The sequence below is a fragment of the Symphodus melops genome (genome assembly GCF_947650265.1).
Source record: "Symphodus melops genome assembly, chromosome: 17".
Classification (NCBI taxonomy): Eukaryota; Metazoa; Chordata; class Actinopteri; order Labriformes; family Labridae; genus Symphodus; species Symphodus melops.
In genome coordinates this window covers 9,915,537-9,987,625 of record NC_136707.1, presented here as the reverse complement: position 1 = coordinate 9,987,625, position 72,089 = coordinate 9,915,537, and the positions used below count along the sequence as shown (strand labels likewise).

At 40.1% G+C, this 72,089-nt stretch overlaps 2 protein-coding genes and 1 long non-coding RNA gene across 3 annotated transcripts; 2 read left to right on the top strand and 1 right to left on the bottom strand.

The window, feature by feature from the left end:
* The first annotated feature begins 944 nt into the window (after window positions 1-944).
* On the top strand, window positions 945-11,197 carry usp31 (ubiquitin specific peptidase 31). The gene is made up of 16 exons (XM_079366714.1): window positions 945-2,215; window positions 2,331-2,465; window positions 2,822-2,916; window positions 3,028-3,120; window positions 3,541-3,676; window positions 3,913-4,060; window positions 4,163-4,343; window positions 4,483-4,594; window positions 4,783-4,877; window positions 6,154-6,231; window positions 6,789-6,918; window positions 7,406-7,525; window positions 7,741-7,966; window positions 8,076-8,234; window positions 8,436-8,588; window positions 9,250-11,197. The coding sequence occupies exons 1-16, from the start codon at window positions 1,691-1,693 to the stop codon at window positions 10,722-10,724; spliced, it is 3,861 nt and encodes a 1,286-aa protein (XP_079222840.1). The 5' UTR covers window positions 945-1,690; the 3' UTR covers window positions 10,725-11,197.
* Window positions 11,198-18,099: 6,902 nt separating this feature from the next.
* Window positions 18,100-32,674, top strand: LOC306838357. Its single transcript, XR_013781076.1, has 3 exons — window positions 18,100-19,332; window positions 20,278-20,342; window positions 32,512-32,674. It is a non-coding gene; the product is annotated as an uncharacterized lncRNA (long non-coding RNA).
* A 19,073-nt stretch (window positions 32,675-51,747) lies between these two features.
* On the bottom strand, window positions 51,748-68,941 carry hs3st2 (heparan sulfate (glucosamine) 3-O-sulfotransferase 2). Its single transcript, XM_079366607.1, has 2 exons — window positions 68,005-68,941; window positions 51,748-52,740 (listed from the first exon to the last, which is right to left on the bottom strand). The coding sequence occupies exons 1-2, from the start codon at window positions 68,496-68,498 to the stop codon at window positions 52,122-52,124; spliced, it is 1,113 nt and encodes a 370-aa protein (XP_079222733.1). The 5' UTR covers window positions 68,499-68,941; the 3' UTR covers window positions 51,748-52,121.
* Between the last annotated feature and the right edge of the window lie 3,148 nt (window positions 68,942-72,089).

Genomic DNA, 72,089 nt, shown 5'->3' with positions numbered 1-72,089 from the left:
CATTCTCTCCACACAATGAAGCTATCAGTGTTGCTTGCAGTTTGTGGAGCCCATCATTAACGAGCACAAGCAACAAATCAGCGCTCAACGACAACAACACAAAACCACTGTCACTCAAAAACCAAAACCCATCATTTCCCAAAAAAACTTGCATTGTAATTAATGACAGCACTTTAGTTTCTCTTGACACACTTACACTCTTTTTTTAGATTGAGTTGGATGAATTGAAAAATGATATAACAGCAGTAGCAGTAATTTAGAAAGATTATATCAGAAGGCCTGACATCAATCTGTTTGATTTTGAAATTATAAATATATAAATTATATTGAAATTTATACTGGTTATTGTCTCTGTAATAGTATGTGAATATAAGTAATACTCCTCAAAGTTCTTAATATTCGAACAGAGCAGTATCAAAATTACCATTCAACAAGGTTAAAAAAAGGTGAATGGCCTTGTGTAGTGATTTTTTAGTCTTTAGAACTAATCAAAGTGCTTTAAGAGGACACTCAGTCACTTAGTTTGTCACACGCTGCTACTTAAAGTGACCGACGGCCCAGCAGTATTATTTCATATTTCACACACACACACACACACATACATCCTGATGTATAGCAGCAGGAGAAGATACCTCTAAGCCACAGAATCTCTGGAGTTGAGTTTGAATATATATATATATATATATATATATATATATATATAGTAAACTGTATCTACTTACTACAACTCTAGATCTATCTAACCAGATTACAATGCCCTGCTTGAGAGCATGTCGTTTCAGAAACCACATGAAATATACATATAAAATAATATGAATATACACTGTTAAAACAAAACAAAAATAATTGGAGTAAAGGTAGCTCGTGACTAGTCTTATTTATTTTAAAGTTAAAAAAGGTTGAAGACTTTTTAGTTTAGATCATTTTTGTGCCGGTTGCTGTTTTAACTCCAGTCCACTAGGTGGCGATGATGTCGATGTAAACTCGCTTACTACCACACTACTTGCCAACACAAACATGAAGAAAAAAAAGAAGAAGTGAAACGGTCCTGCTTTTTGGTAGCTTAGCTCCACTGAGGCTTCAGATATTTGACAACTGCGGTTAACCCAATTTGGGACACACTGTTTATCCTACTTAACCTGCTATTCCCCGCGGACTATGAGTTTCTGCTGCACGCGGACAGCTCGAGCGTGACGGACTGTTGTAGTGACTGTCGCTCGTGTTGTTATTGTAGCTTGGCGCGAGCGTTAGCTGAATTAGCTGATCCTGCTGTCTTCGCTCTCTTGATTCATTGCAGCGGGGCTGTAAAACCGCATAAACAAGGTAACTCTGGAGCAAGTTGGAGACTGGAACAACCAAACCCAGCTATGTCTTCGGTCCAGCTATGTATTCCTCTCGTAACTGACCACGCTCAGTATTTAAGGCGATATTGGAATGTTCGACATGTTTACATTAATTGACACTTAGATTTAAACGATGCTTACCTCTGAGAAAGACTTTTAGTAAAATGCTACTGTTAGCTAAGGTAAGCTAATAAACCCAATGCTGTCAGCGTTAGCTTTTAACTTTAACCAGATGGCGTCAAAGCTGTCTACATGTTTAAAATGCAGCAGCTAGTAGCAGCCAGTGATCTGGCTCTGCCCCTTCGCGACACATCTGTGTGAGAAGTTCGCCTCTGAAAGCGAAAATCATGTCGTGCAAAGCCGCAACCAAGGACAAGAAGTCGAGCTTCAGCAAGAAGCTGTTCAGACGAGGCTCTGTCCGCTCCGTGGGCAGCTTCATGAGCAGAGTCCTGAGGACGCTCACAGCCTTATCCCACTTTGTATCTGAGGTGCAAACCGACGACGACAAAGACGATGGGGGCTTCTCCACTTTTAAATCTGGAGGCAAAGACGTGCCCATGGATGATGGGGACCTGGGGGGTTTCCTGTCGCGAGAGAAAATCCCCGGGGTGTCAGGTCTGAAAAACCACGGGAACACCTGCTTCATGAACGCGATCTTGCAGTGCCTCAGCAACACGGAGCTGTTCGCCGAGTACCTCGTACTGGAGCACTACAAAGACGAGGAGCTGGAGGAGGAGAAGCCGAAGACAAACGGCTTGCTTCTGCAGAAGAAGGGTCCTCTGAGCAAAGGAGAGGTGACAGAGCAACTGTCAGGACTTGTGCGGGCATTGTGGACCTTTGAGTACACTCCCCAGCATAGCAGAGATTTCAAGGTAAATTGATGGATTGTATGGATGTTGATGATGTGCTGTTAATGATACATGATTGAAGGCCACGCAAGTTTTCTTTCCTTGCATGCATTTGCAATCTTTGTGCAATCTGTTCCAGAACGCCGTGTCGAAAAACGCCACCCAGTTTAAAGGGCACGCTCAGCACGATGCTCAAGAGTTTCTACTGTGGCTGCTGGACCGAGTGCACGAAGACCTCAACACGGTCAACCCAAGTAGCAGGCCTGCAATCAAGGTGAATGCTCCCGATGTGGCAGAAGTGACGTTTCGACGATTTGTCTGTGCAGCCCTTTAGAAGCTGACAACAGTTTCCCCACTCTTTTATCGTTTGGCTGTTTTGCAATGCGTTGTAACTCTCATGTGTCCCGACTTCTCTCTCTCTCACACAATTCGGTCTATATACCTGAGAAGCTGCTTTGACAGCCAGGCGAAACTCAGCGTGCCTGATCTTGTTTCCTTGTGTCAGTCAATAACAACAGAGTATGACAGCTTTTTCTTTTCTTTTTTTTAATGTATAAAAAGGTTATAATCCCTGATAAACTCATTCATCATGTATTCACCCGACTGATGACACCTGTTGTGTTTATTCAGCCACCTATTGAAGAGGATGACCAGAGCTTAGAGGGCCCTTCCCCTCCCCTCTCCGCTGGCTCGTTTGTCCAGGAACTGTTCCAGGCGCAGTACAGGTACGCCTCACGTCCACTAAAAGAGCTCTGCGTCCTGGTTAAATGAACTCTGCGTTAACAAGAGGACACGTCTTCTCTCTCTCTCTCTCTCTCTCCCCGCCCGCGTGACAGGTCCTCCCTCACGTGTCCACACTGCCAAAAGCAGAGCAACACCTTCGATCCCTTCCTCTGCATCTCCTTACCCATCCCACTGCCACACACACGGTGAGTGGAGTGCTCTGCTCTCGGCGCTTACTGCCTCACAATGTGTGTCGTGGGTGACTGCTTCGGTTCACCACAGTTAGCGTTTATGGGCGACTAACTAGTTTGGGGTTTTGGTTTGGGGCATTTTTTTCAAGGTGTGGCTCCTCTCGTCAAAGGCTCACTGTTTTTTTTGTTTTTTTTACGAGTTTATGAGAAGCTGAAGCAAAAAGAATGAGAAGAAAGAATGTAGCCTGGTGTGTTAGGAGTGAGTGGGGGGGTGTTGAGGGGAGTTAAACAGGTTTCAGAAGTCACTTCACTTTGGCTTTTTTTTTTTTAAACCAAACCAAACTGCCTCTAATGAAGGGAAGAAGAAGCTTTACATTTTCACACAAACCCAGCTCTCGCACTCATCGTAGCATGTGTTCTTCTTATATCTGCCAGGCCCCTGTACGTGACTATGGTGTACCAGGGGAAGTACTCTCACTGCATGAGGATCGGGGTCGCCGTCCCCCTCAACAGCACCGTCTATCGCCTCCGAGACGCCGTGTCACGCGAGACGAAGATCCCGATGGACCAGGTGCTATTCTTGTCTCGCTGTGGAGCCCGGGGGCTGTGACACAGTGAGGCTGCGTTCACAGTCGCACAGTTGTTATCTCTCCCCGCTCCTGAAGCCCTCCTGTACCAGTCGGTGCTCGTTTGTCATGAACTTTAAGAAAAAAAAACAACCCAAATACAGTTTTTGAGAAGAGAAACATTTATATGGACACAAATTAATGACGCAAATCTTTTCCCTTCCTTTCTCATCTCTTTCAGTTTGTCCTGACGGAAATGTACTATGATGGTTTTCATCGGTCATTTTGCGACGACGACGACGATCTCGACATCATTCAAGAGAGCGATTCCATATTCGCCTTTGAGACACCGGAGACCTTCAAACTGGAAAACATACGCACAAAGAGAGGTAGCGTTTTCTGTCAACACTCGCCCCCTTTTCATTCACATGAAATGAAATCTACAGAGACTTGTTTTTTTAATTTTTAATTTTTTCATCTGTCTTTGACAGGAAGTCTCCTGGCAAACTTGAATCACAACAACTTGAAGTACGGGCCAGAAATCAGCAGGACTCCGTCTTTCATGCAGGGGGCCACCACTCCTTTAACCGCATCCCCAAATAAAAACCTGGGACCAGAGAAGATCATTCTCCTGGTGTGCAACAGAGCTTGTTCCGGCCACCAAGGCAAGAGGTACAGCCAATCAGATCGTTGGATTTCCTCGGCGCTAAATCTGCATTTCGGTTGCGCGCGTGTTCGCAGTATGTCCAGAGTAAAGAGGATGTTCCTGAAAGCCCCACCCACAGCAGCTTTATTGCACGTGTTGTTTCAGGTTTGGGCTGCCTTTTGTACTGTACATGGAGCGCACTGTGACCTGGGATGCTCTGCAGAAAGAGATCCTGGAGAAAATGCGTCATCTGCTCAGGCCTGGCGTCTACATTCAGGTAAGGAGAAAATCAAACACTTTTGAAACTTTTTTTTTTTTTTTTGTTTGCATGAGATTGATTGCAAATACGTGTCTTTTTCTACATTCAAAGAGTTCAATTCTTCACGGATGTTTCTGACTGTCCCTTCAGTGATTCAGATGTGCTCTAACAGAAGTGCTGACTGGTGTGTGTGTGTGTGTGTGTAGGTTGGACCTTTCAGTCTTCGAGTCGTAGGCGTTGTTGGTATCACCTACCTCCTTCCTCAAGACGAGCGCCCACTGTGTCATCCCACTGTTGATAGGTCAGTTTATTTTCAGTTCTCTGCATCCACCAGATTTTGAAGTCTTTTCATGCCTTGCAGATTTGCAAACGGTACGTGCAGTCCCGATGCCTCTCTGAGCTGTTCCATTCAAACACAATGTGTTCCATTTTAAAAAAAAAAAAAAAAAAAAAAAAATATTCCTTCATCACGTCGATGCTGCCTCTGTTGTTCACACGTCTCGTGTTCAGTGGACAAAGGCCTATCCGGTGTCACATTATTTCAGGCCTTCATCTGCTCACAGAGAGAAGTTGCAGGTCACATGACCGTAAACAAGCACCGGACCCCGCTGCCCTCAGCGATCCTGTCCGCTGAACGCAAGAGGCAGCCGCTCCAGTGTTTCCATCCAAAGCAGCAGCTCCAAACACTGCGGCCGCATGTGCAGACTGCTTTGCTGTCGTATCATTGAGATGATGACATCTCGCCCCACTCCACTTTCTACGATGTTTTCAGAGAGCTGAACCGAGCGTTGAAAACAAACTGCAGTCGCGTGTTTTGATTTCCAATATATATTTTTTTGACAACAACAAAGACATCCTGGTTTATTTTTCCCAAACATCATGCACACTTTCCAAAGGGAATCGAGCCTTTTTTAAATTTATTTGTCTATTTTTATTTTATTTTTTTGGCTCATCGTGGCTGAAACCAAAAGCAAAACTAAAGTGGAGACGAACGCACACAAAGCTAACGCTAAGGGAAGCGCGCCACGAATGGACTACGATCTGACTGTAAAACATCCTCTCTCCTTCTCATCACATGCTGCATCAGTTGTGTCGCTCTCACAGGCTTCTTTCTCACAAGCCCAAACATGATTCTTCCTGTTTGTTTAAAAAAAAAAAAAAAAGCCAGTTTAACACGTTTGACTCTTATCACCTACAAACTCTAAGTGTGCAGCACATCATCTGTTACTTCTGCTTTTGAAAAACAAAAAAAAATCAAAAGTGGTTATAATCTGATCTCGACACATCTGGAGCTCCAGTAAAAGCTTCGGCAGCAGAAAAGTTTCAGCCTTGACGTCGACAGTAACTGATAACTAACTAAATAGTTTGATCTTTAAAGGTTTTATTGCGCCAACCAATCCCTGAAAGAAGGAAGGCTTTTACCCCGACCTCATTTTGAAACCATTTTATCTGAAGTAGGAACTCAACTCAGAGAGGAAAGGCCGATTCACATCAACCTTCATATGACATCATGTAGAAGTCTCACCTGTCGGGGCGACGTCATTGGTTTTCTCACTGTCGTACCGTTTGCTTTTCAGAGCATACAAGTCCTGTGGACAGGGAGGACCCCCCCATGTGAAGATAGTGGTGGAGTGGGACAAAGAGACCAAGGACTAGTGAGTGAAAAAGACGACATTTGCTTACCTATCTATTTCTGCGTGTTTTCTTTTTTTTTTTCTTTTTTTTTTTTATGTGATCTGAAAAGCTTTAGAATCGAGAAGGCAGAATTTGTATTATTGTTGAATCTTTTCCCGGAAAGGGAGCGCAAAGGGGAGAGAGAGTGGAGATGTGGCGAGGACCTCTCTGCGCTCTGCCAACCGAGCTCAAGGGCCAAGTTGCGCTGGTGAAAAACTGTTACCGGCATTTTTTTATTATTTTTTTTCTCGTAATAAGACGACGCTTGACCAGAATTTTCCCGGACAAACTTTTCCTCTCTTAATCGGCAGAGCCTGATTGATCCCAGATTATCAGGGGGTGACGATGACACAAATATTCAGTTAGAGCGCTTTCATCAACAAGTGACACACACTCAAACATCGACTGTGATGTGTGGAAGTTTATCAGGCATCTTTACAAAAAAAAAATGTTCAGGACTTTATGATTCCTCTGACACGACTTTATGGTTTCGTGAATGGACATTTTTTGTTTTGTGGCCCCCCCCCCCCCCCCACAGTCTGTTCGGACACACGGAGGAGGAGTACATCCCTGACGCTGAGAGCGTGTATCTGCACAGGGAGCAGCATCATCAGCCGCAGGCCTGCACCCTCTCTCAGTGCTTCCACCTCTACACTAAAGAGGAGCAGGTAACACGCACGCAGAGTCGACTTGCTGCGCCGTCAGCAAGACGGACAGTTTGAAAATTAATCTCAGCTTCACCTCGGCACATGGCAGGGAGCGGTGTTTTTTTTAAAAAGTGGAACCTCAAATTGTTCTTCCCCCTCGCTGGTTTATTATTCCTCCGCCCAAGTTCAGAACGCCTCTCCCTCCCATGTGTTCAGCTCTGAGTTTCCCTCCAATTGCTATGTTTGGACTGAACTAGAACATTCTCAGTACAGACCTACACACCCACACACACACACACACACACACACACACACACACTCTGTGGTTTGACTTGCCTTACTCTTGAGTTGAATAAAGAGAAGGGCTCAGGGCCTCTTCCTGTGCGAGGCCTCTTTTTTTATAAGCAGTGTGGTTGGAGCTTGTCCTTGATGGCTGTTTCCCTGGCTCTGTGTGTGTGTGTGTGTGTGCGTGTGTGTGTGTGTGTGTGTGTGTGTGTGTGTGTTTTAGCTGGCCCCAGACGATGCCTGGCGCTGTCCCCACTGCAAGCAGCTGCAGCAAGGCCGCATCAAGCTCAGCCTGTGGACCCTTCCGGATGTGCTCATCCTGCATCTCAAGAGGTTCAGACAGGTACATGAGCTCCACCAAACAAGTCGCTGCTTAGACTCCATTTATCTACAAAGTTTGACCTAAAGTATCCTATTTTGAGATGCAGCAGTCTGGTCCAGTTACACTCTCACTCACGGTTGTAGCTAACGTGTACTTAAAAACCAGCAAAAACAAGTCAGTTAACTGAGACTCGTTTCTGTCACGTCCCCCGTGGCGTTCCTTTTTCATGTGTCAAGGAGGGAGACCGCAGGGTGAAGATGCAGAACATGGTGAGGTTCCCGCTGATGGGCATGGACATGGCGCCTCATGTGGTGAAGAGAAGCCAAAGCAGCTGGAGTTTACCTTCCCACTGGTCGCCATGGCGACGGCCATACGGCCTGGGAAGAAACCCAGATGACTACCTGTACGACCTGTACGCTGTGTGCAACCACCACGGGAGCATGCACGGAGGCCACTACACAGGTAAACGCTGTGAACGGTTAGTCGAGTTCAAAGACGGCGATCTTTGGGGGATAAAAAAAAAGTAATTTGTCCGTTTTGATCCCTTGTTCTCTTTGCTTCCTCCTCACAGCCTACTGTAAGAACTCCATTGATGGTCAGTGGTACTGCTTCGATGACAGTGAGGTTTCACCGGTTGCTGATGACGACGTGTGCCAGCAGACGGCCTACATACTGTTCTACCAGCGGAGGACCGCTATTCCCTCCTGGTCAGCCAACAGCTCTGTTGCTGGTCAGTATCTCCCAAAAACGCCGCCAAAAATTCATCTCTGAAAAAATAAAAATCATCATAGGAGGAGGAGTCTCCTGTGTCGATTCTTGGATATACCGCTCAGATCTTTTTGAAAGCACTTTTGCAGCTTTTGCATTCTCCTACCCTGACTCTACACTTTTAGAATAAACTGTGTTTACCCCCCCCCCCCCCCCCCTTTAGGTTCGACCAGTTCCTCCCTGTGTGACCACTGGATCAACAGGTTACCCGGCAGTAGGCCCGCCAGCTTGGCCTCCGGAGCCTCATCCAGACGCACCTCTCTGGCATCGTTGGCCGAGTCGGTCGAGTTTCCGGTAGAACGCAGCGAAGATGACGGTGAGACGCGCTTGACTTTACAGGCGCCGGAGAAGTCGTGTTTGTCCTGCTTCCGATTTTATTTTTTATTATTATTTTATTACAAACGCACGCCCTTTTGAACTCATCCCGCCCTCGGATACAGATGGTGACTTTATTACAAGCCGTCCGATTGCTGAGGGTGGATCCTTCTGAATTCGTTTTGAGATGATTTGCTTGAAAGTAACGAGCTGAAAGAAAAGCTTCACTTTTCATCGATAGGAACACCTCATCACGTTTCAAAAAGCCAATCATAGTCAAACAAGAGAGGTGTCATCGTTTGATGTGTCTCACTTTGAAAAGGAAGAGACAGCGCCCTCTGCTGGGAGAAACCACACATAACACATGGTGGCTGCTGCTTGTGCTCAGTATAAAACTAGAATCTGTGAAAGCATCGAAGGTGAGGACACTCCTCAAATGTGTCTCAAAGTCAATCTGGTATTCGATTACACTTCTCGTATTCTCAATCGAATATCGTAACCTTTTGATATTTTGGTGCTTGAACGTGTGATGTTATTATTGAAGAATCATAAAGTGAAATCTGTTTAGACATGAAAGTTTGTTAAAGGTATTAAACTCACATCTTTCACAAATGTCGCAATAAAAAAAAAAAAAGTAAAGTTTCATACTGCTCGTTTTTCAGGAGGATTTTCCGTCCGCCCCTTCGTGAGGAGCATTCAGCGTCAAAGCTCGTCCTCCAGGTCGTCCATCGCCAGTCCTTTAGCCCTCAGCGACGGCGGGATCAAACCTTCGTGGTCTCTCTCTGCGAAGCTCCAGATGAGATCCAACTCTCCCTCGCGTTTCTCCCTTGACTCCCGGTGTTCCCCTCCTCTGGAGAAGATCGGGGAAGCCTGCGATGACAAAGTTTCCACGTCCTGTTTCGGCAGCTACAGCAGACACGAACGCTACTTCGGCAGCAGGACTCCCACGTCCATGATGGAAAGCGAGCCGGAAAACAGCAAACGGTTCCTGGACATGATGTACTGCAGGGCTCCCACTCCAGTGGACAAGAGGAGCTCCAAAAATGAGCATACTGAAAACAACAACCAGATCACAGCTATAGACCAAAACATTCTACCAACCCAGGGCACGCCGTCCAAAGAGCAAAAACGCAAGAGCAGCATCGGAGGATTCGGCTCGAAGGCGGAAAGCTCCGCGAAGAGCTCCAGCAAAGATGAGCAAGAAAAATCCTCCAAGAAACGCATGTGCTCAACCCACAAGACGTCCAGTCTTGAGACGTCTTCCGGTACGCCCGTGAAAGGGAAAAAGATGAGCAATACTAAAGAAAAGAGTGTGAACGCCAAGAGAGGCCCATCGACGCCCAGTGGAACCCCCTCCAAAACGAAAGAGGCAGCTAAACCTCAGGAGCTAACGCCGCAGTACAAGCAATGGGTCCGCTCCACCCCTCAGTCCTCAGCGTCTCCCTCGCCCACCGCGAAGAAAGTCCCGAGCGTCGCCGAGAAAACCACCGCGAGCAGCCGGAAAAAGATGGTGGAGAGGAGTTACAGCAGAGATTCTATGCACACAAGCCCCCTGGTGGACAATCTCAGGAGCTCGGTCGGTCGCCCTTCGACGGCGAGGAGCGGAGAGAGCAACCGCTCCGAGAAGAGATTCGTGAGGAGCTCCAGCAGCAGCTCTTCCGTCACCAGCCTGCGCTCCCCCAGTGTCTCCACCAGGGACCTGCAGCGCAGCGGCAAAAGCGAGGAAAAGGGCTTGTCTTTCTTCAAGAGCGCCCTCCGACAAAGGGAAAGCCGCCGGTCGGCTGACCTGGGGAAAAGCTCGCTGCTCGCCAAGAAGACCTCCGAAAGGACAAGCAAGCAAAACGGGCAAGCCAAGGACGCGGGCGGCGACAGCGGAAAGGCGGGAGACGCCGCGTCGACAAAGACGCCCGCAGAGACTCAAGGAGGTGAGAGCAAATCAGCAAAGAAGGAGTCCTCCAAGACCCCCAGCTCTCTCAGCCGCACTCTGTTAAACGTCGGCAAATCCAAGTCTTCCATTTCCGAAGTAAGTCTCAAGTCTCCGGCGAACGGGAAGAAGCCTCCCGAAAGGATGGCGTCATTCCAGAAGCTGTCATCGAGCATGCAATCTCCTGCACGTACAACACAGAGGCCTCAATGATGATTCATGCAAGTAACAATAAGTACTGAACACAGTGCAGCTTTTTTCTTTGTGCCTATGTTTCAGTGAGCACCAGTGTGTTTGGAAAGAGATGTTTTTTTTTGTTTTTTTTGATGATACAGTTTTGTTCAATTCCTCGTATGCTTTTGAGCTTTTAATTGTTGGCAGCCAGCTTTGACTCATTTTTGTTTAACTGGAAAAAAAAAAAAAAAGCAAAAGAGAGAGGCCTGTACATCATCATTTTAAGGTGCCAAACACTTGCCTGGTATTCTGCCAAAACGCCTTTTAAAAGCCGTGCAGATTGTCTCCAATTCCACCTTTTGAGCATTAGGACTGACTTTGATAAGACGTGTTTGTTTTCTAGCATGGAGGATTAATGAGCCAAACAAAACCCAGCTGACAAATTATCTTTTTTTAAATTTTTTTATAAACATCTTTGCATCGCTGTAAACGGTGATTCCAGACCACTCAAAGACGCAAAGAGTGGAGGTACGCTGGCTGGCTGGAAAAGCATTTAAAGCTCAACGGCATCGAAAACAAAACTTTAGAATCAAAGTCGTTTCTCTGGACAAATACTGACACTGAGCTGACCTACTCACTCAAAACATACACACACGCACACACACACACACATACGCACACACCTAGAAGAGTTTCATTCCCAAATGATTGAGGCTAAGCGTTAGCTTTGGTTTCCATCGATTTACATACGATCCGTTAGTCTGTCCCGTTCTCTTCACTTCTCATGCGTCAGGTAAGGAGGTTTTATGTAAAGATATGGAACTGAGACTACGTGTAGAGATGAGTAAGTTCACCTGTTGTTTGTAGTTCTCATGTGAAACAAAACTACAGATATGACATCCGGGGAGTGATGCTGGACCAATACAGAGAACGGTTTAAGATGAGGAAGAATCGGTACACACAATGTTGTGAATCTTTCCAATATTTTACACTTCTATTTTTCTTTCATAGTCGTACGTTTTAGGATGGACACACATTGTGTCACCTGCTTCTTGGTTTGTTTGGGGGTTTTTTTCCCCCCCCTTTATCTTAAGGAGACGTGAGTTTTGGAATGAAACCCTTTCAAATCAAAGAATAGAAATACAAATATACGTGTCTGTACAGATGTTGACAAAGTATGTAGTATATTACTCGTCTTTTTCTTTCCATGAGCAAGAAGAAAATGATCTTAAGCGCCTTTCAATACTTCCAATACTGTACATGGAAACAAGTAATTGCCTTCTTGGGCAACATTGTAGTCTACTACTGTATGCATCACTGAGTAGGAATGTTGTATGGTTTGCACTTTGTATAGAGAAAGTAGTTTTTCCTTGACCCGGAACATTCATAGGTATAGATATATATATATAGATACACACACACACACACACTATCTTAACGATGTCATGATCTCATTGGAATCTGCTCATGATTTTTGACATGTTGTAAAGTGGTGTGAACAGGCCTTAGACTTGGAATGGTAAAAAGTTACATTCATCTCAATGTTTTTGGGGTCATATATATATATATATATATATATATATATATATATATATATATATATATATAATCCTTCAGTCCATGGTGCTGTAACAGACTGACGCTCCTCTGGCAACAACAAAACTGTGACCACACACGTCAGTGAAAGTCAGCAGCATTTCTCCAAACTTATGGTACCTCACAGGAGAAGAATAAGACTTCTCACGTTGTTTTTCTTCATCAGGCTGAAAGTGAAAAATCCATAATGAGGCATTTCACGAATCCTCAAACTACCTTGATACGAGGCCTCTTGAGTTTGTCCCGATCGGAACGTGCTGGCTGACTCTTCTGCATGGGCGTACTTAAGGCAGCTGTCACGACTCTCGCTGGTCATCTTTATTAACAAACTGCAATATTCATGACATTAGAAACCAGCAGAGTGTATGTTTTTATTGAGTGAATGTGTTGCGCTGATCTAATCCGAGCAGTAGTGCGATTTTACTTAACACATGAACGTTTTTCTATCTCAGCTGGGTTTTTTTTAAATTTTTATTTATTTTATTGTTTTTTTTCCTCCGTAGCATCTTCCAGGTTTACATCAGTCCTCAGATGGTATCTGAGGAAATCCCACCCTGAAGAGGGTTTATTGTTTGTTTTGTTAATGGCCTGACCAGGGTTTTGAGCAAATCAGGAGCCTTCCTTTCCAATCACAAGTTCAAACTAGTGAAATGCTTTAACAGAAGCCAGTTACAGCGTGGGGCTGGATAGCTTAATTTAAGAAGAGGCTTCATAATCTTAATTAAGTTCTATTGATTTTTATATATCAAAACTAAAGAAGAAGAAACAAAAGCAGAACACATTATGAGTATAGATTGTTTGCTGGTTTTTGTTTGTTTGTTTTTTTTCAGTCCAAAATCAAGTCGAGCAAACTTAAAAACTGAGATTTAGAGGAAATAAAATGAACATAAACATTTTCTCCGTTAGCCTCTAAAAGCGTTGATCTGACCAAAACATGCAAGTGTCTTTGTGTCCTTCAGACTACAAATCATCCGCTGTGAACTTTTCTGTCTGCACACTTCTCGTTTAGGAGCTCTGACTTCTGCAGCAGACAGAAACGAGCGGCTACATTGCTCAAGCCCTCATCGACCATTAAGATAACGCAATGATGTTTTCCAAGTGGTGTTTTTTTTTTTCTTTTTTCCTTTTTAGCTGCTCTTTTCTACTTTTCATTGTTATCTATCAGGAACCTATGCATGGCACTTTGGATCAAAGCAGGACCATTTAAAAAAAAAAAAAAAAAAAAAAAAAAAAAAAAGAGAAAATCTGGTCTGGCTTTCTGCATCTTTATTTAGTTGTTGCCTGTTTTAAGCTTGTAGGATGTTCGTAGCTTGTGTTACACGTTTATCTCACTTCAGAAGATGTTTCATGGACTTATCCATTCATGTAGCACAGAGCAGTAGTAGCCTTCACGCTTTACAGTTTGCAATGTGAGTCACAATATTTCTTTGTATAGGCTAACTTTATATAGGCAAACGACAGGATTCTGAACGTTCATGTGTTCCCAACAATTGTATCCATGGCTACCATCTTGCCTGCATATCTGTGTTGTATTTGTTCGTGATCCTAAGTCTACAGCACAGATGGTGTAAAAAGTTCAATGTATCATTTTGAATGTTTCACTTCGGTCCTGTTTTATGCGACAGGAAGCTCTGGGTGTTCCCACACAACACATCACATCACACTTGAAGACGTTTAGTTTTGGGCGACGTAGTAGTGATGGAGCTATAATCCTTTTATCAGTTAGACTTACAACAGGTTCAAAATCACAAACAAACCCATGGCTCACTCGTCGAAAATCAGACAAGTTCTGCTCTTTATCACCCGTGTGTCTGTTGAATCCGCTGACAATGAAGATTCACCGTCTTCCCAGAAAAGATTCAGCGCACTAGCTTTCTTCACTTGCAGTTAGTCTGTTTGTTTTTTGTTGTTGTTGTCATCAGAGAACAGATTTAAGAACGATTATGGAATGCAGTATTGCATGAAAACGCTAATGCATGTATTTCATTAACTATGCAAGCCTTTGCTGCCGTGAAGTTGTAGAAAAAAAAAGAAGAAGCTGAGTGTATTCCATTGCTTAATTTGCACACCATTCTTATATATATTTAGACCTTGTAGTACAGAGCACTTCATCTGTACAGTAAAAGCATTACACTTATAGGATCTCTTAAATACCACGACTGCATTGAGCATTCAACCATTTTTGATTTCCTGTTGTTTGATGATTGAATTCTGCTGAACTGTGCTCTCTGGGTGCTCCCACCAGAACCTGGTAGGTTACCAGTATTTTATTTTTTTTTTAGGACCAGATGTTTATTATTTTCAGGTGTACACCAGCAGAGTCAACACTAAAACTCTCATTGGTCTCTCTGTGGTTCCTGAATTTTCCTCACTTATGTGTGGAATTTATGTCGTGAAAAAAGCCTTCCATTGATTTCCTCTCGTGACACCCTGTTGAAATGTTCTCTGCTGCGTCAAAGATGTGGCCAGTTACTTATATAAAGGCAATGCAATTAATTCAAATATATATAGATATATTTAGAGAGATATATACAATACAGCTAAATGCAATAAAGAAAGTACATTTGTAGTTTTATATGACAGTAAGTGATGAAAAATGGCATTAAGATGTAAATGATCAGTTTTTAGTATTTATGTCACATTGTTCATTTGAACCTTGATGTGAATTTTATTCTTTTATATTCCCAACAGTCTCTTTATCAGCCAACGAAACGAAACTTCCCAACATGCTGTGAAGCTGCACCACTGTGCGTTTCTGATAACCGCATCAATCAGTGCACTCGTTAGAATGCGTACAGGTCTCCCTGCAGAAGTTAATTAAGATTAGAGAGTTCTCGTTCCTCCTCATGTTGTTGTGACGCAGCTGTTCTGTTTAGTCGCCAACAAAGTCAAAGAAAGATGCTCTCTATGAAGAGGAAACGTTTATGAAATGATCTGCAACTTTTCTGCTTGTGCATTTTTAGCACCGAATAGAGGTTTGTTTTTTTAACAACCCCAGACACAGAAACGACAACATCCTACTGGTTAACAACAACAGGACTCACAAAAAAAACGATATTCATTTGTCATTCTGTTTTGAACTCTGGCAACACTTTGAATTTTTTTTGTCACAATATTCACCATTATCTACAGTAGTTGCTTGTTAGCATGCTAACTAGTAGCATACTGATATCCCATTAGTCATTGTTATGCTCTGATTGGTACCTTATTCTATGTCACCATAGTCTATTAATCAATAGATCTTTATTTGTAATGTTAATTTATAACAAGTGTTATCTCAAGACACTTTACAAAACACTACACTTTACTATAGCAGTGCCTCTAAACTGGTGTTTCCTCAAGATCCACTCACTTGCGAAAATCGTGACAAATTTTTCATACTTCCCGACCAATCAGATTTAGTTCATGACAATGGAATTAGATTTATTTAAATAAAGGTACTAAGTGCACACTCTTAGTTAATGACCTAGTATAGCTATAGACTATGGTCATTTACTTTAAGAAAAAGTTTAGAATAAGCGCATATTGATGACTCATGCTACTAATTAGCATGCTAAAGAGCAGCTACTGCATGGTGACTTTATTTCGTGGTTAGATATAGGAGACTTAGTGGTATTTTCTTTGAACGCTACAAACATGATAAGACGTTTCTGAAGCCTTAAGCCAGGATAATTGTACTGAAAGTGTAGATATTTTTTAATGATACTGAGGAGCTATGTAATGACTCATTTTCAGCCCCTAAAGCAAACAAAGAACACTACAGTGCTAAATGATTAGCATTGCCTCCCATTTGAACTTTTTCTTCTTTGACTTATTTTTTTTACTATTATTTTATTTTTTACATGATTTGTAAAGTCTTTTGTAAAGTACTGTATGTTGCATTCATTAAGAGTTTCACTGTCTTCATGTTTGTGAGGTTCACGGGGTTGTTTTGTACTTCTGCAAAGTCTGGATGAGCCCTAATGTTTCTTTCTTATTTTTGACATGTAAGATTTTTTTTTTTTTCCCCAGTGCTCGCCTCTTTTGACTTTGAAAAGTCTAAGACTGTGTCAGAGTCTTGTATGTTAATTTATTTCTTTTTTTTTTTTTATCATTTATGCACTTTTTTTTTTTACTTTTCTTTGGATTTATCTAAAAGGACAAATGTGTACATACTTTGTTGTTTTACCATTGCAAGTACAATTCAAAAACATCTGATTAAAAAAAAAAAAAAAAAAAACGATTATGTTTTCTTTTTATTGAACCTTGTTTGATGGTTGCTGTGCTCCTACACTAGAGGGAGCTTTACTATAACAAATCCTTCCTTGGCTTGACTCCGCACCACATGAAGCTCCTTTATTTCAGTGGTTTATAGAGACTCACCAAGGCCTCTTTAAAAAAGGTTTAGTTTTTATCACCCCTAATTAAAAGGCATTTTATAAATATAAGTCATATGGTCAGATCTGCAGGGCCGGGCTATACTTTTGGTTTCTTCAAGCTATCACAAAATGCACAGAGGCAACTTCAAGAGTGTTTTTTTTCTTCTTCTGAATGTTCAAAGATTCACTTTTGATCCCCTTTAGATCCAGTGTGGGACAGGGAAGCAAGTGTGTGAGCGCACAAATCTCCTCATTGTCAGGCTGCTGCAGATGTAGTGTAATATCTGAAAGCTGAAGGCTGTGCAATACATAGGTGGCTCTAAATGTCTGGGTAGGATTATTGTTTCAAACTCTTCCTTGGTGCACGGATGTAGTGATGCAAGCATATCTGGGCTCAGTTTTTACTTAAAGAATGGCTCCCTCTTTTGATTTAGTCCTGACTGCAGTACATTTTTACAATGTCACTATTTTGGGCTATATAGCAATAAGAGTTTGGTATTATTTTTTAACAGCAATAAGAATTGCAAGTTGTTTTTGGCTGTATGAAGATTCTGTTTTGCCTCACATCCATATCCTTTTGTCAAGTTATTTGCAAAACTAAACTTTTAAGTTATCCATGGTCCATCGTCCCATCCAATGTTTATACCGTTTTTTCCGGTTTGAGGACGCAGGAGGGTTGGATCATATCTAAGCTGTCATCAGGTAAGAGGTGGGGACACTGTGTCATTCACAGGGCTGACATCTAGAGACAGACAACAAACCACTCGCCTGAGTACCTGGAAAGAACCCACACCCCACAAACTTCACACAGAGAGCTCTGTCTGAGGGATTTGAACCACGAACCTACTCATGATGAGGCAACCACAGTAACCAATGCACAACAATGCTTGTAAGGTTAGAGACATATTTAAGATTGCATCCGATTGGACAACACGCCAGGAGCATTTAAACATACATTACATTACTTTGTAAAGTTTACAACTGTTTATCCACTTTCTCTCTAAAATCAGCAAATGCATTTGTCAAGTTACTTTTAACCACTTGAAGGCTGTGATAAAGAAAATGATCTAATCTTAGAATGTATTATTTATGAGTCATTTTAGTAAAATTGTATTTGAAAGCTGTCCGGCTATCACAGGAGGATCTATTATAGGAGTTCTTTTTATAATCGATAATCAAAACATGGATTTAATAGTGAAAAGTAGAGGAGGCAGGGTCTCCCACAAACCAGCTGTTATCAAGACAAAAGGTCACCTTAAAGCAACGGTTGAACCACAAACTTTGTGCTATTTTTAGCCCCTCTCTGTCTGGGTCGATTTGATTGGCATCAGCGTGTTGGCCATCTCTTGGCTGAGCTCCACCTCTTGAATCATTTGAAATTTCCTCTTGGGCGTAAAATGCCACTCTCTCTCATTTTCCAGTGCTTTCAAATGAAGTCAAAGCAGCCTCCGACTCCTCTCTCATGATAATATCACCCCCCCCCCCCACACACACACACACACACACACACACCACCACCACCGCAGTACAGTGGAGTTACTTTGGCAATTCGCCTGTGGTTTTATCTCCTTTGTCCCCTCTTTTGACTCTTCCCCAGAGAGTGCAGCAAAATCAATACTCATTGATCTTAGAAGGCAGGACGAGGCAGTTGGAATTCAAGGGAAGAACAAGGCAAAGACAAAGATAGAGAGGTGCTAGCAGACCCTTAGCATAATATGCATGTGCTATAGCACGGCTAAAGGTCACCAACATCGACACGTCTATATAGCAGCAGATTATGAGATGTGCAGGCCTCAAATATAAGACAGGAACAAAGGTGAAGTGGAGATAATTTTTCATCCACAGAGCGGAGGGTTGGGTTGGACGTTCAACTGTAACATGGGATCATTTTCTTGAAGGAACTCTTCCTATAGCACAGCACTTAAATGCAGATTAAATGCATAAAAAATACAACACGGAAACAATTTACTGACACCAAATCTGACGTCAAACCTTCTGCCCTGCTATCAACATTAATTTGTCATGTTCTTTTTGTAGCAGCCAATTAGCTGCCTGATTCCCGCTACCTCTGAGCTTCATTTCACATTGACTTTCACTCTGCTCATTTGTTATCCCTTTTCTCTGCAAGACCACTCAATCAACCTTCACGAGATAAAGTTGAAAGCAGGACAAGACAGAAACAGACTAGAACTACAGGGAGGAAGGTGTGTTTGATTTGTATTTGCTGGATTTATTCCCCGGGGTTCCGGTGGGTCAGTGTGGCTGGCAGCAGGGAGACTGACAGTTGAGATCTTTCCCGGGTGGAGCTGCCGTCAGACAGAACAAGCAGTGATCCACAGCATCAGTAGAGCGAGTTGGAGGTGGAGAGGCTGCAGATGTGGTGTATCCATCAGTGAAGTGTGTGTGTGTGTGTAGTCTTTTGACCACAGGGCCGTGCCTCCCCTGTCATCAGGACTCCTCAGTACCTGCAGACTTAAATCTATAAGCACCTGGGGATCCGTCAATAGCTTGAGATAAGAGAAAATTCAAGGAAAATAGGACTCTGTTTCTTGTGGGCTTTATTACATTTTTATTATTTCCAACCATCATTTCCTCTCTCTCTTTATCTAGTGTTTCACACAAAGCAAATACACCAAGATTAGCCTCGGGAGAAATCGTCACTCTTTCCGATTTTGATCAAAGCCACCCAAACGGTGAGTTGATTTTAATATAGATGTGCACGCACTTGGACATCCAATCAAAATGTTGTCACGATGTTGCACAGATTTTTCTTCCTTTATGAAAATAGCACTCTTATAAACAAGAATGATTTGTTCAATATCACAATAGAGATTTTGAAAGTTGATCTTCAGGGTCACGCTGCACTTTTAGTGTGTGTGTGTGTGTGAGCTTCAACATGTTTTATGTATGGCGTCGTTTTTTTTTTTTTTTTTAAAAGAGGGTAGCTTGGATATGATTATTTACCAAAAAAGGTGAAAAAGGAAAGTGTGTTAAAGTCACATTTAGCAAGGTTGTAATGTGTTGAATAAATCCGACGACAGCTGCTGTCCTTGAGGAAATATCGTCCATCACTCTTGTGATTATATCTCCCATTATTAATTTTTTAGACAGAAAAAAAAAGAGCAGACATTTGAATATTTATGATTGTTCAGGTATGGGCTTCAAGGTGGTGCAGTGGTTAGCGAGGAGGTTCCTGGTTCCAATCCCCATCTGACAGGAATCTCTCTGTGTGGAGTGACTGATTCTGAATTGCCCGTAGGTGTGAAAGCGAGTGTGGCTGGTTGTCTGTTTCTATAAGTCAGACCTGTGATTGACTGTCCACCAATCCAGGGTGTTCACCGTCTCCCGCCCAATGACAGCTGGGAGCTGTTTGCGTATGTACATATGTGTTTTTTTGTGACCAGGTGACTTAAGTGACCCTTGAGCGACAGGGAAATCTTTCTGCTGTCTCTTCTTTCTGGGACATGAGGGAAAACAAGCAACTTAGGAAGAGTTTAGAGACAGGCTGTCTGAAATGTTTTAGATATTTTCAGGACTGCATGTTTGACAACAGCTATCGTGTTGTCATTGTGTGATTCACAGTGTTTTAAGCACGCAGGAAGTCTTAAATATCCAGTTTTCTTTCATTTTGGTTGCAGGATCAGAAGCAGACAGTTTGCGGTGACCCTTTGTTCAGCGCTGCTCAGCACATTTCAAATGGCAGGTAATTCCATGTTTTGCCACATTTTCTGTTAAGGGAGGATAAAACAGGCCTGAACCTCTGAGACAGCAGGTCAAAAACTGAGCGTTTCATTTACATTATTGTGCAATGCGCATCATTTTTGTTGTCTACCACATAACATGAGGATTATGTTTGTCAACCAGCTTTCTTTTTAAGCACGTTCGATTCATCTGTTGCTTTAGTCACATATCTGTTCATCATTAATAATCAGCGTTTGTTTTTTAAATTGCATTTTAACATGGTCATTAACTTGAAAAAAATGACATTCAAACCTTTCATTCTTGGTAAATGTCCTTACATGTTAAGATTGTTCCAGGAAAAACCTGGCCAAGAGCACACACCTCCTTTGCTTATTGACTAAGAGTCAAAATGCCTTTCTTGTGAAATGACTTACATGAAGGTACTTTTAGAGTTTCGTAAGAGCGAGTTTGACCTCATTATTCTTTGAATAAGTTTAGAACAACTTCTAAAAGGAGGGGGTTTATAAGGCCAAAGTGGGAGACTGCAATTGCAAACAGGTTCAGGGGCAATAAACAAAAACTTCAATAGATCAAAAGTTCCAAGGCTCAGTATCTGTAAGGGACTACTGTTGTCCAAACAGCTCAAACAAGCCTAGGGTGCACATACTGTATGTCTGTGTCCTCTTGTCATCCTAACTACTCTGTGTCTTGAGTGAGTTTGTTGAATGGTATGTTCTAAAATCGCTGCTGTTAATACTTTAAGTAATCCTGAACATTGAAGTTAATGTCTTAATTTGAGCAGCACACAGTATGATGTCATCAGAGAATGACTTCTCTCAAATCTCTCAACTAAAACTGACTTACAACGACGCTGCATTTACATTACAGGCGTTTAAGTCCTCTGGCCCTGAGGTAAGTTGGCGGTTGTCTCCTGTAATATTTGGTATTTCCTGTGTTGTATGTCTCTATATATTTTCTGGGGTAGGTATGCATTATTCTTTTCATGTAGAGCCATTTGATAAACTGCTGTTTCTTAAATGTACTTTACAAACACATTTAACTTAACTTGTGCATTAGAAACTAGTCAAACCTTTGCCAATGTGAGGATATCTACGGTAATTGCCGTTATAAACGCATACTCTTTTTTTCAAAGCGACCTACATTATTATGAGACCAACGGGCAACAGCACAAGAAAAACTCTGCAGGAACCTTTATATTAAGCGTTTGTGCAGGAACAAAGCCTTGAAGGATCCATATTTTAAAACCACAGCACTCATGAATCCTCTTTATCATGATACATGGTTTCATGAGCAAAGCAGCTAATTCGAATACAAAGCCATGCCCTCGTAAGCTGTTCCACCATTATTTATTTATGAATGAATATTCTCCAACTGCATTAAATACCCCTCGGCTTAAGGAAAGGGCCCAAGGTATTTGTAAGGCTTGGTCTTGGATTCGTTATTACCTGTCAAATCCCTAAAAGTAACACTTTATCATTTTGTTTTATTTCTACACTCACCATAACACAGAATGTGTTAAATGTGATCATCCAAATCTGACAGGGGATAAACGTTGAGCCTGTGGAGGCAGTGAGATTCACGTATATGTTTTTATTATGGGTACCTGCATTATAACGACGGGAATAGAGATTTGATGGTACGTGCCAAGCGAACACCTTTTTATTTATTGCACATGAAGACAATCGGGACATGCATAATTCAGAATAGATATCATCTGTATTTAAGGAATAAACAATCTATTTGTATTTGCAATTGCACACTCATTCATTTAAGACATTACAAGTCAGTGTAGATGCTCTTTAATAAATGACTTTAATGTTCATGACTTTTTAAATGTGTTATTACTTTAAACCTATAAATCTGACAGAGAGCTCTGCAAGAACAGAAGTAAAACATGGCTTAATTGATTATCAACCCTTCATCATAGGGTCTTTGTATGATGCAGTTTCCATATATGATGAGGTCCTCAAAGTAATGGTTTGAGTTGAAGAGCAGTAGGATTGTTGTGAGCTGAAAAACAGAGTGCCCTGCAGTGCCTTACAATCTAAGTTCAAATTCCAAAATAATCACATTAAGGTAGCTTCTTCTGAACTGGAAAAACACAGGCTAATTACAAGGCCAGCTTTTTGGACTCTCCCTTTCACACACCATTAAAGTTAGCTTGACTGTTAGCCTGGCATGAAGACGGCTAGCTCTGTTTTGAGAGTCACCATGGTTACTGAGCAAACAAAACATGTAAGACACATTGTTGAAACTGAACTCTGTCTCGAAAGAGCGAGTCTTATCAAAATAAGCCTGTTTTTCCTTTTATGCTTCTTGATGTGATACCCCTCTTGGTGAGCTGCTGCTTTTCAGTCAGCACTCTGACTCTCTAATTTCAGCAGTTGGAGTCAAGCTGGTCCAAGGCAGCAGGGTTCTGCTCTTGGCAAAATAACAAAAACTTTTAAGTTAGTAACATGACATAACAGAGAGAGAGAGAGAGAGAGAGAGAGAGATAGAGAGATAGAGAGAGAGAGAGAGAGATAGTTGGCCACATAGGTATAATTTAGGTAACTGCATTAACTATGATATTTTATGGATTGCTTCTTCATGCTAATCTTGAGGTAGCATATTTAAGGGGAATATATGATGCAGAATCATGTAAAATACAGCACTACGATCAAACAGGATAAGTACAGAGGAGCTTTCCAAGAAAGTAAGCAAATCATTTTGAAATCCCATCAGAGCAGATTCAGTGCTATGGTAGACTCCAAATCCAGACTGCAAACCTTAAAATAAATCAATGTGTAGTCACGTAAACGATACGTTCCCACCTTCTTAAAAGGCTTCTCAAGGCTTGGGAAGATGTTAAGATGAGCTTATGTTCAGCTGGTACGTCTAGCCTGGAGTTAAGGACAGATCATATTCAATAAACAAGTTCTAACTAAGGTTGAGACTTCTTTAAGCGGCCTATTGGCCTATTTGGTATATCAATCAATCAATCAATCAATCAATCTTTATTTGTATAGCGTCAATTCAAAACAGGTGTTATATCTAGACACTTTATTCTTCTATTAAGCCCAGCTTAATCCATTATAGCGTAGCAAGAAAAAACTTCCCTTTAACAGGCAGAAATCTTCAGCAGACCCGGGCTCATGATGTGTAAATGTTTAGAACAAAAAACACATTTCTATAATCATAATGTAGCACTGAACACACACAGCGTTTGTGTTTTTTTTAATGAGCTGTGAGTTCAGTTTTTCCCAGTCCAGGGACATACAAAGTACATTGGCACCTTGATAGAGTTTCCATACAGTTTGAAGGGGATGTATCGCCACTTTCCTGTCGCACTATGTTTGCATACTTGAAGAGGAAGGACGTGTTCAGAGCTTCTTTAATTTATATAAACGTCTCTGGTGAATTGTCCTTGTTGTTTTAATGTGGATGAATATAGGAACAAAGTGGCTCCCTTGAACATAGATGTACTTCTTTACACTATTATGAAGTCTCCATACGTCCTTGTAGTCCCTTAATTAAAAACACGAGCTGGAAAACACACTTGACCAAATGGTTGAAGCACTGCTGTATCTCACCTTTATGACACATCTCCCTGTTGAACGATTTTTCACCAGTGAGCTTTTAAAAATAAGAAGCGAATTATGTATTGTATTTTAACACTATGGTAATGACTCAAATTTCCCTGTGGCCGTCTGTCATGTTCATAACAAGCAAAAAAAAAAAAGTCCTTGCTCTTCGCTCTGCTAATTTACAGCAAAAAAAAAAAAAGAAAAGGCCCTTTCACATTCCCCAGACTCTTATTCTTACCGATGACAATAACAATGAAGCCAGAAGATTGAATTATAGATCATCCTACACTCTGAAGAGTAATATGTGCACTTTAGTACACTGCTCACTCTGGTGACACTTTTAAGCTGTTTTCAGAGCCCACAGAAACGGACTAATGAGAGTAGTCGCTGTGCTGTAATGAGTCAGCCAAGCGTTTGCTTTCACCAGAGCAACTTCCTGAACTAGAGCTGTGCTGCTGCTTTTGTGCGTTCCTGTGTGTGTGTGTGTGTGTGTGTGTGTGTGTGTGTGTGTGTGCATTTGTTGTCTATCAAACTCTCTCCTTCAATTCCCAGCAGTCTCTAACTGTCCTTCCAAACAGTCTTTCTTCAGCGATAAGCACTGCTATTGCTTGTTCATGTTTAGGATGCATGATTGAATGGTCCCTGCTTCCATTTAAAAACAAACATGAATGATATAAAACTCAATTTTCATAGTGGAGATTTTCTTTCTATTATTTTAAAAAAAAAAAGAAGAAAATTATGATGAGTAACGCATCACCTCTAATTCTCCAGATCTCTGACCTCAGTGTGACAGCTTTGATCTCCTACGCAGAGCTGCAGTGTCTTAAAGAGTTAAAATGAGATGAAGCCCAAAAGAGCATGGGAAACGTTCACTGCAGTTGGCTTCTTACAAAGTAAGAAATGTCAGTAGTGACTTTTTAGGCAAGCAGTGTAAGTCTACCTCTATAATTATGATGTAAGTAAACAAGTTAATGAAAAAAATATAAAACAGCTCGTATGTATACTCTAGAAACCTCATGGCAACTTATGAGGGCCTTAAAACTCTTATATTCATGCATTTTTAAACAGGGGTAAAATAAAGGCTAGAGGAAAGAGAACAGAGCCAAATGAACCCTTACAAAAAGTCTTTACATGTTATGCGGAGGCAATTTACAGCAATTTATAGTGGCTGGAATCCAGCAGCCTCCTCCGGCACCTCTTTTATTTTCATAGAGGAAACAGTGACAGTAATGAATCATAGTTAAGAGCATACTGCAGTGTAAGCTTGCAGTTTATCAAACAGTCAGCAGCTCATTGCTTTTGATCCTTGGCATTGTCATTGTAACAGATTGCGGTCCAGCGTGTTGATAGTTCTCCGACCAATCAGCCCATATTTTCCGACTTAAGATTTCGACACTGGGGGTGCTGCGAGGCTAAACAACAACAGCAACAAGCATAGACATCTGAGAAACCTCTATTCGGAATGTGAATGCAGTGACCTTGGCCAATGTTGTCCTTGTGAGTTTTGAGTTTCTATGGCTGAAGGCAGGAATTTAATCATCGCGTTCTTTTGTCGCTGGAACAGGTCCGCTCTGACATTCGGGTTGAAGGACGAGATATGTTTACAGAGAGTTATCAGCTCTAAGACAGGAACAGAACGCTTTCAGTTTCCCTCGACGGGATCGTTTGTCATCAGATGAGTTATACATATCTTGGGCTGACATGGGGTCACTCTTCTTAATTCTACTCACCATCTGCCATTAATATCGGAGCAGTGAGTCAGGACGGCGTTATGCTGTTGATCAGCCTGTGCATAGGTGCGATATGATGGTAAAGGTGTGACTGAATACGTTTAACGTCACATGGTGTGAATATTAATATGACACTGCATAAATTTGCCTCAGATTAAAAAATAAAAAGGAAGATAATTTAGGACCAAATAATAGTTTGTGAATGAAAAAAAGTCCATTTAAAAGTACCAAAGCCCCAATTCTGAGTCTTTGTTGTTTCAACTGCCAACCCCTTGTTGCCTGTGTCTTTAAAATCTAAGTGAGGCTGGTGAATACTTCTTGGTTGTTTGAACAATCCACACTCATGGCACTCAAAGCTGTGCTGATTGTTTTTTTGTTTGTCTCCTGTGGGCAATTGAACCCAAATTACAAGCTTGCTCTGAGATGTTTTTTTGGTTCAAACTTTGATAATGGTCTGCCTTTGCAAACGGAGCTGGGGTGCGCTTTAAGCTTTTCCCTCCAACTAGATGTGTCTGTGTTGTTTTTTTTTTTTAGTCCTATGTGCTATATACTTCACCAGCAAGGATCACACCACAGCAATATGCGTTTCAGATATTTAATGATAGATCAAAAGAATGCTGGAACAGATTAATGTATGTTTATGATTTACAAGGATATTGACAGTGAAGCTGGTCTGGAAGGATGGACTGAAGGCCGGGCAGAGGAAAACTCAGGATGGGGATTCCGTCTCAGATGTATTTTACCCAAACTGATCTGTCTATAATTAGACAAAACAAGATGAAGGGATGAGGAAGGATGCTGAATGGATGAGAGGAAGGGAAGGGAGGGTGAGTTGAAGCAATGAAACAATAAAATCCAGCAAACATTAATTCAGACAGCTTTGAGTTTGGACCCAAGTGCTTCAACTAACCTGAAACCAATTTCACCAAAGCCAATAAACAACCACTAAAGAAAATAAGCAATTATGAGAAAACGCCTTGTATCAAATTCTCTACCTTTGGCATTATCATGGAATGTTAGGTGTGAGTGCATTATGGGTAAACATTTCAATGTTGCTCTTGACTGTCTTTTTGGCATTTGGAATTCACTGTAAGTGTGCGTTCACACGTTTTTTTTTTTGACAGTACTGCTTCTGATATGAGTAGTTTGATATTCCATTTATTTTATGTATTCATTAAAAAAGGAACAGTGCACATTAATGAACATAAACATGTCAACATGCCAGATTATTGGCATATTCTAATTTCCATACGTAGTCCCATCAAGTAACTCATTTATATTCTTGTTTCTACATTTTAGATCATACTATGGAAAAAGAGCCCACGTGCACACTAAAGCACAAATCGACACGTTTTGCTCTAATGAATGGCTTTTGGATTCCTTTCTATCGAACATTGCACCGAAATGTTCTTTCCAAGGCTTTCTTTTCCTTCTAAATGGTCACACTGATAAGGACCATGAGAGCCATCGTTGAATGCATCAAAAAATTGTGTCACATTCTGTCACGTGTGAAACAGATTCGGAGCTCGTTGCAGCCGCAAGCTGTCCATCATTCATCCTTGGTGTGAGAATGGAACACAGCTGATAAAAAAAAAAAAAAAGCATCACAGGTTTGAAAACGCAGCACACAGGGCTGCATGTTGAACAATGAGATCCTTACATTACATAACATGCCAGGTGCAGCATGAACTTTCCTCTTCTGATGTTCACAGCTGGAGATGGTGTGGCCTGGTTCGTTTTTCAGATGGTGACTCTTCAGGGGATTTCTCAGATTCCCCCCCTCTGAATCCTTATAATTCTTCTTCTCTGTGTTCAATAGCGGAACTGCCACCCACTGTGTCGACTGTTATGTGAAGGCTTGTTGATAAGTAAGCAAACACGATTATTATCGGTTGATTTTATCGGTTAAATTTACTGATCAGAATAATACAAAATATTCCTTGTAAAAGCAGATAAAGGATGTGAACCGATATACATCTACATACATACTACCTCATGGTGAAATACTCACAAGTGCCCTTGTCTGTCGATTGTCTGTCGTTCGTTATTTGTTGTCCAAATGTCTTTAGTTGAGTTATCTGTTTTATAGTATTGTTTTTTTATTGCTAGTTTTTAGTGCTCTTCTTTTGCACTGCAGGTTTGCACTGGGGTTGGGGGGGATTGCAATTTCATCTGTGCTGTATGTTTAACATGGAGCATATTTGACAATAAACAACCTTGAATCCTTGAATCCTTGAATTGTGCATCCGTAGCCCTCATGGCACGCATGAGGGTAAATGAAAGTGAATTGGCCGATGAAGAAGTTGATAGTGGGATAGAAGAGGAAGACATTGTGGGTCAGCAGTGAAAAGATAAGAAGTATGAAAAGGAGTGAAACTGAAACCACTAACAGTTAATGGATACATGAATTTATTTTTTTAAAGGATATGTTTAAGTTTAACAGAAATTGGGAATCCAAATAATATTTACTTCCATATTGGAATGTAACAACTTTCCCATTATTGTTTTCGTCATCATATTGTATCCTATCGTGAGCGATCCTGCGATTCCCACTGCTTCTCCAAAATCTGAACACTACCTTTTTTATAATCCTGTACTCTAAGAATAACCAACTTTTAGGCTGGATATAAATACACCTGAGAAAAAGTATTGGCTGCAGCAACCATGGACCTCGAACCCATCTCGTTGACACACTTCTGTTTGCAAGATTGTACGAACAGGAAAGCGTCAATATGTAAATAGGATGCTCATTTAGGTCCACAAACAACAAGGCAGTAAGGCTAATGGCTCACAGTCAGTTCCTGGTCTTACAGTCAGTGTCATTAAATGCAGGAAAGCCCCTCTTGAGATCTGCAAAGGTTGGAAGAATGGTGCAGCTCGACGTTATAAATCTCTGTAAAGTTATCTCTTACCATGTAACTTTCAGTCCCTGAAGTCACTGACAGTTAAATGAAAAACCTCTAAACCTACAACACGGTTTCCAGCATCAACATGTTGGAGCTGAGTTCTATAACGTTCTTGGGTGTACTTTCCTTTGCTTAAGCTTGGCTATTTTAACAGCTGTGCTTTTGAACAGGGTTTCCTATGGGTCCTATACTGACAGGCAGCTGCCAAATGCACTCCAACTTTTTTCTCAGAAAGTATAGCGCTTACTTTTACACTTACCTTTGCTTACCAGCCAGCAGTAGGGTACAGGGAGTGAATATTGGTCTTACTTTTTCAAGGTTGCAAGGAATATGAGTCCCCAAAAAAAAATGTTACCCTGATGTGAAAATAACAAAAAAATATATTTGGAAAGCACACATTTCAGTGTTGTCTTTACAGCTGGTTTCCACTCAACCAAAGAGGGGATTACAGAATAAAAGGGATCCAAATACAGCTTCCACTGACAAAACAGCTAAATGATGCATCTCTCCTGCATGAGCTAGTACACCTTCTGTCAATACAGTGCTGTCAGTTTGCACATACTGTATGTGTGGGGCCTGTCAGACATCCAGATGTGCATCACACTGAAAACTGATGATTATTGTCTCTTTGTGCATAGTGACTGATTAGGAAGATAAGAGGCATACCAGCCTACCTGGCATGCAAAGTGGCTTTAATTAGTGTTATCATATCCTGAGACCCTTCTGCCAGGTATTATCAAGCCCCCAGAACACAGCCAGACAGTCAATCCCACCCATGCTGTGCTCAGCATAAGGATATGTGAGTGCAATCTAAAAGCTGCTCTGCTAACTGAGACAGAGCATCTATAGAGCCCCATTCCTGGGAGCATATAATTTCCTATTTCAGCATATTGGCCTGTTCTGTAATTAATCTTAATTTCAGGGCAGGAGGTGCCAGGGGAGGGTGTTATATGTGTGCTTCGGAGATTGGTGTGCTGTCAGCTCGGACCTGCTCTCCCGTCTTTTAATAAAGAAGGAAAGAGGGAATTGAACACAATTGGTTGTCATGGAGGAAAGGTGAAGAGGTTTGTAGGAATGATTTACGGCAACTTTTGGGATCTGGTTGCATTCAAAAGTGGAAATAAGTCAGCATAATATATTATGCTCGCTTCCTTGTTATTTGACTCCATAGGCAATAATTACAAAGTTGTATTTAGTCTTTTACAGTGTAGTTTATTGTGTCATAAATCAACACTGCTTGTATGAAACTGTTATTTGGAACAAAGGTGTACAATAATATTTTTTGTATTCTATTCACCACAACACATGCGCTATAGCACTATTATCATTAACATGTATGAAGTGACAGGAGCTTTAAATAGAAGTCTCTGTAATGTTTTTACCCTTACCTTTCGGCCATATGCATTACTACTCATCCATCAACACAATTTTACTTTCACTATGAGCTATATTCCTTTTCGTCATTTCATGTACAGTTACGTTTAATATCATATGCTATGTCACATAAACTATAACTGTTACCCCTAAGCCTTAGTGACAGTGTTATTCCATGAGGTTTCTCCTTTGCTTACTTTTTTTTTTTAAGATTTATTTTTGGGAATTTTTGCACCTTTATTATAGAGGAAGGACAGTGGATAAACATGGAAATCAGGGAGAGAGAGTGGCGATCGACATGCGGGAAAGCAGCCACTGGCCGGATGATAGCCTCGATACATGGGGACCACCAGTGCCCCCTCCTTAGCTTACTTTTGTTCCATAACTAATCCTTCTTACCCAGTTCTATTTTAGGCACTGTTTCTTTCTTTCTCAGAAAATATGGTTGACTTGACAGTTTCCAATCAAAAACATAGACTGCAAATATTAATGCGCAAAGCCTGAGTGATTTCACAGGGGGCTCCAGAGGCTCATCGGCAGCAGCCGCCATGCTGGAAATGCTGTTTCAACGTAACTTTCAGTGTGTGCTCATTCAGGATAAAAAGAGTACACAAGTTTCATTGAATTTTCTATAACAGTGAGTGTCTGTTTGAAATTGTCACAAGAAACATCTGCTCTACTTTGGACTCTTCTCGTTATCTTTAAGTTACATGTGTTTTGGTTAGCAAAAAGCAAAGGGGATGATTGCCACGGCTACAACCAATCAATCCTAACCGTGCAGACTTCAAAATGAAATCACAACCATATTATGCCAGGATCTTTAGATGGTATTTACCTCTAGGCACGTGAAATTCCTATGGGATTAATAAAGTGCTATTTTATCATGTGTATATTCTGTCATCAAAGAGCACGTTTGTGTCGTTGTTTTTCTATTCATCAGACTTTCCTTTTTTGCTATGGCATTTAACGCTTCAATTATTTATGTATGTTAGCCTTTATTTAACTGGGAAATATCACATCTGAAAGCAAGATACTTTTGAAATGAAAATGCCTGTTATGGAAAAGAGACAAAGCACACAGAGGTCAGAGTCTGCAGTTTAGAGCAGTATGGCCGCCCATGGTAATACAGTATCTATTTTCTGTTCACACACAGGGGCCCTAATAGATGAAATGTGGAATGAAATATGGCTGCGAGCTCGGGGACTGAAGTCGGTATTTATGTTTAATTGCGCAATTTATTTATTTAAATGTGTGAAAGAACACCGTGTGCTGTAGGATTTCCCGTCAGGTATTTTTAATGACCCACAGCTCAGAGGGTGCAAAGGAATGCTAATGAGGAGCTGGTGGTAAATACACTGAAATCCCTTTTCTGAACAGTTTTCGTACATAAGAAAGACTGCAGTTTTTTTCTCGTATGAAATGGGAAACAGTTGCTCGGAACTGAGTCTGTTTGAGGACGGCCCTTCTGCGCTGCAACACTCGGAATAATGAACGTGTTTTTAATATTACAAAGATAATTAGACTGAGCCTTGTACAAGACAGCAGCTGCTTATTCTCAGACTTCTTCCCCTGTCTCGGGTTCAAGCTGAAAATCCCTGCGACATGTTTAAAATATCAAGTAGAGACATGCTGTAACGGTGCATATTTGCATTGATGGACTCGCTGTTATTTCACTCGGGTGATATGCAAGATACATCACGTGGGATGTATTAACTTTTCACCTCGCCCTCTCTCTGCCTCTCTTCCATCTCTCTCTCCCTTCCTCACGTCTCTTATCGGGAGTTGCCGACTGATCTGCCACCATCTTTTAAGTCTCGGAGAATATTCTTCTCTCAGCATCTGCGATCGAACTGGTCCATCCATGTCAGATACCAACACTGTTATGCACTTACTCTCCTGACAGATTACGAAACTACAAGAGCAAATACCCCCCCAAAAAACAACCTTAACAAATACAAGAAAGCACTATTTCCCCTGTGGCATTTTAGACAAAGAAAAACTTTGTTTTCTGAAACTCTACAGGACTGAGACCCTCTTTTATTTCACTTACCACATACTGAGAGTCAACATGTCTGCTTTTATTTGTCCAAACATTGCTAACACACTAGCCTGAATACTCGCGAAGATCACATAAAAGGCAATCCAACCCTTTCACCAGTAACAGCTTTTATTGTAACTGATCTACACTCCTTTCTCCAAACAGCTTTTCAGGAGTACATTTATCATTTCACAGAGGAACAGCTTCCTTCCTATGAGTGATACACTTTTGGATTCTTTTCTGAATATGGCAATTTGTTCTCTGATTGGCTTCTTGGTTTATGTAGTCAATGTAAGGATGGATTCACTCCAAATCACTGTAAGTGCTCATCTTAATTAATGAGGAGAAAGGAAAGCGTGGATTTGGTTAAAACTAAAGAAGCTGTATTTCATCTTTCTATGTTCCACGAAGGAGGCAAATCACTGTTAAATACGACTTTAAAGCCTTTACTTTAGTTTAAAATGTGTCTGTATTTTTCTCCCGGCTGCAGCAATGACCTGGGTTAATCTTTTTCTTTTAATTGATTATTTTCTGGCCATTTCCATTTTTTTGACAGAACAGCAGAAGAAAGAGAGGAACTGTTGGGAGAGGAGAAAGTGGAGATGACACGCAGCAAATGGTCAAATGTCCGCGTCGACTCTCCACATGGGTCACATTCTTCTTACTGTTTATCTAAACCTGCTGCATGTGAGCTGTCTTTTTTAAAGATTTTCATTAACAGAGCCTGTTTTTTATCGGAGTATATATATATTTTTTTTTTATCTCAACAGCTGGCTGATGTGTTGTGCAAACCTTGCTTTGAAGCTTTGTGAAAAATCACAATCACTAAAGGAAATGATCATGGTTCTATCAGTTCTGAATAGATTATGAAACAGACAGCTCTCCAGTTTAGTCCAACAATTAGTCCCATGTACGACGCTTTTGCAAACTGTGAGGAACATCAAACAAGCAAGTCTTTTAAGGACATGATCCTGGATTGTTGCACATTTCCATAAACTCTCTCTTACCTTAATCGGTTAAATAAATACATTTTTAATTTTAAAATGAATGGTAAAGCACCCTACAGTAAGTCTACCTTAAACACTTCTTTCTTTTTTTTATCTGTTTGTTTTGAGTTGCAAGTCTGACAGGGCTGAGGTGAAGTTCCATTTGATTGTTTCTGAGGGCACTGGCCCCATCCGCCTTCGCTCCACGCCCCGCCAACAAACAACGTGTCACTCGGACATGTTATTTCTCAGGCTGCTGCCGTTCTGTACCGCCACACTGGAGTGCATTGGACCCTAGCTTTTATAACTAAACGATAGCACAAAATAAATGTCTCCTGCCACTTATTTTACTGCCAAATAAAATGAAAACGAGACGTCTTAGGGCAGCCGTGCAGGTTAAGTTGTAAAAACTACAGTCAGTGGATAGCACCAGAACATCACCTTCACAAACAGAATTGCAATAATGATGTTTGCGCTACCTCTGCCTGCATGTACGCATAGCCTGAGGCAGCAATCAAACAACTTCACTTTCATTGCTTTCAATGATGCTTCATTGTCTGATTCAATTTGAGTGATTTTGCAACCAGGAAACCCTGGAGGACAAATTGTGATTCCTTTAGACCTAAAGGCTTTTATGTTTTTGGATGGCCGTAATTCATTGCATTATTTTAGCTTGTCGTTTAAGTCCCCACAATTGGGACTTAAGAGCTTTGTTTTAAGACAAAATACATAATAATACATGAATACTCTGTAGATCTGTTTACTAAACCCTAAGTGTTTCTCTGTTTTAACAGGTCATTTTCAGTTGCTTTCTCAAGATCTGTAGTTCGTAAATGGTAACTAGGACTTTAGCGCTTTTCTAGTTTTCTGCCCTCTCAAAAAGCTTTTACACAGCAGGTCACACCTACCCATTGACACCTTGATGACAGAGGCTGTATTTTAAAGTGTCCATCTGTATTAAGTTATTCTATTCACACACATTAATACGCCGCACACAAAGCAGAGGGAGCACCTTTGGGTTAAGTGTCTTGCCCGAGGACTCATCGTACATGTGGCTACAGGAGCTAGGAATCAAACCCACAACTTCCGCTTGAGAGACGACAGACTCAACCAACTGAGCCCAAGTTGGTCACTGTGATAGATCAGACTACGAGACGCCATGCTGTCATTGCCAACACTAATGGGGTAAGTAGTTAATCCTGTTTGGCACTAGATAATAACAGACTTGTTATCAGAGGAATACTGAGTCAATAATATGTATAGCTGCATGTTTGCTTCATTTAAAATCCATTACTCAGTGTTTATAAACCTTAAGTTTAAATCTATTGTCTGTCAATGATAAAGTTCCATCATTGTTTAAAACTTTTGACATACATAAGAGCAGTTTGTTAAACTTGAGCATATTAAATTTATAAACTTATTCATAATGAGTCATATTGCTTGAATTGCTTTCTTTGAAGATTGTATCTTTAATGTCGGACTTTAGCTTATATCTTAAGTGAAATATAACCCACTTAATGAAGACACAACTGTTCCAAGGGCCATTTGCTGTGTGCTAATTTGCACAAAGACTCAATGAGTGGGAGGTTAATTGTGGGATTTCAAATCTCACTTGAATAAAATGCGACTGTGAAGCTAGAAATGCTTCAGCGTGGCTCGTTTGCTGGGCGATTAGGCCCAATCAGGACCATTAGCCTCCAGAGAACGCTAATTCAAACAAGGATGGATGTAGTTTAACACATAATGGTTGCAATTATGAGACATTTATCTTTTTTATTTGCACAAGAGGATTTTTTTTTCATGACTCCTGGAATAACAAGCTGAGATGAAGCTTTTTTTGTAAAAAAAAAATAACGCTGAATTTTGGAATCCTATCAGTGATACACTTCCTGGAGTCCACATTTATTCTTTTGTGTGATTGGTGTCTGAACATTTTTCAAAGAAGAGAACCTACAAGGACATCTTTCGAAAAAGAGCGGAGAACATTTCGGTTGCAAAAAGAAGGAACAAATAATATGGATCTCATGGATACAGAAGGATGTCTTTCCACCATTCCAGACATCTGAGAACAGCATTGAGGCCGGAGTATCTCAAATAGCGGATGAGTATCCCGGTCACTTTTTGTCCTCGCAGTCACTGGATTTCCTCAGCAGCTGCCCCTCTCCTCTCAGCAGTACAGGATGCCAGGGATTGTGAGTAAGATATACAGGTTAATTAATAAAATAAAAGAAACTAACAGAGAGTATTCATGGTGATGCTCTTTGCAAGTCACACCACTTGTGCAATCAGAAGTGTGAAGGCATTGCAAATGAGCAGCCTGTGAGTGGCTGGTGAGCAGTCAGAGAGCTGCAATCTGATTCTCACAGCCGAGCCGTCTGATTGTTCCTGCAGGCCAAATGTGTGTGTGTGTGTGTGTGTGTGTGTGTGTGTGACACATAAATATTCAATTACAAACGGATAAGTGTCGATTTACCCAGAGCTGAGAGTCTACCAGATATTGATTTTAAACCAATGACAAGTTCAGTTTGGTTCTCGTTGTGTTTATAATGTTCTTCAGGTAATTCCTGCACCCGAGCTCACCAATTTCAAGAAACCATTTATTAACTTATGGAGCTGTTTGTAAATAATACAGCAGTTTATGTGTATTCAATTGCTTATTCAAATCAAGACATTATCATTCATACCAACTGGAGTGGGTTGTTGCACAGACTGCTTGGTGGATTTACAGCCGCTCCATCCTGTCCTGTTGAACATGCATGAGCGAGGGTTAACCTCTTTCTGGGAGATGAGGCGATTCAAGGTTCTGCCCGGTTTTCTTCAACCTCCAAACAATATCAAACCCCATTTTCAAAGGTTAAATTAAAGAAGACTCTACTGGCTCCGTGGAGTTCAAGCCAGTCTGACCTCGTGACCTCTGCGGGGGAACCAGACTTCTTCTCTGAACTGAGTGAAGTCTGAAACTCTTTCTGACCATTCTATAAATCACTCACTGACCCAAGTGAAGGCCACAAGTCCACACTACATCCTCTCATGTGCCAACAGCGAATGCCCAAGAGTCTCCACAATCTAAACTGAACCAGTACATACTGTATGTAATCTGTCATCTATTTTATGTTGGAGATTAACATCTTTATTGTTCTGCCTGAAAAATAATTTGAAATGAATGTTGTTGTAGTTTTATATAGTAGAAGCAGCCTGCATTGCTGACTGTATTTTATTTAAATGTGGACCTGAGAGAGAAGTTCAACAATTAAAATGGACCAATCAATAAACAAAAATACCTACCATCATGAATCAGCTACATGTATATTTGTACACATTTTAACATTTCACAATTGAACGTGTTCTACCCGTTTGGTTGCCTGTCAGAAGCAATATCACACACTCTGTTCTACTGATTATGAGCACAGCTTTGACCAAATCCCAACATGCTGATATTCAGTACAACAGCACAACCCCCAGTGTGATACAGCTTTCAAAGAACAGTTCGACTCCTGGCACATATTCATAGCTGTGGGAAAATTTTTTCAAGTGGGGGATGCTGTGGAGAGGGATGGATTTTTGCCGTACAGCAAAGCTAACCCTCGAAGGAGTAGTATGTAAGCTATCGACTGAATTCAATCATCGAATGACTTTAGTTTCCCACCAGACTGTCAGCAAACATGCTATTTTGAAGAGCAGGCTTCTCTGACGACAGCGCAGCCGTATGTCCTCCTCCGTAATTTTCGATCCTGTTGTTTTGTTTTTGACCAGAGAAGGTAGGAGGTTTAAACGCAGCCCCACGCATTATTTTGGACGTCCCTCAGTTTGCCAGGCAAACAGCAAACCAACAGGTGTTTCAGCAATGAAAGCAGGCAAGCAAACTGGTTCAGATGAAACAGATTTAAGCTGACAAGCTCTGCATTTTCTTAATTAGCTCCACGAGCAGACCAGCGAAAACCATATGAGTACATTTGAGGAGAGAGGTTAGAACAAAGAAGTGTTGCAAGACTGATGCAGAGCTGGCTGAACACAGAAGCTTCTGTGTCTGTGACATGGAAAACTGCATGTTCCTCAAATCGACGGAGGAGGGGGACAACTCTCAGCGGAGGAGGGGGACAGCTCTCTTATGTTTTTATGAAGTAAAATGTCCATTTACAAAAACACAAAATACAGGTGACACTGGCTCATGAAAACGCCAGATATATGCAAAATTGTGAATTATACAACTGCGACAAGACGAGTAAGTACCACACGTGTATTTCCCATAGACAGATTTACAAACAATGTGGCCGAGGCAAATTGAGGGCACAGGATCATTAAACTTCCAGAAAATAACATGCCATCATGCATTAGGGTGACAACACAGTACAGTCCCTGACAAAAGTCTTATCACTTACCATTCACTTACTACCATTTTGTAGAAACAACAGCTTATAACCTGACTTTTAATTAATCGATCGGTTTTAGAAATGCCTCATATGAAAGCTAAAACACTCCCAAATTAGGTTTGATACACAAAAATAAATTTGCTTCCCTGAAGAGAGATTGATCATTTAATGAACACAGGAAGGCTCAGATTTTGGCGAGACAAAAGTTGTGTGTAGGGTGTGCCACTCTCTTCCACGCTGCTACTCAACCAAGGTGTCAGAGAGTACAGAAGCTTCTCTCTGAAGATATAACTGATATGGGAAGGCACATGGAGTTTTAGTCATTTCTGGACTTTTCTAAAGTAGTGAGCCCTGGTTTGCGGATGCAGTTTTACGGCGCCTGATGCAACCTCTTGTAAGTTTTGCATGGAGCAGTTTCCTTAAAGACATCTACCAACATCTGGAGCCAAAGCTGTATTCGGCCGAGATCAAACTTTACAGAGAGATAGAGAGAACGCGCCTCAACTTTTGCGCATGGCTTTCCGTTCATCACATTCAGGACAGTCTGCTCCCTGAATGACGCTACTGCTATTCCCTCCTGATCAAAACTTCTGCTGAGCTCTTAGTGAATTAAACCCACAGCTTCATAAAACTCTGCTCGAGCAAATGGCTGAATAACTTTTGTTAAAATACACCATCTTATCAGGAACACTCACTAGACTTTTATTAATTTATTTTATGTAAGGTCTTTCAAACTATTGAAAATTAAATCCCCAAAAGTCACAATGTGACTCAAGGTCATTGTCAACATACTGACGACAGCAAGAAACAGCTGATACAGATATCTATTGTGCCATAAACTTGTTTGTAAAAAAAAAAAATCCAACCTTGTTGCATGTGATACCACATACCCATTACAAAGAAGTGACGCAGTTAAAAATTCCCACTCCCCAAAAAGCATTATCCACCCGAGCATATTGTTCTAATGATAGAAGCTTTTTCTTTTCACAGCTTAAGAGGTTAAAACCGTACCACATCTTGTCTAATCATATTACTTTGTCATCTTTAACCAATGTTATCACGCTGAACTGATCATTTTCAAGTTTGAAATGTTAATCAATTAATAGATTCCAAGAGCTGTTATACAGAAAAAAAAAAGAAAATAATATCTGAAAAATGTTTAAGGCCTTAAACATTGTGACATTGTTAGGAATCAAACTTCATGGCATTACACTTGAAAACCTCTTTTCACCTCTGCTATTTCGCGCCTAAATTTGAGTCTCTCACACTAAAATTACTTTTCCTGTCACACACCCACTTTCACGCGGAGAAGTGTGACGGTGAGTTACAGAATTAGCTCTGTCTTCCTGTAGTTAACCGTGCTGGTGTAATTGTTTGGGGAGAACAGCAAAGTGCTCTTTAGTGAAGAACTTCTGTGTTTCCTGCTGAGCTGCCTGGGAGTTGGTGAGAGGTTTTGTAAGACGTAACTTCATCCTTAATGCATGATGATGCTTTTATTGACGTATGAAGCTGTCCATTTGTTGTCGTATTGCCCTGCTGTATACATGTAGCTAGCATCTGACTAACATCTAAATCCACAGACTGTCTGGGACTTCTTCTTTCAGGAGAGTGTTCAGTGTTTGCAGAAAAGCAGGTACTTTACAGTACGATGAAGAGGTGGGTGATTTGCATCTTTCCAGGCATTGCTATTACACTCACACACTTCATGGCAGCTTGTTTGAAATGCATCTGAGGGATGCCTGAAGCATAAATATTCTTTGAAGACCATAGATCAATTGTCTGAAATGATCAAAACCTACAGTGCTGCGCTGATTCCCTTTGAAGATTGAGACGGTTCTGCTGAAGGCTCCTGATTTCAAACATTGCTGATTCAGTGACATTTCATAACCCCTACAGTGCATTATCATGCTCTCATCTATTTTCTATATCACAAAGTACCACAAGGATGGCGTCTCACAAACACGGTGCTGTTCATTCATAAAGGCAATGCGTTTGAATGTGAATGTGCAACAATCTATCTTCCATCATGTGCTTTGTATAGCATATGCAGGACTTTATTTACCAGCTACATTCAGGTTGACTTGCTATCATGTGTACCAATTGTAAAAGTTTGCTAGCAAATTTGCGAAAATGATTCTGTTTCGTTTCCCGCTGAATTTTACTCACTTCAGTCTCGCCTTTTGAAACCGTGTTGCTGTGCAGTTTGGAAACGTTCAGAAGTATCAGCCATCAGTGTCATCATTAAAATGGATTTGAGCATCCTAACACGAGGAAGAAAATAGTTGCACTACGTGCTTTGGCAGGAAATAGTTCTTAATGAGACTGTACATAATGAGGTCTGTGAAAGTAGAAACCTCTGGATCATAACTCTTTTCTCAATGACAAAAAAAAAAAAAAAAAGGTTGTCATGTCAAAATGATCAGAGACAAATGTGGACGTGATTCTTTTGTTTGAAAGCTTCACGTGGCAACTTGTCTCAAGCAAATTGCTTCTATTCTACCCTTGTTTTTTTACATTTTAGTGACTGTGAGCTGCTGTAAGGGAAAGTCAGCGTTTCAGTACGTAACACCTCATTATGCTCAATTTAAACCTGGTGTGTAATGTGTGACAAAGTTGGCAGGTTGATTCAAGGTCAACAGATGGGGAAATTACATACGCAGCCTGTTTGAAAAGCAGGATAAGAAAGTAAGTTGCAGTGTGAAATATTGTTTCCTCACGCTTTTAGACTGAAAAGTGTTAATAATAATAATCTGCGCCAAGCAGAGTCTGTATGTTGAATTGCAGCTCCTGCCGTCTTAATGCTCTCCAGGCCCTCCGTGCAGCAGTATGTGTGACCTTTACATGATGAACCACGTGGGGCCACAGTTCTGACACGTCGTTTTGTCTTGGGAGTCTTTGGCAAAGAGGCTCAACTCTCCTCAGTGCAAGAATGCATGACAGTGCTGCGAGTTCTGGGGCGGGTTTTTGAAAGGCCACTATCCATTTTCAGAACATTTAACAAGCAGCTAGCACACACGACGTTTTGCTTGGCCCCATGAATCAAACCTGCTCACCCGAATGGCCCCTCCTTTATTTGCTCTAATGTGTTCCTAGGTTGATAAAAGAGGAAACATTTTTTATCTCTGTGCTTGCCTCCAGTTTTTTTTAACAGCTCTTTTTTAGCAGTCTTTGTATTCTCATTAAAGAATTTCATTACATGGCAGAGTAAAATACTAGACTCTGATTTGCTTACTTAACTTAACTATCCTTCGCTAGCACATAGTTGTTCAGCAGCACTAATGAGGGGCAGACGATTGCTATCCACTGACTCTGGAGGACATACCTGCAATAATATCAACCCATGCACTTCATTTGACATCGGGCTGTTTACTGTGTAACAAAGAGAAAGAGGTTAAAAGACATATGATCACTTCCCCTCGACAGAGAAATCTACAAAGGTGAAGACGACACTTGTTGTAAACATGTAATGTTTGAACGTGGCGCGTGGGTTGGTCGTGTTTTAGAGACTGGTAAATGAAAAGAAAATGTAAACGGGCTTGTAAAGTGACAAGAGGGGTATTTGACTTAGATGCTGCAAATAGGCATGCAGATCTTATTCTCTTGTCTCACACTTTATCAGTAGAAATGTTCTGTCTGATGTGAGTAATAACACTTGTAGTTATTTAAGTTTGCTACAGAAGACTACAGAGTTAAATGTTGCTATGGATCCAGCTCTAACTGTATATTCCTAACGCTTATTTAAAAAAAATAAAAAATCATTTCCAAATCAATATTTTCTGCCAAATTTCGATTTCTAAATTAAATAGCCGTGTGTGAAGAAGAGTGAACCATTTGTTAGAGTTCCACTTCACTTTAAGCTTCACTTTTTTTTTTTCCAGGCCTTTTTTCCTTTATTGGATGGGACAGCTGATGAAGAGAGACATGGAAATGTTGGGAGGAGAGAGTGGAGGATGACATGCAACAAAGAGCTGAGGTCAGATTCGAACCAACATTTGCTGCTATGAAGACTGTAGCCTCTGTACATGGGGCACTTCACCTAACCGCTCGAGTATCTGGTGCCCCTTTGCTATTTTCTTTTTCAAATTTCAATTTTGGTGATGTGACTATTTTTTTGCGACCCTTATCGTACGGGGCAGTAATCATGGCACATGGTATACATCGAGCTTGACTAATCTTGTCAAAGATCTGAAAAATGAAGTGGAAATCTGTTGCTATTGTTGTTTTTTTTGTTTGTTAGTACTTCTTGTGCTGGAGCAAAGATCTCCTGGAAATAAAAATAACAATCATGAACTCGCTGTGTTTACTCTTGACTGGATGAAAAATCCACATGCAGCTTCATGTGGAGGGAAACAAGTTCTCTCCTGCATTGCTACTAAACATTTGCCCTGGAACTAACTTGTAAGGGGAGGAATAATAAAGGTAACGAAGAGCATAAGATAAAATCACTTACGAGGTATTTTTCTACTTTATTTTTCTCCACCCATCTTTCTGACATCAGGACATCAGGAACACACACTGAGTGCGTTTACATGGACTTGAGTATCCCGGTTATGAGCCTTATCCCGGTTTTAATCATATTCGGGACATGACGTTTACATGCTCACAGAGAAACCAAAAAAAATCAAAGCGATCTCACCAGGATGCACGTATTTATCTTGCCCCCGTGCTCTATATTATAGCCCACCTTCAATTATATTTTATGTTTTATCAGTGAAACATAAAAGTTATTCCTCTCTCCAGAATAAGACGCTCTTGTTGGCGCCGTCATGTTTGCTTTACGTGTACGTCCCTTGGCTGAGTCTGCGCAGGTGTTGGCAGCTGTCAGAAACCGGGGTAAGGCGTATACATGCTGCAGTATCCCGTTTTCTATCGGAGTTCTCCAGGTCGTAAAACCGGGTTTCTCAGAAAACGGGATACTGCAGTATCGGGAAAATCAGGATATTATGTTTACATGCACAAATACAAAAACGGGATACTTAAAACCCAAATCATAACCGGGATACTCAAGTCCATGTAAACGCACTCACTGTCTCCTGTCTTAGAAGCAGGACTTTATATACAGTACCATGACATCTTTTTTAGAAGCAAACTAATAACCAAGTGATAACCCAAAACAGACGACTCCTGTATTGTCCTCGAACTCTGAAGAGAGTTGAGATTTGACCCTTGCAGCCAGGTGCAGGTACCTGAGTCATTTATTCTGAGTGTGAGAGAAATGTCCGTAAACCTTCAGCATGAGCTTTAGTTGTAGGAGGAGAGGAGAGCGGTTGCGAAGCATGTCGAAAAGAAAAAGACATTTGCTTCAAAATCGAGCAACGAGCTCGTGCTGTGTCAAAGCAGCAACACAGACTTTAAGCAGCAGATTTGTTTCTTACACTCTTTTGGTAAGTCAGCGCTCGATATTTTATCATCGGAACTTAAAATGTATGTAAAATCCACTCTACTAGGATTGTTACATTATAAAAAAATATAAATGGGGTGTTGGGTAAGTTCAGTGGGTGGATCAGGTGCCCCATGAACTGACGCTGCAGTCCCCAGGTTTGACTACTGATAATGTTTGGTACATGCCCAACTCCCTCCCCACACATTTCCTGTCACCATACAGCTCTCCCGTCTGAATCAAGTTAAAAGTCTCCAAAAAACCTGAAAAAACAAAACAAAACTCTTTCTAAGAGAAATCCAGTCCAAGAAAGCATTGATTATATACAGCTTACTTTGATCTTAGCTTCAGTTTATCACTTCTTTCAAAGATTAAAACATACCCACCTCCAGATCGGACAGCCCTTTGATAACTTCCTTCCTATCTATCATGTTTCTTTTCTGCTTTCAGCTTAAGCAAGGTCATGTAACCAAACTTAAGACTTCATACATTGTTGATAGAGCGATTTTAATGATTCAGTAGTCAAACAACTTTGATGCTGTAAGACACAAAGGCTGACAATTCCATTGGAGCTCACTGTAAGTCCCGACTATGTCAGCAGGCATTAATAATCCTCTTATGTTCACTGAAACTTGTCGTGCATTTCAGATTGATTCCTCTGTTGCCTGTCCACAGCTTTCTCAGCCAATCACAAGCGATTAAGCAAAGCCTACTTTTACAGGCTCACAGGGCAGATGAGCCTTATTATTGAGCCTTGTCTTTTACCTTTTCTCTAAGGTTTGGTGGGTAGGTGTGGAGTCATTAAGATGTAAATGACTGCACTTCCACAAGAAATCCATCCATCCTTTTTCCACAGCTTATCAGGGGCTGGGTCGCCGGGGCAGTAGTCTAAGCAGAGACGACCAGACTTCCCTTGCCCCAGACACTTCCTCCAGCTCTTTCGGTGGGACCCCGAAGCGTTCCCAGGCCAGCCGAGACAGTGGTCCTGGGTGTACCCCGAGGCCTCCTCCTGAAAGGGAGGAGGCCTCGGGGTCCTAGGGAGGTGTCCAGCGGGCATCCAGACCAGATGCCCGAGTCACCTCAGCGGACTCCTCTCGATGTGGAGGAGTAGCGGCTCAACTCCGAGCTCCTCCCTGGTGGCCGAGCTCCTCACCCTATCTCTAAGGGTGCGCCCAGCCACCCTACGGAGGAAGCCTATTTCACCCGCTTGTATCTGGGATCTCATTCTTTCGGTCATGACCCAAAGCTCCTGACCCTCAATGAGGGTAGGAACGGAGATCAACCGTCAAGGTCACCACTCGCATGATAGGAACTTTAATTGAGAAAGATGTCTGATGAAGGTTGAAAGTGGCACTAGCTTGGTCAGCCCTCGGTCTTTTAGTGGAAGAAGAAAAGAAGAGGCAGAACCAACAAAAAAGGAGAAACAGCAAATGGGTGAAAGCATAAATAGTACAGCAGCATGCTCAAGGGACTTTCACAAACCTGTCAAGAGCTGGAGATAAATGAAACCTCCAAACAGCAACCTCGCTGACTGACGTCGATTCAACGTGTCAAATCAGCTGAAAACGGGAGACAGGGGACAATGGGAACTGATGAAGCTGGACACACTGCAAAAAAATGTTTCATCAGAAACATTTAATTGTATTTCTACAATTGTTTTACCAGAGCTTTAAAATATTAAACCTTGCAATTACTATCTATGTACAATGCTTAATGTAAATACTACAAATGATTTTAACTGCATGGAAATCAACCCACCGGCACATAATAAAACTTTATATTATCATTATTATCTACACACTACTGCACTATTGTCTTATTTAGTCCTGTATAGTCTATTTTGTGTTTATTGTTGACATTTAAAGTTATAAATTTATGTGAAGGAATTCCTGCATTACTGTAGATGGACAGACAGTTAGCTTATCGTGTACTTATAGGGATGGCTGTGACTACAACAACCAAGGTCTCGGTATCTCACCTCATATCTGGCTTCTTTGGCAGACTTTGTTTCTGATCTCCATCGTCTTAAACCTAATTTATTTATTGTATCAAATCAAAAGCTTCTCGACGGAGTAGGTAAGGTAACATGCCCCTGACATTAGCATCATCTTGGTGATCTGACCCAATTTCATTTGTCCTTCAGAGCCACATATCATTTACAACACAACTTCAACTAAAGCAATCTGAATCGTTCTTAAAGTAAAGTCAAGTATCTACAAATGACCTCAACAATTTGTACATCAAGAGCACAGATCACCAAAGTCTAATTCTTTGTGTGTAATCATACCAGTCCAATAAATCCGATTGTGATTGTACTGTATTGCAATAATAGACTTACTGATGTCAAACCAATGAAACTGCAACATTTTTTCACCTATTTTAAATTAAATATTTAAGATGTTTTTTTTAATTTCTTTTTTCACTTCAACTGAAATTCAATTTGACCAATAGTAACCCTGCTTGAAGATGTTTGTCTTTCACCTAAAGCCTCGAGACTCAGACAGTGAAACTGTGAGTAGGAGTCGTCAGAGCAGACAGCTCGTGGAGTGAGCAGCAAATATCATAAAATATTTAATATGCTGAGGGTTGCTCGAAGTTGAGACGGCAAAAGACAAGAGAAGGAGCCCCACTGATACCGAATGAATGTGCCCATTTCCTCTAAAAGTGTGAAAGTGATGACACAATGGAAGTGCTTTGATAACTCTCATTACAATAAAACAGAGCCAGTGTGATTGCAAAGAGCGTCGCTACAATCTATGATAATTTCCCTCTGAGAATCTATCCCAGGCAGGCAGAAGTAATCTCAGCGGTCCTGCATTTGCTCCGATTCTTGTCTCCTGTTCTCCAAAGTAAGGCCATTAGTTCCACAATTACAGAGAATAATATTCAAGAACAATTCACGTTTTTTTTCCCCCTCCAAATTGCCTTCACATTAAGAGTCAATGAGGCATTATATCAACAGAGCACGTCCTCTAACTATGTTTACGGCATTGATGGCATTTCATTCACACCCTGAAAACAATCATGACGGCTTTATGGTTTAATTTTATTAGAGATGCCTTCATAAATCTCAACCTTACATTAATAATTACAACTAAATAAGCAACACAAGCATACAGTATCGATCAAAAAGCCTAACAGAAGCATTAGTCTTGTAAAACGTGCCTGTAAGATGGCGACTATGAGACCTTTAAACACTGCAACTCTCTGTCAGCCTTTTGTTATCCTTATTACAATATGTTCAGGAATATAAACGATAGATAAGAAGCATGAAGACTGGCCTTTAAAAGTGAAAGCAGTAAATAGTTGCACCTTGTTTCACCACTGTGAAACAAGTGCAACTGTGATATAGCTCAGCTTCTCATACTCACTACAATCACATTATCAGCTGACTCTTTTCCCAGTCTTCCACATATTAGTTTTTAAGTTAACTCTCTGAATTGTTCTGAGAGAAGCACAATCTTTTTTTTTTTTTTTTTACCTCCCCCAGGGAGAAAATGTTTCTGGATCTTATAGCTCCGGTTGGCAGGCTTTGACTTCTAGTATTAATGTCGAATGTGGTGAATATGTGGGAAAGTGTTGGTCATTTGGAAAAGTTAACTACATTTCCCCACCTTTGAACACACCATTGGGCACACTTGCTCACTTGATTGAGGAGTTAAATGTCTAAGTCACAGGTTCAGACTTACTGTACACATAAGGCTTTCTGGAGAAGGTGGCTGTTATCACTGCAAACCCATTTTTTTTTTCCCTCTGGGGGGCTTTTGGGTCCAGTCATATCCTCTGTAGTCCTCTGCACTGAACATTTCTCCGATACTGTTTAAAAGTCCATCGTCATCTAGAATCATTTTGCAACAAAATAGTGTCTCAACAATACAAAGAAACTGACAATTGTTCAATTAAAACAACAATCCATTGTGTCCAAACAGCAGCCATTTTTTTTCTAAATTCAAACAACACATTTGATGAATCACAAGCTACAGCTAGACTTCTGGGGCAGCTGTCGCTCAGTTGGTAGAGTTGGCTGTCTCACAACCAGAATTTAAATGGGAGTTTGATGCCCAGTTTCTGCATCTGAATGTCCAATGTGACCTTGGGCCAGACACTTAACCCCATGTTGCTCTCGCTGCTTCGTCAGTGGTGCATGAATGTTTAGAAATGGGATTAGTTACTTCTCATTACCTCTGCCACCCCTGTGTGAATGAGAGTTAATGGGTAGGTTTGACCTGTGGTGATGTAAAAGCGCTTTGAACAGTCAGAAGATTAGAAAAGCACCATACATGCCAAAATCCATTTACCAAATCACAGTGATGGTAGGTTGAAAGAGGTTGACTTGCCTGATTTTGGCTAAGTTATTGTCAGATAGTTTGATTGGACTTGATTGATGATAATATTTCCCTCCATGAGGTCATTCCCTCTTCAGGTGCTCCGTATTCAGAAATAAGTAATTAGTTACGTTTATTTATCTTCTTTGAAGAGCAGACGTCACAAAGTGCTTCATAATAAAAAAAACAGAAAAAGCAGAGACATTTAAAACAGACAGTTACATAAAATCAGTCAATGAACAGATCAAACAAAGTCTGAACAAGATGGGTCTTTAACTGGTTGAAAAAGAAAATGTTCACAGAGTTCACAGCCCTCAGTTCCAGAGAAAGACAGTTCGAAAGTGTACATGATGCAACCTAGAAAGGCTTAGTCTTCCTCTGTTTAAAGTCTTGTTAGAGGAACAGACCCATACACCCAGATCAGTAGACCGCAGGGTCCTTTTGGCGTCATATGGATTCAGCAACACGGTGATGTATGCTGGAAATAGTACTAGATTTTATTTTAAAGTAATAGAATTTATATACTTTAAAATAAATTCTGAAACTGATGGGGAACCTGATTAAAAACATGAGGATAGGTGTGACACAAAACCTTCTAGATTATAGTAAGAGGTAGTAACAGCAGTATTTTGGACCACTTAGGTGGCTTTGAATGTGACTTGGACAGAGAATCTGAATAGTCACGGCTTTATTAAATAAAATACAATCACTTCTAGTTCCGCTCTGCACACGATACAGGTCTGAGTTTGAAAAATAGACCAAAAGGAGAGCTTTGATCCACCACAGGTGATCTGATAATCTTATGATCATAGAATGGCGATTGCTGACGAGCAGAAGGACAATATAGGATAAGGCAAAATGGAGCGAAGGTCAGAGCCCAACACAGCAGTGTGACTTTAGAACAGCATTCCCACTCAGAGTGTGATGTTGGCTGAATATGTGAACATACTGTATGTTCATCGAGAGCAAACTTAGCCAAACACTAAGCCTTGAGATAAGAGACACAGTTAGCCTGGCTCTATCCCATCGCTAACAAAACCTGCCAATCAGCATCCTTTAAAGTTGACACTAATCAACACTTGTAGAATACAATTAGCGTTTTTCCAGGATATGTAGCCTGTTAAACTATTTCTTATCCCAGGAAATAACACATGGAAGTGACACACAAGTGTCCTATTGAAGTTCCTTTTACTTTTGCTGGAAAGAGACAGCTGACAAAATAGCAAGAACTGTGTTGCCCTGTGGATTCAAACATTGTACTGTATTTCCTTGTGTTTTCCCCCTGTCTAAAATAACAGCATCAAATTACAGAAATGAAACATAACATTGATCATGTTTAAATGGACTGTTGCATTGATACTTTTACATTTTTTTTGTCATACAGATGCTTTCTTCCCTGCATTTCTTTCTATTTCTCTTTTGAATGAGAACTATGTTAATATGCAAATCTCAATCTTGCCTGCATGTGAAACAATATGTTCGTTACCCCTGAGGGTGATGACCGACTGACTGAACGACCGCTGTGGTTTCCCAGGAGCTGGCATGTATCTTCCACCACTACTGCTTAATTAGTTGCCCTAGTGCCTGGAGAGCCATTCTGCACTTGACCTTTGTGAATTTACGGCAAGCAGCACATGTTCAACAGACCAGAGGAAATGAGGTGAGTGGAAAGGTTTTCACTTTAGTTAGTTGTGTGTAAGTACAGTCGCTGTTTTCTGTGGCTGTGTTTTCCCAGCTCCCCACTCCCAGAATGTCTTCAATGTGAATGTTTTCATTATTGTGACACAGAACATGAAGCGGTTATCCAGAGACAGGGAAGACACATGCTGAGAAAATACACACACACACACACAAAAACCCTTTACAGGTTTAAATTAAGTTTTTGCTTAATTTAAAGAACAGCATGATTTTTAATACCTGTTTAATACCAGAGAGAAGATATGTTCCTGGGGAAACCTCAGGGAACAATATATTCAAAAGGTGCAATGATGCAGGTAGAGGTTAGCTCACAGACCATTTTGGTATTTAATGAGATTTCTTCCAGAGGGGTTTCTGGCAGCCAATAGTAAAATCATCTTAAAGGAAAGTCTGGTCCTCTCATTGTCCATTGGAAAAAAAGGAACATCCTCATTATCCTCCAAAGCATTGGCTTATTACATGAGACAAGAAAATGTCTGGATTTACAGGTTTCAGCACTGCAGGCAAGAGGGAGAAGCTTCTTGGATAACAAATATCTATCTATCTATCTATCTATCTATCTATCTATCTATCTATCTATCTATCTATCTATCTATCTATCTATCTATCTATCTATCTATCTATCTATCTATCTATCTATCTATATATATATATATATATATATCTGTCGTTATATAGTTGTTATATAGTCTCATGACTAAACATATCTCATGATTTTATAAGATATAGTCCTTTCCTCCATTATTGTATTTGAGCCTTTTTTGATAGTCATTCTTTTTTTGGAAGAATAAGTTATAGTTACTGTGCTTTCTGGGACACAGCACATCCTCAGCTCTTTTGCTTTCGATGTCGTCTCCACAATACAGAGATTACAGACGCCGGTTTGTAAAGTGTGTGAAGTTTCAGGGTTGAGAAACTCAGTAGAATTTCAATAGGTTTTCAAGGCAGGAGTTAGAAAAGACTTCTACCGTTTTGAAGTATGTGAAAAAAAAAAAAAAAAAAAAAGATCGCAAAGCACATCTCTGAATGCTTCCTCATTATTTCCCTCTGTTTAATGAGAAGGGAAAAAATGTACTTGGTGGTAATTGATTTCATTGTGTTCTGTTAGGCATTTCTGATGAGTGGCAGAGATGAATTTTACCTGAGTCTTCAAAGTTCATGACATTTGCAACAGCTTCTATGGTATTTACTTTGAAGGTTAGAATGGTCAGTCAGACAGCTTGTAGGTACCCAGTGAACACGTTCCTTCCTTTATAATGAGCTGTTAATACATTAAACATATCAAAGAACTGCGTGTATAATATTGCTTCAACTGCATGTGTGAAGGCACATGCACAGGTGGAGGCAGCCTGCAGTCTTGCACGGTGGTATTACATGTATATGAGCAGTATTCAAGTAGAAGTTACAAACAATGTTGGGCGTTTTTCTTGTCTGCGCCATTGTGCACCATGGTTTGTAACATATGTCACATTGTGGGTTACAAATGGTTTCCAGGGCACATCTACAGTCCTATTTACTTCTAGATTCTGGCACAGGGACAGCATTGGTAGTTTAATCAAATTAAGGAATATCAGAAATAAAAAAAAAAGCTTTCAGCCAACGCACTTCTACTGCACGCATGCCGTGTGATGCAAGTGACTATCAAATTTGAATTATTTTCAACAGTTGCTTTCCTTCCATCTTTTCCTCCCACAAACAAAAATAGATGTGCCACAAGCAAACACCACAAAGTCAGTAGCTCCAAAACAATTCAAGGGACATGATATAAGATGAAGAAGAGAGAGTAGTAAGGCTTATTAAGTAATTAAATGTTAAGCTTAGAAACAACGTGGAGTTGCGGTTTCAGCAGTTATGAAAGGTCACGTTGTCGCGAGTTCACAATGGAAGTTAAATCTAAAGCTGTATTCAGACAGGACACAAATATTACCATGGGAATTCATTTGATAGAACTGCAGAGGTTGCACTAATCTCACATCTTTAATCTGCAGAGTGCATTTGCTGCCATATTTCACAGAAGACAGATAGCGTCCAGCATAAATTAGCATTTCATCAGTTTGGCTTTATATTATATTTGAGATACTTTTTTTTTGTGCAGAGGTTTATCGTTGTTGTTTTTTTGCCAGACTTCTCCTTCCTCTTTTGTATCAAGAATTTTGGTGGCTTCAGTGGCAATTATTAATGACAACTCTGATTGCCTTCAGGGTGCAAATCCTAGAGGTTAATCTATCCGCTTAGCTTGGAGGCACATTTAGAGAGAACATGATCACATCCATCAAGAGAGGAATTTTGAAAGTTAATGAGATCAATGACATGCATGGCAGCCTTTGTTAAGAAAGGTTTTATCTTTCAACATTCTCAGTACGTAACATCTTAAGTCATACACTCTGAAATAGCAGATGTGAGAGAGAATTCCACACTCACATTTGCAGGTGAAGCTTAAACACAAAATGGGTTTGTATTTGTAGAATTGTTTAAACTAGGCTTCACCTATTTGCGGGCTTTATAGAAAACAGGCTGCATACTAACACACACACGTTTTGGGAATTCCACTGAACTTGTTAAGATCAGATACTGCTCAACATTAAGAACACACACATGCAACACAAAGGACTGGAAACAAGACTGACCAAAAGAAGAAACACATATCTTATCTTGACTTATGTGGCAAGAAATCGAGAAATCTCCAAATGAATTTTAAAATGAAACACATTTTTCTTTTTATTTTTTATAATCACAACAAAAATACAGTTCAACCTACAATATACTCTTATTAAAGTATGTGTCTTGATATATCTTTTTAAAAGTCTCAGTTACAGTACTTTTTTTAAAGCAGTTCTCCCCCGTTACCGATGAACTTTTAATACGTTTCACTGCAGAATAATTGAGAGGCTGATTTTGTTATTACGGTGACATTTTGCTGCAACATCCCATCGAGAGCTCATTTAAACAGCAAAGCAAGTGGTTGTTTTTGAGCACAAACAATGAATAAATAAGAAATCTGGGGGGGGGGGGGGGTGGGGGTGGGGGGGGGGGGGGTGCAAGCAATGTCTTTAATGTGGCTCAATTAGCTAAATGACAGGACAGCATTGCCACTGTTGCTGATAAATGACTTGTTTCTTGAATGGATGTTGGTTGTCTGTCATTCATTTCAAATTTGGTGCAAGTGGTTTGTGCTGAAGAAACTTGGGATTTATAAATTCTTAAATAAATGGCACTTGTTGTCAAAGAGACCCTGCATGGTTTGATACCATTTGTTTATATATATATATTTCAATGTCTAAAAGGTATATTCTCTTATACTGATTGGTCAGTGTATACATATATCAATAAACTCTTAATTAAATATTTGGCTGATGATACCCTCATTTACATTTCAAATCCCTAAAGGCGATCGCTGTAATGCACTCTTAATCCCACTTGAAGTCGTGTCCAACAGTTTCATAGAACTTGATATTAAATGGCCTATAAAACTCCTGCAGCTGCTCTATGACCTCCTGGTCGATCTGTACATGAGTTCTGCCCTTGGATTTGCCGAGGCAGCGGGGCTGGCTGCTGCTCTCTGGCTTTTTCAGACAGGGGAATCCTTTGGTTCGATTAAAGTAGAAGTGCTTGTCCGTAATTATTCGTTTCAGTCCTAGAAAGTCCTGAACTCGCTCCATTTCCCCCGCTGGATCAGTGATCAGCCGCTCCCCGCTCACAAAGTGCATTTGTGATGGGCGGAAGTACTGCAGCCAGTTCTCCAGGTGCACAATATACATCCCTATCCGAATGGCGTTCCAGGACGAATCAACAAGACCGAGACTTCTGTTCTTGAAGGCCAGTTCTTCAAAGGTAGGAATGTCGGGCTTTTTGGAGAGAGTCTGTGTGTAGTCGGAGATTGCTCTTGTGACGGGGTTACGCACCACAACAATCAGCTTGGTCTCATGGGACATGGTGGCGATGCGTCTGGGCGCCTCCCTGGTGACAAAGTAGCTGGGAGTCTTCTCTAAAGTGATCTGGCTATCGAGTGTTCGCGGCATCAGCCCCCTTAAGAGAGAAAAAAGAATGAAAAACAGATGGATGAGTCACCAAGATTTGTTGTGCTCCTCTCCAAAAGCAATTCCACATTCCTTTTGTTTTTCATGGATGATAATCAGAAAGAAGTTTGAGTTCAGGATTGCAAACACACATCCTGTCGCTTTTCACATATGACGAACCTTTTAACAACTTCAAATGGATGCAAAAAGTAGACTTTTTAAGACAGAATATGCAGTACTTTTTTTTTCTTTTTGATGGCAGAAATGAAGAAGTAATGACTACTGATCCTCTGAATAGCAGTAATGGTGAACAGTTTTGAATTGTTTGTATATTGTATAGCACTGTAGCATTGTAAAATCTATAAAAAGTAAACAAGGACTAAAAAGCAGTTACATGCTACTCCAGAGAAAACAGGTGAATAGAGTTTAATTAAATACTTTCAGATAAAACAAAGGATCAAATGTCACATGTTTCACAAATTCATCTGTGACTTTTACAGCTTGTATAATCCCAATATGCTTCATAATTATCACCATGCTGTCATAATAATGGCTTTGAAAACTGCAGGCAAATTGTCTGGATTCGTCACATTTGTCATGCAAGTTTTCATTTCCAGCTCAACATGTCATTCTCCTTTGGCACTCAGCTTCAATTAAAGTTGAATGATAAGGGTCTGACGTAGGCTTCTCTCGTCAAGGAATAATATACCTCTGTCACAATTCATACCATCCTTTGTTCCTTGTTTTGATTCAGTAGACAACAGGACTTTGCTGTAGTGTCAACTCAATTATTCTTTGATATGCAAGTCTACGACATGAAACGGCCTTTGTTTTTTACCTTCATGATTAGAGGGGAGTATTTCTTTGTTTTGGAGCTTTTGAAACAGTTTCTGGATTTCACTTTCAGACCAAACAGTTGGATGATTAAATAACACACACTTTCTTTATTATTACTGTTTGGAGGCATCGATTAAAAACCTAACCTTTCTTAAAGTTTCCCTCCAAAGGTGTGCGTAGGAGCAGGTTACCTCTGAAGTCTTGAAATATTGATTCATTTAGCTTTATTTATGAATCCCGAGCTGTTGGTTTGGGTGCCTCTGGGTCTCTAGCATCTATTAATCTTTTATGAGAACAACACCTTTTCAAGCAAACTGCTTTCCTACACAGTCAACAAAAAAAAAAAGACTTGCAGGGTTTTTTTTTTCTCTTCATGAGGTGCAGAATGTAAACAGGTCTTTGTTTGTGTGCTGAGAAAGTGTCTTCGTTATCTGTCCTGTCAGTTCTGTACATTTTCACCAGCCTCAGAGAAGAAGATTGTGAAGATGAGAAGATCGCGTGTGTTGGTTCAAGCCAGCAACTTGTCACATCTGCAAAACTGCTCTGACAGTGTGAACACGTACAGTGAAAGGTCACAGATGGCTCTGACCAAAATACTGACTGGAGGCTGCTAACTATACAACTGTACACCACTTCTCTGAAAACAACCTTTTTACACCCCACAGTGTGAGGATACTGGGAATGATATGTTTTCAAGAAAAGGACATTTAATTAAGTTAGAGATTTCACACCGATATGTTTCACTCACACTTGCTTTTGTATTCTGTCTCGACTAAAAAAAACCCAACCAAAGTGAACCTGTCTGTCAGAGGAAGTAGCAACATCTCCTGGCTTGCCTTGAGTTATTGATTTTTACAACTGTTCTGTTTGTCTACTCCCACTGAGCTTCAGCGGAATGAAAACAACATGAGTGGTAGACTGAAGAAAATAAAGAAACAAACTTAAACACATGAGCAAAGTTTAATTCAAGTTTTGGGAGGAACTTGTATATATTGTATTTGTGTGTGTGCACGTGTGTATTGGTAGGGATGGGGGAGTTATGATTTATCCAGGTTTGTACATAAAAAAAATAAAATCATTTAAATCATTTTTGCAGTTGGTCCTCTATGCTTTTTTCTATACCACCCTCGGGCCTGGAAATCAGTTCCATAAATTGGAAGCAGTGCACAAGACCGCAGGGCTCTTCTCTGTTTATGAGTATGAACTTTTATCTGTCTGTCTCTCTTTGCCTCAGTGACTGTAGCTTTAATAATTTTCCCTTCATTATCAGATGCTTTGTTCCATAGTACTTCTTAGTACAGAGCTTTCACTAATAGGACTTTCAGAAAACTCCACCCTAAGTGGATGCAAACAGTCTGTCTGCGCCTTCTCCTGCCACGTTTTTTTTCTTCAGAAAGTTTGAGTGAGCTGTGAGGTGTGCTGACGTTTATTCCCTGCGATTGGTGCATTGATAGATAGTATGCAAGCCAACATTGTAATCTCTGTACGCCTAATGAAACTGCTACATTACGTTTTCTGTTCTCTAGTGTGTTCCACTCTGCTTGTTTGGTCGTATTTTAATTTAGCTGAACCACATAGCATTGGTATAAAAGAAAATCACTCCAACAACTTCTCCTTATCCGTCATTGTAAATGTTTTCCAGTTCCTCTGGAGGGATCCCCCCGCCCCCCCCAAAAGGGAATGGTAGACTATTTGGCCTTTGGTCATCAGATAAGCAGGGTTTTAGAAGCATATGCGAAAATGGCTTAACACACTGAAACCAAGACACAAGAGAAGTGAATAAAAAAAAAAAAAACATTTTAAAATATTACCTAAATGGTGAAAATGGTGAGTAAGAAGAACACAGAAATAGATAGGACAGAGAAGCACTTTGTCCATTTGACCACATTCTCAACACCACAAAAAGTACTACATCTGTATACATGTGGACAGCATGTCTCTGTCTCCTTCCATTGTACAAAAGTGAAGCATAAATACTCATAGCCTACCCCCTTTATGAGTTAAAAGTCTGATATTGCTAATGTAGAAGCTTAAAAATAAACTGATGCTGAGGTCCATGACTAAACATATTGCCATAGTTGCCTCACGGGATTATTATTTAACCATATAAAAACAGTTAATGGTAGGCTTTAAAAAAGGAATTGGCTTCTCCTGAAGTCCAGAATCTGATAACTGGCAGGTGGTAAAGCTTGCATCAATTTGCTTCTAACAAAACAATCATACAGCTGCCAGAATTGGGACCAATGGCACTAAATAACTATTTACATTTTCTCATGGATTTCTTTTTCCCATTTAATAGATTCTGTCACTATAGCCGCTACTGCAGCCAAGGAGAACCAGGTGCCATCCGTTTTAATTAAGGATTGTCACTTTAGTTTTTAGCAGTAACTTTGCATCCTAGTTTGCTCTTCTAAAACTGAATAACTTAACACATAGAACCCAGAGTGATATGTCATGTTTTATCACACACTTTGCAAGTTGCCAACTGATTTCAAAAATCGTTCTCTCACTTCACTCATACACATAGCAGCCTTCTTATTTATAATATAAATCTTCTTCTATATATATATTTTTTTGGTTAATGAGATAGCAGAGCTCAGGCCAGGACGCGAGCATGTGATACCCCAGGCAGGTATCTGAACCTACCAGCAGGATTTTTTTTCTCATCTTGCCCCCCCGAGGAAGGTACCAGCACTGAATCTAAAATGAGGAGATAAAACCGAGGGTCTTAATGGCAGAGGGTAGTGGTGTGCTTTTTACTAAAAAGCTCTTCAGTCCTTGCTTGGTGATGATTATATGCATTTCGAAAATCTACATGATTGTAATTCCAATGGAATCGCCTGGAGGGTAATCACTTTGAAACTTTTGCATCTTTAAAACTATGCATGGATCAGTGGATAAAAAAAACACTTTAAAATGCACTTTAATGTAAGCAGCTGGCTTTTTGGGAGAGGTACACATGTTAATACACACGCGCACACACACACCTTGATTAAGTGACATTTGAGAAGTGCTCTGATTGATTACCCCCTTCTCACTCAGAGTCAACAGTAAATTCCTTGAGGTAATTTACAGTCTTCTTCCTGATTCTTGATGAAACTTTAAGTCAGGTTCTATTACAGGCTCTTCGGTGACATTTTAATCACTCTGGGAAAATGAACTCAGGTGTGGAGGATTCTGCTCAATACTGGAGATGAAACCTATTCCTGCTCCCAGATAATTTGTTCTGGATGCTTCCACAACTCATTTGATGCTGTAATTACTTGTCTTGTTTGTGATTTGTGCGAAAGAAGTACATTTGAATTCTTCTTATGTATCATTGAACTGAACATTGCCCTGACATGATAGTTATTTATAATGCACGTTCCTAATCATTCCTGCAATTCAATATTTCTATTTAATTAGACTAGTTTATATTAATTCTAGAAAGATTATTAATGAACTCTCAAGTATAAGTGTTATGTACTGAATATTACCATCTATGAAAACAGAAAGAGCAAACTATCAAATGACACAGACTTATTTAGATGTTGCCCCAGCCTTGCTTCGAAGAGGATTGTATTTATTATTAAATACGGCTTTGTTACGAGAATCTGGGCTATAAATAAGCCACTGTGTTGTTTTTAGCTGTACTCCTCACTGATCTAACAAGTTCTGGCCTCTCCTAATTTTAATCTGATGAATCTATTATCATCTTCATCAACTGCAACATGAAGAAAGATACAATCTAGAACCAGCATTGCCCTGCTCCTCTTATTAAGTGGTGTTTTGGTTTAACAGTCATTAGAGATCTGCACTGTGCTGAATGCTAGTCTGCATGCTGTAGTGACCCTGAAAGAGCACGCTGGCTGTCTTTCTTGCACTTTATCTCTGTTGAAAGAGTGAAAGCGAAAGTTCACGCTTAGTTCCTTCTGGATTCTGCTATATCATAATGAAGGAATACGCCACAAATATAGAGGGCTTCACTAAAAAGTCCAAACTATTTTCCATTAAAGGGGACATATTATGACAAATCCTCTTTTACAAGGTTTTTGAACATATACGTGGTTATCAACCCTCACAATTAGAAATAAATCCATCCCTTCCTTTGTTTGTAGTCTGCAAAAGTCTTATCACACAGAGAACAGAGTTTCAAATGTTCTCATTTTGTGACATCACAAGTTGGATTCTGGTAAGAATTTAACTTGCAAGCTTAACATCTCTCAATTGCCCAATTGTTACATAGCAATCAGACTTCCACTTCCGATGCCGGCCTGGAGTTGCAGTCCTCTCGTTTCACTAAATATTTGCTTATCTTGCACTACGGGCCAATGCAGCAACATTTCGTTCTCGTCTGCACTATAAAGTTCAAGTTTGAATAACAATAAAGAAAGTCTAAGTCCAACGGAACATCTGAATTTTTTGGAATCCCAAAAAAAAGAGAACATGGAAAAATGAATTACTTTAGCAATTCTTTTTTTTTTTATTTGACCTTTTTAAAGGATGAGTTTTGAATACAAAAAAAGTTTTTAAGTTCAGTCCGAACCTCCTAAATCTCTTCTGCCTAAACAGCCTGGTTTAAAACTTTAAAAAAATTTTACATTTGTTTTTACATTTGGCTTTTACATTTGTATTCTTAACAGGCATAAATCATCAGGTGTGCAGTAGTTGGACTGCAGCTGCAAACCATCTTGAATCAACTCTGCTATACAAATCTGGGCTTCATCTCCAACACTCTGTTGGATCGTATACTCAGTTTTGTAGTCTTGTAGTTTTCTGCAGATGCAGCCATTTTGAATATCCTTTTCTTGTGTCATGCATGTTACTCAGCACTTTTACTCCTTAAGCTGCAGTTATCCTCCGCTCAACTATCAATAGGCGAGACATAAAAGGTTTAGATGGAAGGTTTTTTTGATTTACAGGACTGTCTGTGGCGAACCCCTCCTCCTTTTGCCCTTTGTGTGTGACACCTTTTGCCCCTTTTGCCCCCTTGGGCAAAAAGCAGCATCACTCACAGTCTTGTTTGATTTCCTTCCCAGTGACACAGCAGACTTTTCAGCTCCAGACAAGTAAGTCTTTTTAAACAACTTCAACTTTGTGAAGAGAGCCGCAGGTTCATCAGGGATGCAGACCAACGAAACAGGTAAAGGTCAGCTCTGGATCGTCTCATTGTGAACAATCAATGAACTCTGAATGTATTACTGTCATTTCACTGTGGTTTGAACTTATAACAGAAAGTTGCACAAGACAAGATCTTGGCAAACGTTTGCAAAAACAAAATTACCATGCAAAAAGGCTACAAATGAGGAACGCAAGTATAACTTACAAAGACAAATCAAAAAATAATTGTGACTGTATCTCCACTGCTGAATGCACTCTTTAATTCATGAAGTGTTCATATGAATAACATTTTAATGAACTGGAGGACTTCAGGCTGATCTGATTGGGCTTTTACTTTGAAATCCTAAATCACAATGTGAAGTGTTTCGATATGGGTCGAGGGATTTAGATAAGGGTCTTTACTTCCCGTTTGACTTCAAATATTTGTCATTAAAAAGCCTAATAATGAACCCTGTCATTAGTAACATGCAAGACCACAGGCTGACCGCGGAGTCGCCTGAATCAAAGCAGCCATTACATGCTGTGTTTGTTCGGTCTCTGGAGTAATTTAACAGCAAAACAGTCACACACTAAATTAGAAGGACAGTCTCTCAGGCGCTGGTTGCCTGCGTGTTATCACAGTTCACAGCATACAGAGGAACAATGGTTGCAGTGTGTAGCAACACATAATACATTTAGTCTGGAAACAAATGAAAATAAATGACATCCAACACACAATCATTAAATCATTTAAGTTGCAGCTTTACAGTCATGTTATCATCAGACTATAAATTAATATAATGTGGCCTACAAGGGCAATTCTTCTGCAACCAGCCAAAACATGTTGTAATGACCCCGGATACACAACATTTTATTTATTTGTCTATTTTTCACTTTGCAGCCATTAAACTATATTTCTAGCATATTTGCTGTTAATTCATTAGTTAAGGCTTTTTTTCAATATTTTTTCATAACTCACAACACTTCCCTGTTTTTGTATTTTTGTTCTTTTCTAATCTTTTGAATTGGCATTGTGCCTTAAATAAGGCCATTACTAGTCATCAATGGTTTTTAGGCCATTGTATGGTGTTCATCTTTGCGACCACAAATACACACAATAATACTAATAACCACACAAAGTTCAAATGCAATACTATTGTCCTGATTCGTAAACCTTAATGGACCAGTGCCTGCATTTGCACTATCCTTAGTGCCTGGCAGAGTAACTGCATGTACTGTGATTTGTTTTTCTGTTTTCAGTGAGAACTTGCACATTAGATTCTTGTCTAATCTAGGATGCGAAAAACGAAAAATACATTTTTATTTTTTGATAACCTGATTTGACAGAAACAAAATTGAAATCACTATTAAGATTTCTGGGTTTGCAAACTGTATTCCATACTTTAAGAATGTGTGCTTGGTTTTTAAATTTACTCACAGTCTCGCTCCACCCCACTTCATGCCTACATCAACTGAAGAACTGGCACTGATCGTGTCACAAGGGGATCGACAAAAGGAGATTGCGTCATCCCCTTGCGAATAAAGTGATTTAGTCCGTCAGCCTGATCCGTCAGAAGTTCAAGATAGTGAAATTCAATCCCAGAATATATCAGAAAACTGAACACATAATCGTTTTCTAAGCAGCTAAAACAATGGATGGTCAATAAATATACATCTCAGCATTATAATCATTTATAATAGATATACGTTTGCAATCTCAACATGTATTTTATGTTGTTGTTTTCTGCGTTTATTGCTCTGGACAGTTTGTTTTCTATACTGTGATATCTGCCCTGTTGTTTTACATTGTAAACTGTTCTGGTTTGCGCTTTGCTTTTTGCTGTGTCGTGTTTTGAGCCAATTTCTGCTCTATTTGTGTCGTTGTTCTTTTTTCTTTCTCTATTCTTTTTTATTTGGATTTGTATTTATTTTTTTTTTTTTGTGTTTTTGTATTTTAAAAACCCTCTTTAATATCGAGGCCAAGGGACTACAGATGAAAAGTAGAGTTTTGGCTAATTCTGGCATTTTCAACCATTCATGTATAACCATGTGTTTTATTAATTTGCACTGTCCCCCTTCCTGAATTGAACCATTGTACTGAAAGGCCTTGGAAATCCTAAATGAAACACACAGACTTTCTCCCTGACAGTCAAAACTCATTATTAGTTTGGATTACTCAGATACTCGACTGTGCAGGCAAACTGTTCTGAAGATGCGTGAGTCTCATAATGTCTGTGCCAGTGCCCTTCCTAAAAATGGAATCTTCCTCGAGCTCTCTGGAAATGACAGCACAGCTCCAGTCTCAGACGGAGAGGCTGCTCCATTATTAAAGTATCACTCACTTAGATTACAGCAGTGATGACATGTGATCATTAATCACCTGAAACAGAGGCTTGCCGCCTTGAAAGTCGATTAAGAGTTAACAAAGAGCAGCAGTCCAGGCGAATACAACAATCCTGCAGCCAATTCAGCCAGATTAGGAACAGAAGGAAATGTCAATTACGCATTTTTTTTCTAATTCAATTGAAGACAGATTGGTTTAAAATACTAAATAGGCTGAGCCAATGTCTTAATGTAAAGAAATGGTTTTGACATGAGTACAGCCCTCAGCTATATAAAGCCAAAGCAGGACACAGTCCTTTGATGGTGGGAAAAAATGTTTTGCATAATGTATTTGACCTTGAACCAAAACCCATTTAATCGCTGTCATTTCAACACTAGGCTCGTGTATCTTTGAAATAACAATTATTCATGGATTGGTGTGCAGAGAGAAATGACTGACACTTGCTCTCCTTCAACAATAACGCCGTGAATTGAGCTGGGCTACGAGCTGTCACATTAACATGTGGCGAATGAAAGTATCCGGACACTTAAATGAAAGACTCAGATGGGCGAGAATGCCTCTGAAATCTTAAATGGGACATTCTCTGACGATTATTAATGCCTGTATCGATGTTTGGTTTAATTTCTGAGATGATTACTGCTTAAATGATAAATAATGGAGCTCGGAGCTTGTTCTTTGGTCCTCTTGCTCCTGGATGACCAAGTATTATGTGGCCATGTGGAGGCAGGTACAAGGCAAACAGGATTGGGCACAGGACAGAACCTTGGGGAACACCACAAGCCATAGATGAATTTGAGGAAATGCAGTTTTTTAACAGAAAATATCCTATCATCTATGTAACAGGAGAATCAATCTAAAGCTCAACCAAAAATACCCACCCACTGCCTAAGCCTTTCAATTAATATACTGTGGTCCACAGTATTGAAAGCTGCGACGAGATCCAACCAAACCAATACTGAGCATATTCCTGCATCACTTTGAAATAAGGGATCATTAAAAACTCTTTGAAGAGCCGTTTCTGTAGAGTGTGACAGAACAAAACCAGACTGAAACTTATCAAGGATATTTTGTGCATCTAAGGCAACCTCGTTTTCTAAAATGTGGCAATGAAGGGTCATTGTAGTTTTGGGGCAGAGAGGAGTCGAAATGAGATTTTTTGAGAATACAACTCATAACAACATTTTTGAGACCAGACCTTGTATTGAGATTGAAGAAAACCTTTTCAGGATAGTTTTGAGCAGGGTACAGGGGAAGTTAAGGAGTTAATTTTGCTCGAAAATCTGCTATTGTTTCAACAAATAGGGAAAGAAATGCATTGCACTCGTCAACTGAAGAAATTGTAAGAGCGGGTGATACAGGAGAGACAATGTTATGGACAGTTTCAAATAGGATTCTGGGATTACGTTGATTTTTTGCAACAACAATTGAAAAAAAAAATGTTGCTCTGGCCACCTTAACCATATTGTTAAACTAAGCATGACGGTCTTTGAGATGCTAATGGTGAACCTGTAGATCTGTTGATTTCCAAAGACGTTCAACTCTACGAATTACAATTATAAATATTAAAGTTGAGCAACATATTTATGTTATAAGTTCAATCATAAAGAAGTTATGAACCTCTCCATGTGTGAAGTGGTGCTGAAATAGCATTTACATACTATGGTGAATTCCATAAAACACTCTTTTCCATAGGACCCAAATAACCCAATATTTAGTGTCAACTTAATATAAAGGCCTCTTGATATTAAATTTATCGGTAATGGACTGCCTAACTATCATATAGATGCCCCACACCTCTCCATATACAGTAATTAAGGCTGTTTGCAATGGTTTTGAATTTTGTATGCAATATATGCATGTTTACAAGATTGATATGAATGAATTAAAGCACAACCTCTGCTTTGGAGACCAGTCTCAAACAGAGATGTTCGGTATTAAACGTTATCCACTGCATGTCTCTGAGCTGTACAGAAAGACAGCTCATTAATAATGCAGAGTTGCGCTTTACCATCCCACCGCTGTATAATGTGCAGTTTTCTGTGTTAAATGAGAACCATCTAACTTTCTGTCCTCATCAACCTTTCTGATGATACTGTTCCACAGCTCCCTGCCTCCCCGAGCCAATTAATGTGGACCAAGAGAATATTTGTAGCTGCAGCCTCTCATACAATTTCAACCCTTCTCAGGGAATCTACTGGAAGTGCTTCTGACTCCTCTGAAATCAATAGATCTGAGATGCCCTTTTAAGTCCTGATGGTGTACAGCGACGTGTTTGTGTTTGATCTTTATGATTCTGTGGAGGATGGAAAAAGTGGCAGGAGAAGAGTGAGGAAATAAGAGGGCAGTGAAACAAAGTGTTTTATCAGGTCCCGTATGGTTATATGTGGACACACTCACACACCATAAATGAGGCCATGCGTGTGTTCTGTTCAAGAGGTGCAGTAATGAACATCGCGCCATTTTTCTTCTCAGCCTAAATGATCTGTCACACGCATAATGTAACAGGACACAGTGCAGAACAAGCGTCCACTGGAACTGAGGATTAATTGGGTGTCACATGTCGTATGATATTGTCTTTGCTACAGATATCAGCCCCTGAGAAAAAAAGTTTTAAGGTGGGTTATGGATGAATGTTTACATCCTCTTCAGAAAACAGATAGATAGATAGATAGATAGATAGATAGATAGATAGATAGATAGATAGATAGATAGATAGATAGATAGATAGATAGATAGATAGATAGATAGAATCATCAACTACGTCAGCATTTTGTTTTGTGCACTCTTTTCTTATTCTCCACGTTGACAGTCATGAAGTGTTCAGATACTTCCTGAGATAAGATCAAGGTCACTAGTTGTTTCAGATCTGCTCAAAATAAAATGTTACCTGGATGCTGACGGAGTTGATTGATATCTGACAAGGCCATGAGATTCATGTAATCGTTGTGGCTCACATAGATGAGCAGAGGATTTTAAAGTGATTCAGTTTTACTCTCTTGAGATCGACTCCAACCCCACTCGACAAAACAACACTTTTTTTTTTACGTATTGAATGTCGTTCTGAAACAGAATAATCCAATGGAGACCTAGAAACACCTGTAATGATACAATAAGTTCAGTGTTATATCACAACAGCTTTATTCGGTGTCTGCACTGCTTACCTGTCATCATCTACTGCTCGCTCGCTCTCTTTTCTCTTAGCTATCGCACACTATGTTTTTTCCCCCCTTTCCTCCCTCTTCAATCTGCTGTCTGACATTCCCTCTTTGTCATGTGCAGCTATTTGTCTGTCTGCATAAAAAAATACTTCTGATCAGACAAGGGAGACCTGCTAATTAAACAACAGCCTTGCAAATACAAAATAAAGGATATCTTACACCAAACAAGGTTATTATGTACACTATCCTCATACCCTGAAGGGAGAAATGAGAAGTGTTGAGCAAATTGTTTGCAAGGAAAGTTTTCAGCTGTTGGTTGAAATTCAACATTTTAAGCACACGTTTGTCCCTCCCCAGTTATTAATATAATGTGTTTCCTATTTTATTAGATTCCTTTACCATCATGTTTCATGGATCTGGATATACATTGCATGACTACTTTATGCATGTGTTTAATTAACTGACGGTATCATTTTCTTTCCTTTGTAGATCATTGATCATTAAAGGGATACCTTTAACTTTACTTATATGGACAAAAAAAAAAAGAAAAGAAAGAAGTGACAGTTAATGGAAGTGAAAAGACACTTTAGAGTGATGTGTTTTATCCAAACAGTGTGACAGATAATCTCGGAGAATTAGTCCAATATAATAAGCCTCACTCAAACGTCACTTGTCAGGTTGAATAACAGTTTGTTCAATTGGAATTAAACCAGTCGACGTATCTGCCGTATTGTTAACGTAATTATTTTGAGTCTTAAGAAATGTCAGCTTGTGAGATGTGCAGAATATTACATCTTTGTTATGTTGCGTGTTGAATTGTATCTGTGTGAGACCGTTATGTATCTTTGGTTGAGTTCACAGTGACAGAGAAAAACTAAATTATGTAATGCCTAAACCACTGCTCTAAAAGTTTGCTTATTATGAAGTAAAATGTTCCTATTGCATCATGACACTGCATGAAGAGGGACTTTATCTAGAACTTGCTATACAGGGAAAGATGTCATGATCTTTCACGTTTTATTCAGAGGGACAGAAAACGCCACACTACAAATTCTTTGTTAACTTCTTTGTGTTGTATTCATGCTTGTTAAGGCTAATACATGTGGGCAGGTTACGCTGTGTCTACACTTGCTTAAATTAGTGAACACTTTCACCTCTTTAAGACAACACATCTGGGCCCACATTTTCTGTTTCCATGTGCTGAAGTATTTAAGAGCAACTCCTCTTGCTAAGAGTTATAAACACCACAGTCCTTCTTTTAGGAGTGTTAGATACAATATGTAGCTCCCGCCACAAGGGGGCTCCCAATTAATACTACAATGACAAAAGATGACATCAGGGCTTGCGGGGAATCATGGGAGTTCTCTCTGCCTCTCCCTCCCCCCAGTGAAAAAGAACTCTGTTGACGTAGTAAAGACAAACGGGCGAAACAGACCTGAGAAAGCGAATGTGTTTTCCGACAAGCTAGCCAAGTGTTATTTACAAGACACTTTTGTCAAAGCAGCACATACAGCAACAGTACAGCATGCTTTCAGTAGTGATACCCGCTTTCTTATGTAGAGGTCTTTGACATAACATCCGATGTTTCCACGGCAACGATAAACATTCTGTCTGTCATGGCGGCCGCCTCGTCAAGACATGTCCCGTTTCAAACTTTAAAATTACGGATTTCTCTGGCTTTGATATCTGTTGAAAAATATCTGAGGCAATGCAAGGACACAAAGTGTACATACATATTGTACATCATAAGAAAATCTAAGTCTCGTTTTGATAAAGCAGCCAACATTTCTTTGACTTCAGGATTTTAAAAAGGCTAAAACACTATTTACTTGACATGCTAATAAAGGACAGAGCAGGCTTGGTAACCATGTACAATACAAGGAAGTCTTAAAGGGAAAGTTTTAAGTAAAAGAGACATCAGTAAACAAGCTAATTACTGAGCAACTTGAACCTCCAGCAGGGCTTGTATGGATATGGTGTGACTTACATGATTGCATGTTTGTAATATAATAGTGACATGTTGACTTGTTAAAACAAACAATTGAATGTGGAAGCATTTCAGAGAGAACTACTGTATACAGCCTATGGGGGCTGGATCCATAGGCTGTGTGAGTGTGTTTGTGTGTGTGTGTGTGTATGTGGTGAATTGTCTTGGATCTGCGTGAGAACACCCGTTATATATTGGCATTATCACTTTCATTTTATGTTTATTTTGATTCTGAATTAACTGTTGGGGGAATGGGGGAGATGTGTGTGGATATGTTTAAACAAACACATTTTCTTTGTAACAAATTCAACTACTGAACTAATCCAAAGTGTCTCGTTGTTGATGGTCTGGTTATATCTTTTCGTACATTTTTCATCTCTTAATAAGTTTCGCACAGTTTGATTTATAGTACGAAAATAGGCCCCTGACACATTCAGAATCAAACACGGCTGCTGGAAAAGGTTAACTCATACAACAAAACACATCACAAAAGCTTTTTTTCTTCCTTATGTGGTATGTTTGCCTTGTGTAATCTAGAAAATAAATCTTTAAATAAATATACAATTTCAATCAAGCAATAAGCAACTTGTTCAGCTGAGGGGTCAATTATTTCACCATTTTTGTGATGAAGTTTTAACAGCTAGCTCTCAACATTAATAGCATCTCTACACAATCAAATGTTATGCATGTGCAGAATTAAGAGATAATTTAAATGCCTTCGATTGAATCATTGATGTTAAGACACTGAAAAGCGAGGATCCATAAAAGTTAAATGATACTGTATGCAATGCATGATAGGACGTGAGGACCCTGGGCTGAGACATGAATTGGGAGGTACTCTTCTCCATGATAACTTGATGCATCCTCTGCTGTTGGGTGCTGCAGTGCTGCCTGAGAAAAGACTTTATCACTTGCACTATGTCATGGGAAAACTGCTTTCAGGTCTGTGCCAGCAATGCTGCAGAAACTCTGGTGATGCTGCGCCAACAATCAGTCAAAATTTGACACAATGTTATCAAGCCTTTTTTTGCCACAACTGTTTTATTTAGTTTGACGTTTCAGGACGGTTTCTGTTGAGAAGAACCTTTGAGTTTTTGATTTAATTTAACTTCAACAAGTAATACGCTTGACATAGAAAGTCAGAACTAGAATGGTGATTTGATATGATTGAACAGTGGGCATCAAGAATTAAAAAGCAAAGTGAACGAGTCTTGTACACAGTGAAGTGTGTGACATCAAATCAAGCACATTTTGAGCCTGTTCACCTTTACCAACACAGGAACAATTTGTGTCTTCATGTAGCCTGTTTGAAAACAGCTGGTAACCAGGACGCTGCACTGCCTGTCAGCTGTGTTGTTGGCTGTGATCATGTGTGAGCTAATGCTACATCAGTTTCATGGAGCTGTCTGTTCAGCACCACGGCATGAAAGAAAGCGCACCAATTTCAAAGACAAATTGACTTTCGGATCTAAGTGTTGGTATCCTACTTAATGATTTACAGGTATGTTAACATGGGAATAATGTGTCTCTGTATGTTTTAGCTCCACAGACAGACATGTCTCTGTATGTGCACAGCTCAAACAAATACCCTCAAGCAAACTTAGCATATTTTGAATATTTTGAAATGTGAGAGACTTACGTATGTAACTCGGGAGTATTTTTTTTTTTTTTTTCACCTGTCGTTAGAAAATTAGGTAAACAATTTTACCGTGTCAGTTTTGGCTCATGTAACAGAGTCGCGTACCCACTAGAGCGAGGACTGCTATGGATGACTGAAGTGAAACATCTGTCCAAGCATACACCGAGACAAATGCATCTATCTCCGAAACAAGAACAATTATTACCTGGATGTTTCATTATTATTCTCACCTGTACCAGTCGAGCCCTCTGTCGTAGTTCCTGTCGAAAAAGTGCGGCTCTGTTCCGAGCGCGCGCACATCTGGATGTATCCGGATGAACTCCAGCACCGCTCGGGTGCCTCCTTTCTTCACACCGACTATTAACGCATTAGGCAGCTTCTTATTCCCATATTTCTGCGCCACACTCGTGTTTCTTAACTTCATATCGGCCCAGTGACTTCCTGATGAGTCAGGAGATTTATTCGATCCTCGCAGGGCAGCCGACGCATCCAAAGCGTACCTGACTTCCAGCGAAGCGCAATTGTCCAATTTCCCAAGAAGTTTCTTCCCTCCTGCGTTCTTACTCGGCGGGCACCGCTTTCCCTCGTAACCCTGATTTGTCATGATAGTGCCGCGACAGAAAATAATACTATAACATAAATAGGAGCAGGACAGTGACACAGTAAATATGAAGGCGAATCTGGCTCTAAATCTGTTCGTAGTTGAGAGGAACCTATGTGCCATGTCTCCATGGGTTCAACGCGCTGCATGATTTTCCATCGGAGTCTCCCTCCTTTGTTGGTCTGCAGCTTGAGTGTGGCAACAAAAAAGGTTGTAAAGTCAGACACACTGGCATATGAGGGTAGGGGTGGCTTCCATGGAGGCATCAGCTGCGCGTAAGTCCCGTTATTTATTTTCATAGGCTAAACTTGGAACAGAACATGATTTCAACATTTTCCAAGAAAATAGAAGGAAAAGTAAATGTCTTTTTAAATAAAGTTTTTCTTCAGTAGTTAGAAGTCAATCATCCGGTTGAATTATCGACGATACTCTCCTATAATGAATCCCAGAGGTATTGGACGCACATCTTCATCCTCCTTATGCGTCCTCAGAGTCCTTTAAGGTCTCACCAACAGTGCTTTCGTTCTGCTCGACTGTGACGGGATTCCGATGTTCATGCACCTTCTTCTTTCATAATTAAGTTGTTAAGATATATGCACTTAGACTGACTGCAATAAATATTTAATCTCTGACGTCATGATCACGATCATAATTCTATACGCGTTTTGTCTTTTAAAGGAACACTCTGAATATCATCCTTTTTTTGGCGGGGGGGATTTAAGATGGATTATTTTGCATCCAGATTGGGATAAATTTAGCCTTTTTATAGATTAATTCAAATTAAGTTTCGTTATTTCCGGATGTCAGGGTTATAACTGAACCTTGTGACATACAGTGCTATAATGTTCAATTCATCGATAACACGTCTGATTTCAGAGGAGTTCAGCAGAGCACCGACGTGTCACAAGCAGCTGTCAACAGTTTTGTAATCATGTTTCTGCTGTGTGCAACATGTTTACTTGACTTGAAAGAGAATGACTTATCAAGGCTGAACATTCAGACAGTGTTCTCTTTACGCACAGCGTGAGCAGCCTCGAGAAGTCAAGATCACACTTGAGCCTGTGTTGCCATAGTGCAAGCTAAATGCAGGAATCCCTCCTTTTCAGTCCTATCAGTAGTTTTAATCAGTTTAGCTGATTTCATTATGTCCTTGAATAGCAAAAGCAATATTGAAGTTGTTTTGATTTTAATTAAATACTAATAAATGACAAGTCACAAGGGTAGATGTGCTGCAACAGCCAATACAATTTTCCTGAGTTCCAGTGTTCCTGAGGGCTAAGAATTTCAATCACGCACCTGCAGATCACATGGCTTCATCTACGGCAGCTTTTATACTCCTACTCGTCTCCCAGTAAGCTTCCAGATTGTCTCCACTACTCGAGTGGTATATTGGCTTCTTCTCAAGTCCCTTATAAAATGTTTTTTGTGCTTTTCTTTGTGTTGTCGTCAGACTTCTTATTACTTGTGCCAATTTATTTTCCAGTGCCTCACACTGCAAAGTCCCTGCATTAGCCTCTGTAGAAATACAAACCTGTACGTATTTCTTAAACTCTTCATCCTCTTTAAGTTTTGCTTTTGGGCTAAACTGTCACACATTGTATGTTAATAAAGAGCAGCATACTGTAGAAGCTATTAGCCACCTGGTGTTGGGATTTTGGTTTGCAACAAGCTTTTATGAGCTAAACTCATATTAAAAATACATTAACATATGCAAAATCTTAAAGTACCTATTTTTTTCTGGCCTATTCAAAGAGCCAAAGTAAATAAAATAAATATATGAATACTGATTTATATAATTATATGGGGTGGCTCAGTGGTAGAGTCTGTCTGCACTTAATCACAGGTTAGCAGGTTCATCAGCTCCAGTGGTTAGATGTTGAAGGCACCAAGGTGTGATTTTATCCAGGTTCAGTTTTCAATAGCAGAGCATTGTTTGGTCTGTCTGAAATGTTTAATCCATTTCCTTGATCTTGATGTATTTAACAGGAAGGGTAACATTTCAAAAGCACTGTCATGAAAATATTTTTTGCCTTCATTTTGTATGGTTGGCAACAAGACCAATGTTCTGCAAATTTAAGAAGACCTATCAAATTCCAAATCAGATGACCCTGTAAATGTGATGAAAAGGAAAAATGCTTAACGAGCAGCCTTTTTCAGTTTTTCTGGGTTTGTGATTTTCATTTTTTTTTCTGTTATTATGTTTGTCTTCTGTTCATGCACAACTGGAACTAAGTGAGACTAACGAAAAAAGAAAAAAAAAAATTCTTTTGTAAAAAAATGTGTGTAAACAAATTACATAGTTGAAATACATTTCAACTATGTCTTTACATCTGACTAGATCTACAGTATGCATCTTAATCAAGGAATAGATACAAACTATTCAAACAACTAAACAATTTGTTCACCCCTTAATGTAGCTTTAAGCTTCGAACATCATCATACAGCACACCACATTCTGTAACAGGTCACATGCCCTCAGCTCAATTCTTCAGGCTTGCTGTTATATATTTTGCGAACACAAGTTCAGAGTGTATGATGCACACCGTACCTTAAACATTCAAGGCTTTCTTCCATTCTACCTGCAAGGTCCCTTGCAAGGGTACATTAGGGAAACTAAAAGAAAATCTTGTCCATTCACACAGCCCCTTTGTGGTTTAAAACTTGTGATTTTTTACATTTGCTGAGGCTGCCTTGATGGTGAGCTATGTCTAAACAAGAATTCCCACAAACACTACCATCTCCAAGGGTTGATCTGTCTTTCTGAGAAACACCTTGTTGTTGTTTGTTGTCTTGTCGCCTTTGTCCAAATTGTGCTTATTTCAAAAGAATCCATATCCATTTTACAAAAGGTTGAGTTTAAATAAGGAGCTAGGGTATTCAGCCAAATATAACCATCTAGGGGAGTGTGGCAGTGCATACATTGGGGGTTCAAGTCCCAGTACCCAAATATGGAATTTTTTTTGGTAGGCGCCAGACCACTTCCTGCCCTTGAGCAAGGCATGGAATCTCCCTCCGACCCACCAGCTTTGGAGCGCCTGCCAGGGGTCACTCTGACGCCTCTCCGTCAGTGCATGTCCATAGGAGTCTGTGTGTGTTGCATGTCCAACAGAGTAAAAACACCTAATCAATATAGTAAAGTAAATTAAAAAGAAAAGGAAAAACAAATAACTTGCAAAACTTTTAAAAAATGCACGCGTATGACTGATATTAATTCTACTATTCATTTAGCAGACGCCAATATGCAAAGCATCGGACATAAGAGAGGAGGTGCAACACAAGCAAGGATCTAGAGAGGAGGAAACATTGTCAGTAAGTGCAAAGAAACAGCAGTTAGTCTGAATGGAAACAGGTGCTGACAACATCATCATTATCATTATTGCCATTCATTGTCGTTTTCATCCATTCAGTAAGGGTTCATGAATGAGCTGGGTTTTTAGCTTTTTGTAAAGGTTCATGGGACTCGCAAATCGAATGGATTTTATTAGTTATTTTTGGTGATAGAGAAGAAGCGTCAAATTGACTTTTCCATGACATTTTCTGCGATTGTATGTGAACCTGCCCCATATTTCTGAAGCATTTAAGAGAAGGAACTTTAAGCAAAGCGGCAGTATGAACTTACTGCTTCAAGCCAAACGGTTCTTTAAGAGGGAAAGGTGAAAAAGAAAAAAGATGGTTTTCTCAAGAATTATAATGATAAAAGTTTACTGATTCTGT

Coding starts and splice junctions, on each gene's coding strand:
- usp31 (XM_079366714.1), top strand. CDS start 1,691: ATGTCGTGCAAAGCCGCAACCAAGGACAAGAAGTCGAGCTTCAGCAAG. Junction 7,526..7,740: donor ATCTCAAGAGGTTCAGACAG/GTACATGAGCTC, acceptor TCATGTGTCAAG/GAGGGAGACCGCAGGGTGAA. Junction 8,589..9,249: donor AGAACGCAGCGAAGATGACG/GTGAGACGCGCT, acceptor CTCGTTTTTCAG/GAGGATTTTCCGTCCGCCCC.
- hs3st2 (XM_079366607.1), bottom strand. CDS start 68,498: ATGGCACATAGGTTCCTCTCAACTACGAACAGATTTAGAGCCAGATTC. Junction 52,741..68,004: donor AGAGGGCTCGACTGGTACAG/GTGAGAATAATA, acceptor TTCTCTCTTAAG/GGGGCTGATGCCGCGAACAC.